The sequence below is a fragment of the Helianthus annuus genome, chromosome 5, assembly GCF_002127325.2.
Source record: "Helianthus annuus cultivar XRQ/B chromosome 5, HanXRQr2.0-SUNRISE, whole genome shotgun sequence".
NCBI classification, from domain to species: domain Eukaryota; kingdom Viridiplantae; phylum Streptophyta; class Magnoliopsida; order Asterales; family Asteraceae; genus Helianthus; species Helianthus annuus.
In genome coordinates, this window is record NC_035437.2 from 69,692,521 (window position 1) to 69,764,609 (window position 72,089).

At 40.5% G+C, this 72,089-nt stretch overlaps 1 protein-coding gene across 1 annotated transcript; it reads left to right on the forward strand.

Moving 5' to 3' along the window:
• Positions 1 to 25,133: 25,133 nt before the first annotated feature.
• Positions 25,134 to 36,376, forward strand: LOC110943273 (protein PFC0760c-like). The gene is made up of 2 exons (XM_022185022.1): positions 25,134 to 25,359; positions 35,676 to 36,376. The coding sequence occupies exons 1-2, from the start codon at positions 25,134 to 25,136 to the stop codon at positions 36,374 to 36,376; spliced, it is 927 nt and encodes a 308-aa protein (XP_022040714.1).
• The last annotated feature ends 35,713 nt before the right edge of the window (positions 36,377 to 72,089 follow it).

Below are 72,089 nucleotides of genomic sequence, written 5' to 3' on the forward strand. Positions count from 1 at the left end.
CTCTTCTCTCATTCTCCTTTCGCGTTCAACCTCATCAATCATTTCATCTTCTGATGAACTAGAAGAACTAGTAGTGTCTTTATAAACGTCGTCACCTTCAACATCATCTAACACCTTCTCTTTCTCCTTTTGAATATCAGAAGTAACCGTCTGCACAACATTATCAACAAAATATGCATCTGTCGTAAACAAATCCGTCTCAATTACTATGTTTTCAGCACCAGACATCTCTTGTTCCTTTTCAACATTCACCTCAGGAACATCTTCATCAGGCTCATCAATTAACATTGTCTGCACTTTCTTCTTTTGTTTCATTTTCGGCTTAGACGAAGAACCTTCACCGTCTAGTGTAGGAGTTGCAAGTCTACGTCTGCGACCTGACTCCTTCACATACCATTCGTTCTTTACGTCTTTGAATTTTTCCATAATCTTCAGCTCATCAGCGTATAATGCTTCTTTAATTTCTTCCTGATTTCTCCAGTTCTGATGATTCTCTGGATCAGGATCAGCATACTTCACATCTTTGATATACCCAAAGTTTTCAATCACAAGATCTGGCTCTGGGTGATTTGGATGATACTTCACCAACTGCTTCAAAGATTATTCGACATGTGAGCTTGTACTAAAAGATCATTTTGAATGTTTCTATATATCCCTGGATATGCGTGATCGATTAACATCTGCACAAACCGCGGATACTTCCATGCTCTAACGTTCGTTGTAATGTTTTCCGCCATATAGTGAAACACTATATGCGAGAAGTACTTTTTGTTCAACACTAACGCCGTCAGCATATTCATCTGATAATCCCTCATCTGATCATAACTACCCTTCGTGTGACTTAGCGAAATCAGAATACAATGAATTAGAAAGTTGAAAGACTTCTGAAATTTTGACTTCAGATAATTTCCCGTGTTCAATGCACCTCTGTATCCCATCCTAAGCATGCAGCCTTTCACCATCCTTTCAGGAAACCTCGTAGGATAATTTGCTTCATCTGGAAAGTTCATTACTTCACGTACTAACGCTTCTGTCACCAAGATAGTTTCCAGCTTTCCATTCACTTCCACCACTGAAGATATCACTTTGCTTCCCTCATCATATGTAGCATTCTCCCAGAAACGGCTAATATGTGATATGTACAATGGCCGTTGGTCTGTCATCGCTTTCTTTACTAGAATTCGACCCATAAATTCTAAAATGCTGCTGAACTCCGACAGTAACGGATTCTTATCCACATCTAAATCAATGCAGCTGTTGTGAATGGGATCAAATAAAACATTTGCTGATGCCTGCACAACAACAAGAACAATGACTTAGAAAATTTTCACATTCTGAACAATGTCCATAATTCACAAAAGCGAACCGATATAATACCACATAAGCGAACCATAGACCATGCATCCCTATAAGCGGACCTTATAGATGACTAAAAAGCGAACCTAAAAAGAAAAAGACACAAAAGCGAACCGTACCTAGTACACATAAGCGAAACACACTAGTTAGTGCACTATAAGCGAACCTGCTGTGTATGCATGAGCGAACCTATCTTGTACTTAAAGGCGAACCTGGGTTATATGTCTGCAAAAGCGAATCTAACCCTAACCTTGTCAAAACTGCTAAAACCCTAAAATTGATGCCAAAATCACAGTCTATACATCATTCCGAGACTAGGGGTGTCTTTTGATTTTGTCAAACTTGCCTAAATCACCCTAGATCTAACACTGAATATACATATCATCGACAAACACCTCAAACAATCAAATTTCAGCAATTAAAACACAATACTACACTAGATATCATCAGACGACACTGATACACTGTTCAATTCAACTAAATATGACAATTAAAAGCTCAAAAATACGATTCGTTCATACAAACCTACTGACAGACACGTTTTTAACAAGAAAGAGATAAAATTGAAAGATGACTTACCTTGCCCATGATGTAATGAATGAGAATCTATCAAGAAACGAAGAAAAACAGGGGCAAATCAGTGAGAAATCTTGAAGAAACAAGTCGGATCGCTCAAAACGCCTCAGAGGGAATGATGGATAAGCGGACCAGGTTATGACAAGAAAAGCGGACCCCTGTTCTTTTTATATGGAGGTCGGTCCGCTTATACGACATTCCACAAAAGCGGACCACAAGTTACAAATGACATATAAGCGAAACTGATGTGTTTTTTAAAAAGCGAACCATCTTTAATTTTTTCAAGAAATTCATTTTTATTCATTTTTTCAATTTTTTTTTTAATTTAACACGCTGACACCCAGCTGACCAAGTCCAAGTCAATGACCCTGGTCAACTGTTTGACCTACCAAGTCCAAATTAATGGCCTTGGATGATCAGATTTATAAAGTACCCTGTCGTTTCATTTCAAAAACAGTTCAAATTAATGAACTTTTCAACATTTCAAACATTTGCACGTTTTATCTGTCAAACTTAACACCAATCTTTGTTTGAAATCAACAGCTTACCCAACCCTCATCAGACACTGACATGATCTGCACACGGGTTTTGATCTTCCAATTCCCAGTATCAGTTGTCGAAAATAAAATGAGAAAAGAAAATCTTTTTGGGATTTTATCTGTACAAACTGAACTATATACACACAATATTTTTTTTAGCGTGTTAGGGGATCATATCAGCTTTCGACAGAACACTAGTACCGTTAAGCTTATATTTCATTTTAAGCATTAAACAATTCGCGTAGATTGCCGATATATTTATCCACTTAAATTCTCGCAAAACTTTCAATCTATTCGGGATACGTGATTAGTGTTTTAGTACTTAAACGTTATCATGTGTTCCCACCTCAGTATATACTCCCGTATCCGGATCCCAGTATTCAGTCTTACAGGTGAATATACCACAACTGATATCTGTTGGGGGTAGATGCAAAACCGTGAGAGCTCAGGTCAGAACTTCCGTTCAGCAGAGAGATGACGGTTCGACTTTAAGGTGGGTCCCCTTTAGAGGATCTTTTATATTTCAACAGCAGCGACTATCAATTTTATTGTTTCATCAGCATGCTGAGGGTGAAGCTTATATTTCAAAGCTTTTTTTGCGAAAAGTATTGTCCGGGGACTAGGTCAGTATTTCCATACAGCAGAAGTCCCGGATATCACTGAGCATAAAGACCTAGTATTTTAGAATACGGGACCTTTCAAACAGGATTTCAGGGGTTACCTATATATCCTGGAGGTGTTCCCCACGAAAACGCAAGTTAAATTTAGGTTTATATCCCAAACTGATCTACTAATTCTGTAAGAACCTACCGGCACATCTTTAGCGAGACTGCTAAATTGTATTTTTACATTACAATTCTTTAGCGTACTGCGTCCGTCTAGTTGATGTACTATCATTTCCCCTATACTACACAACTCTTTTTGAATTTTTAATGTTTTTGGATTTTTATGATTTTATCATGTTTTTGTATTTTTCTGCGAATTTCTCCCCCTAAAACTAAAACATATTTTTGTGTTTTTGTTTTTAACGAAAAGCAGAAAAAAAATACAACTGTGCAAACGAAAGTTGACAACACGATACGGTTCATGTCAGATCGCCGCCCAGCTCGGCTTCACATTCGATTACCCTCCCAGATTGCAAATTTTTCATCCCATTTAACCTTAAAAGATAATAAAATCTCTTTTTATCAAACGGTTTTGTGTAAAAATCAGCTTTCTGATCATCGGTGCCCACATGTTCAATCCGTATTAATTTCTTTTCGTGACAATCTTGAATAAAATGGTGACGGATTTCAATGTGTTTTGTTTTCGAATGGTGAACCGGATTTTTAGTAACATTTATGGCCGCTTCATTGTCCACAAATATCGGCGTATCCAAGAATTGCAAACCGAAGTCGCGCATCTGCTGTTGGATCCAGAGGATCTGCGAGCAACAGCTAGAGGCTGAGACGTACTCAGCCTCACACGTGGAGAGCGCAACTGCAGTTTGTTTCTTGCACTGCCAGGTAACAAGCCGAGTTCCAAAGAACTGGCACCCAGCAGTGGTGGACTTTGCATTCTGCTTACAGCTACCAAAATCTGAATCAACGAAACCGATGCTTGGGCAGCCCTTCAAATACCGTAAAATGCGTTTGACGATCGTCAGGTGTGACTGCTTCGGATTCGACTGATATCGTGCACAAAGACATGTCGGATACATGATGTCGGGACGGGAGGCTGTAAGATACATTAAAGAACCAATGATCGATCGGTATAACGTTTCATCCATCTTCACTCCCTGTTCATCCGGACAAATACCATGGTTCTGTGCGAGGGGGGTTTATGCAGGACTGCAATCTGTCATATCAAACTTGTCTAGCACGTCCTTTACATACTTTGTCTGATGAATGAAGATTCCATCAGGCATCTGTTCAACTTGTAACCTGAGGAAGAACTTCATCTCCCCCATCGAACTTATTTCGAACTTCTTCTTCATTACTCTCTCAAACTCTTTACACAAATCGTTGTTGGTGGAACCGAAAATGATGTCATCAACGTAAATCTGCACGATCAGCAAGTGGCCTGCTTTTTCTTTTGTGAACAAGGTGCTGTCTACTGTTCCTCTTGTGAACCTGTTGTCCAGCAAGTAGGTCAAGAGTGTCTCGTACCAGGCTCTCGGGACCTGGTGTAATCCGTAAAGAGCTTTATCCAGTAGAAACACTTTGTCTTTGTGTTGTGGGTCTGTGAACCCCGGCGGTTGCCCCACATACCCTTCTTCTCGAATTTTGCCATACAGGAAAGCTGATTTGACGTCGAGTTGATAGACGTTGAAATCTTTCCAAGATGCAAAGGCTAGAAAAATGTGAATTGCTTCAAGCCTTGCAACCGGCGCGTAAACTTCATCATAGTCTATTCCCTCCTGCTCGCTGAAGCCTTGGACCACTAAACGTGCTTTGTTCCTCACCACGACTCCTCTATCATCTCGTTTACATTTAAAAACCCATTTTGTCTTGATCACCCTCTGATTCTTTGGCAGATCGACCAGTCTCCAGACGCCCAGTTTCTCAAATTGTTGCAGCTCTTCCTGCATTGCATTAACCCAGCTGTCTTCGGTCAACGCTTCTTTGTAATTCTTGGGCTCTATCTGCGAAATAAAACATTTGAGTGAGACTTCTTTCTGCATATCAGCGATAGACGAATAAAAACATGTAAAAGCACGGTCTATCTGATGTCTCGTCTTGACACCACTCTGTAGATCGCCAATAATTTGTTCTGAAGGGTGGTAAGACAACGTTCGTGGCATCACCGTGTCAGGCACCACTACTTCCGATTCCAGATTCGAAATGTCGAGATCAACGATTTGAGCAACAGCATCCTCTGATGTCTCATTTGGTTCTTCGTCAAAGCTAGGAGCGGGTTCCTCCTCTGAGTCGTCAGAAACGTCAAATGACGGAGCTGGTTCATCTGGCGGTTCATGAATAGTTCCACTTGGTCCTGCTTCATCATCGTGAGTACCCACGGTGGGTATAGGAACATCTAGCGGTATAGATACTGGCTCTTGTGACTGACTTTGCTGATACAGGTACATAAGAGCAAGTTCCTCATCACTCGGCTCGGACGGCAAATGAAACGATTCCCAGAGCTTGTCGTAGTCGAACAGGGATCTTTGTCCGGGAAGTTGTTGCGATGGCGTGTGCTTCTGACAATCCACATGATGGACCTGAATCACCTTCCCCAGACATGGTACAAACACCCTTTTAAGCGGGCTGGCGTAACCTACAAAGAACCCTTCATTCGCTTTTGCTCCGAATTTACCATCAATATCTATGAAAGTACACGGAGAGCCAAAATGTTCTAGGAACTCAAGATTTGGCTTGTAACGGTGCAGCAGCTCAAAACACGTCTTTTTATATTTCTTCACGGTGAGAACTCGGTTTAAAGTATAGCATGTCTACTGTTCCTCTTGTGAACCTGTTGTCCAGCAAGTAGGTCAAGAGTGTCTCGTACCAGGCTCTCGGGACCTGGTGTAATCCGTAAAGAGCTTTATCCAGTAGAAACACTTTGTCTTTGTGTTGTGGGTCTGTGAACCCCGGCGGTTGCCCCACATACCCTTCTTCTCGAATTTTGCCATACAGGAAAGCTGATTTGACGTCGAGTTGATAGACGTTGAAATCTTTCCAAGATGCAAAGGCTAGAAAAATGTGAATTGCTTCAAGCCTTGCAACCGGCGCGTAAACTTCATCATAATCTATTCCCTCCTGCTCGCTGAAGCCTTGGACCACTAAACGTGCTTTGTTCCTCACCACGACTCCTCTATCATCTCGTTTACATTTAAAAACCCATTTTGTCTTGATCACCCTCTGATTCTTTGGCAGATCGACCAGTCTCCAGACGCCCAGTTTCTCAAATTGTTGCAGCTCTTCCTGCATTGCATTAACCCAGCTGTCTTCGGTCAACGCTTCTTTGTAATTCTTGGGCTCTATCTGCGAAATAAAACATTTGAGTGAGACTTCTTTCTGCATATCAGCGATAGACGAATAAAAACATGTAAAAGCACGGTCTATCTGATGTCTCGTCTTGACACCACTCTGTAGATCGCCAATAATTTGTTCTGAAGGGTGGTAAGACAACGTTCGTGGCATCACCGTGTCAGGCACCACTACTTCCGATTCCAGATTCGAAATGTCGAGATCAACGATTTGAGCAACAGCATCCTCTGATGTCTCATTTGGTTCTTCGTCAAAGCTAGGAGCGGGTTCCTCCTCTGAGTCGTCAGAAACGTCAAATGACGGAGCTGGTTCATCTGGCGGTTCATGAATAGTTCCACTTGGTCCTGCTTCATCATCGTGAGTACCCACGGTGGGTATAGGAACATCTAGCGGTATAGATACTGGCTCTTGTGACTGACTTTGCTGATACAGGTACATAAGAGCAAGTTCCTCATCACTCGGCTCGGACGGCAAATGAAACGATTCCCAGAGCTTGTCGTAGTCGAACAGGGATCTTTGTCCGGGAAGTTGTTGCGATGGCGTGTGCTTCTGACAATCCACATGATGGACCTGAATCACCTTCCCCAGACATGGTACAAACACCCTTTTAAGCGGGCTGGCGTAACCTACAAAGAACCCTTCATTCGCTTTTGCTCCGAATTTACCATCAATATCTATGAAAGTACACGGAGAGCCAAAATGTTCTAGGAACTCAAGATTTGGCTTGTAACGGTGCAGCAGCTCAAAACACGTCTTTTTATATTTCTTCACGGTGAGAACTCGGTTTAAAGTATAGCATGCCGCTGAAACTGCTTCACTCCAGAAGTAAATCGGAAGCTTGGAATCGGCCAACATTGTACGTGCAGTCTCGATCAGGGTCCTGTTCTTTCGTTCAGCTACACCGTTCTGTTGTGGTGTGTATGGTGCACTGAATTCATGAAGTATCCCCTTCTCATTGCAGAACTCGTACATTCAGTTATTCTTGAACTCCGTTCTGTTGTCGCTCCGAATTCTCCTGATTGGCAGCTTGTACACCGTTTCCATTTTTTTAAACAAAATCATCAACGTCTCGAACGTTTCATCTTTTCTCTCCAAACATGCAACCCACGAAAACCTTGAATAATCATCTGTCACCACCAAACAATAAAAATCCCTGCTGATGCTTTTGACGTTGACAGGCCCGAAGAGATCTATATGCAATCTCTCGAGAGGTAACCTGATTGTGTTGAGCATCTTCAACGGATGTGACTTTTGAACCTGTTTACCCTTTTTACAAGCAATGCAATCATCAGGCAAATGAAAATTCTTAACATTTACACCTTCAACTAAATCATTGTGCACTAGAAAATTCATTTTTCGTACATGAATATGTCCCATTTTTCTGTGCCACATTACCGATTCTTTTTCAGTTGCTTTTGATTTAGTGACAAAACATTGTTTTTGAGGAGTTGTTGGCGTTGCAACACTCATATCTAGAATGTAAAGATCGTTAACCCTCGGAGCGCGCAACAGCACCAACTCATCAGGGACTTTAAACCCTGGCTTTAAAACCAAACACTCTGATTTTGTAAAATGAATGCTAAAATCCTTATCACATATTTGTGATATACTCAACAAGTTGTTTGTCAACTCTACAATGTAGTTCACTTTGTCAAAAGATATCACGCCATTGGTAAGCTTTCCCTGGCCGACAATTCTGCCACCTTGGTTTCCAGCAAACCCCACATAGCTTCCATTTATCGCCTTGACATCATATAAAAGAGCTAATGACCCAGTCATGTGGCGTGATGCTCCACTGTCCATTATCCACCTCGAAAGAACAGACTTGGGCAGCCCCTGCAACCAACACACAAACACATTACTCAAACAATGATGCCCACGATTTCTTCACTTCTGACACAGACCCGAACACTACATCGCACTTCTCATTTGTTTTAGGAAAGTTAAATGTAACATTTGAAGCCTCTTTTTCTTTCACATCTTGTTTTACTTTGTTGTTCAATGTGGGAAATTCTGACAAAAACTTATCAAGCTCAGTCTCAAATTCAACAACATCATCTTTAACAAGATTTGACTCATTTTTTAAAACACTTTCCATTTTCTTGATTTCAACTGGCGGTTTCGATTTCACGATCCACGATTGATTTTCAAGAAATTTTGCTTTGGGGTAAAACTTTGAAGTCTTGTGAGAGTTAGAAGTTTTGCCAATTTCGAAGATCGACTTCGGCTTATCCTCCGACTTCAAAGTTTCACCTCTTTTAAGAATACGGATCGGAGAAACCATTTCTTGTTTACCCTTTGCAACAACCGATGATTTTGGTCGAGATTTTTGAACAATTTGTTTTGAAACACTTTTGTTTTGAACCTTAGGTTTTTCAACTTTTGGTTTCTCAACTACTTGTTTTAGAACAGATTTTTCAACAACCGGTTTCTTAAAGACTTTCTGACATTGTTTAGCCATATGTCCGATTTCATTGCAGCGATAGCACACACGTTTATCATACTCTACAAAAGTGGTAGTAATAGTTTCCACTTTCAGCTTCTGTGCTGCATTGAAATCGTCAACAGCTTTTTGACTAAAGATATATTCTTTTTCATTCTCAGTGCTAGGACCAGCGACAAACACATCATCAATCCTATCTTTCGGCTTGACTACCTGCTTAGCCATTTTCTTCTCAAAACCAATACCTTTTTTCTTTAACTGATTTTTCTTGTTTTGGCTTTTACCCACCCCATCTATCTTTTCCGAACTAGTGGGACGTGAAGAACCAACTGTTTTTTTTAGTTTCGAAAAGAAATCATTTTTCTTGATTTCGTTAACACTCAGTTCAACCAATTTAAAAACTTTCTCAACATTCTCGAATTTGACGTTCTGAAGCGGAAACTCAGTGTCGGAATAAAGTTTGTCAGTTCCAACCATAGTGTAAACCACCATGATCAGATCATCAATCGCACATTTATCCGTTTTCGACAAATAACGATCTAAGAAATTCCCATCCTCCTCAGAATCACTGACAGACTCCACCGAGTTAGCTTTCTCAGATTTTTCACTTTCATCATCCAACACCTGATCGATAACGTTTTTGATAACCTGAGATTCGTTATCAGTGTCAGATGCAGTGAAAGTGATATCAATGTTATCAGGTAAACCGCTTTCAATAGTTTTCAACTTAAGGTTTAGCGCAGCTTCCACCCCATCTGGATATTTCTGAGTGTAATGATTCCACATTGGGGGTGGAACGCTGTTAAAGACAGGTGAAGCATGTAGCTGTTGAGGTACAATTTGTTCTAACACATACGAAGAAGCCACGTAACTCATCAATTTCTGATCAATTCTGTCATTTTCAATTTTAATCAACTCAAGCTCTTTTCTTAAAGATGCGATCGTGTCTAGATGAAAGTTTACTTCTCTCTGTTTATCAAATAAAGTTGATTGTGCCAGCTTTGTTGCTTTATCGTTTTCAATACTCTCTTTTTGGATCATTTTGATTGACCTAGATAACGTGTCATATGCCTCTTTTACTTGTTCTAAGTCAAACTTCACCAAATCAGCATGTTGTTTCAATTCCTGATACTTAGTGTCTTTTTCAAGACACTCTATGCAAGGTTGTGAACAACTTTGACATGGTGTTTCGGGAATTGTAACATTTTCAACAACAATCTTATCCTCACACACAACTTTACCGACTTGATTTGACTCTGACTCAGACGATTTGACAACTTTGACCTCTAGGACTCCAATTTCCTCTCCTAGAATTGACATCTTATCAACTGACTCCTGGAAATCTGTGTCTACCTCTTTCAACTTGCTCATCAACGATTTCTCTGCAATTTCCTTTAGAGTCTCTCCGGTCATCTCTTTGGAAACGTCGATCACCTCCTCGACAGCTTCTTTCTCTGCTTCAAATCTTGGACACGTACCAGTTCTTGGCTCTTCAAAATAATCTGCAAAAGAATTAAAAACGTTAGGAGGTAGAATTGATTTCATAGTATAGACAAATTCCTCCTGTCGTGATTGAAAATTGAGAACTTCTATCACTGATTCCTCAGCTTTTGCAGAACTATCTGTAGAAACCTTTTCAACAACCTCCGGAATCACTTGATCAACAACCTCAACAACTTCTTCATCCACCACCGCAGAAACTTCATCTACCATCTCAGTAACTACTTCCTCAACCACCTCAGAACCAGACTCAACAACACTCTCAGAAACTACTTCACCGACATTCTCAGTAGCCACCTCATCGATAACCTTCGACTCTGCAACTGTCTCGGTAATCTCAACTACCTCAGCCATCATTGCTTGATCATCCTTTCCTGGAATATACTTGTCCCAACTAAACCCAGACGCAACTTTTTCATCATCTTGGTTTACGATAAGCGCCTTCTCTGGTTTGTTCTCAATCTGAGGCCTTTGAACAGCAGGTTGTTGATTTGGTCGATGATATATAGCTTGTCTGTAATAATCATTTGTAAACGGGTTCTGATGATTCTGCACTTCACGATTGGGACATTCGCGCTTGAAGTGACCTCGTTCTTTGCACTTAAAACAGGTAACCTTTGACTTATCAAACCCTAATTTTTGATCAGGGCCTGACAGACTGCTTCGACCAGTGATCTCCAAAAAGCGTTGAGCTCTTCGTACCAGACTCGCCATGCACCACTTTATATCTATATGTTCAAGTTCTTCCGGATCGATCTGATCGTAATCCTCTTTAGTCATATCGGGATTACCGATCCTTCCAGCTACCAAACCTTCATAAGCTTCCAGAACTGATGCCAGTAAAGCAATGTGCTGCTTGGCTGCATTCTCGGTGATCTCATTCCCATTCTTGATGTTGACCGCTATGTTGCATTGAACTTCGGACACAAACGTCTGTTGATTTGAACCTGTAGAACTTTGAGGAGAATTCTGCTCTGAAACATTGACGTTTGGCTCGAAATTGGCAAATGGAGTTGACTGACTTGACTGATAGGCATTTGAAGCACCATTTGAAGTGTTGTCTGCACTAAACCCGGTTTGAATCTTCGGACTCTAAACATTCGATGTGGCCGGACTATTCTTATAATACAAAGACACATCTTGTGGCATATTCGCTGAGTTCATCTTTTTGATCTTTACCAATTCCAACTCATGAGCCTCGATCTTCTCTATAAACACGCTCAAACTATAGTTCACGAAATCTGAACTATTTTTCATCATCATCAAATACGTTCCCCATTCCTCGTAGGGAAGCGCATCACATAACTTGTCTATCCACTCCTCATTCGTCTTTTCGATATTCAACCTTCTCATCTCTACCACCAGATGACAATACCTCTCGATAAGCTGCTTTGTCGATTCACCTTTAATTCCCGTGAATATATCAAATTCTTTCTTTATCAGTGCTTTCTTACTCTTGATCATCGACGCACTGCCTTTGAATTTCTGTTCCAAAGCTTGCCATATCGACTGTGCACTTTCATTGTGCTGTAGCAGAACTAGAATATCTTCCTTGGTCGCTTGCTGCAGAATACTAACCATCTTCTTTTCTGCTTTAAACTCTATCTGCTCCGCTTCTGTAAGACTTGCAATAGTTTTCAACATATTCAATCCATCCATCGGAGGAACATATTTGCGTTCGATTTTCATCCAGCATTCTAGATGGTTGGCCTGCACCCAATTCTTGAACCTCCCGGACCACCCTGAATATTCATCCAAACTCATCAATTTCGGAGGCTTCTGCATCGTTCCAAGCTTGTTTTCCAGATTTACATTCTGCATGATGCTAGCAGGACTCTGAGTAACTCCACCACTACCCGCAAACATGTTATAAAAATCATGGCTTTCCATTTTTAGTCGCAACGAAGAAATTTGCAGACAACAATTGATAACCACTTGAGCGAACCTGACAGTGACCTTTGAACGAACCACCCAATAATCCTTGGAGCGGACCAGAAACAACACTAAGAGCGGACCAGAAAATTGCACTTCGAGCGGACCTGAGAACTGTCTTTCGAGCGGACCTAGCAAAGACTTTTGAGCGGACCAGACAATGACTTTTTGAGCGGACCAGAATAATACCCTAGGAGCGAACCAGAAAAGCGAACCGGTTTAAATTGCACTTTGGAGCGGACCAAAAAAGCGAACTGAGAAACTGTCGAATACGCGGACCTACTTCACGAAGGGTTTTTGATCACTTTTAGGCCGAATTTTGTTCTGATTTTTTCAAGGGCTTGTTATTAGTGTATTTTACACCTTTTGTCAAAGTTTCAGTTCATTTCAACCGTTCAAACTGTCCAAATCTTCAAAAGTACGGGTAAAAAGCTTTGTATCGGGCAAACTAACTCACAACTTGTGACAACTCGAATTTCCAAGATTTCTATTTCGCATTTATTGCACGTTCACTGTTTGTTGTAGTTAATTATTTGTGCGATTAGTTGCTATGAAATTGTATACGTTTTAATACAATGAAGTGTATTGTATGATTTGTGTATGGTTGTTTGTTAATTTGGAAAGACTTGTCAAATATGTGAACTTGGTGGTGAAACTGTGAAATTGATGTGAGATGGTGTGCTTGTGTAAGATATAGTAATTCAGGGTGTGTAGAGTAATTAGTGAAAAATTAAACTATACTTAACCCTAATCCCTTGTTCAATAATCATTTTCACAAAACCAAAGCACGTACTGTATTCTCTAATCCCCTAGCAATCATTATCACCTTCATCATTGGCACAAGACATTCAACACTTTGATCCCACATTTTCTCTAGAATCATTCAAGGTAATTGTTTATTGATCATTGTAATACTTGTAAACCCTAATTGATTGCTTGATTATTATCAATTCTTGATTCTTGATTATGTGTTCATGAAAACCCTAGTTCCTTATATAATATTCTGTGATTTTGATTTGATTCTGGATAATTGTGAACATGATGATGATAATTAGTTGCATGCTTGATAGATTGTTCTTGTGATGACTATTGTTATTAAGCCTTGATCGATTGATTAAGATTCTGCCGTTTAAGTGAATGAAATTAGGGTTTTTAGAATGATAAATGAAACTATTGATCGAAAGGAAACGTAACTGTTTCAATTGCAAATATCGAATTATTGAATGTGTTGTGTCTGAGTTTTTCTATATTATGCTAGTCCGACTTTTAAACAGGGGAGTAGTGGTCCGATCTTTTGGCCTTAACCCTAGTATGTCCGAGTTTCATGTGAGCCAACCTAAGGTCCGACCTTTAAGGATTGTTCTTGTCCGAGTTTCTTACATAATAGGGTCCGACTTTTTCTTAAAATGATAGATGGATGTCCGAGTTTCTAAATGGTGATGAGTCCGAACTTCTCTTTGTTATGATGTCCGAGTTTTGGCCCCAGATCCTTGTCCGACCTTTGAATCAATTAAAGGGGGGTCCGAGTTTTTGCAAAAGGGGACCTTTGGTCCGAGTTTTGTTTGTAGAAGGGGTGGTCCGACCTTTGTGACCCCCACATGCTTGGTCCGACTTTTAACCCTCACAACCTCTTGTCCGACTTTTATCACCCCACCCCCATGATTCAGTCCTAGCTTTAACCCACCCCCTCCATGTCCGACTTTTAAACTACTGATTGGGTGATGGGTGAAATTGCATGATGGTTAGATAATATTTTGTTTAGTGATCAACAATTTAGAACAGATACACTCATGAGTCTGACTTATGATTAACCTATAAGTGCTGCTTTAATTTAATGGAGTACCGATGTCCGGATAATGATAATGCTACTTGATGATTCCAATAACTCACTTATGACCTTTGACTATTGAATGGTTCTGTTACGTGTGTTTTCTGCGCTAAGTGTGTAAATCTTGTCAAATGTGGAACCTCGTTAAACTTGTTAAACGCCGTTTGACATGTTAATGATTAATATTGCTCGAATAAACTGTGAAAACTCTTATGTGAAACGTGGATTCTGTACGAATGTGATTAACTGATGAATGATGCATGATATCGATTGTCAAACATACTCTATGGTATTAAATTGCACGTGAAACTTTACAAACTTGAACTGATTTATTGTACGTGCATACAATAGGACTTGACTGATTACTTGTGAGTGCATAACCTAACATACCGAGCAAACCAAGGTGAGTTCACACAGCCAAGGCATGGGCTTTCCAGGGTGGGAATGGGATTGATTTATTTATTTGTACTTCTCTAGATAATGAAACGTAGTGATATGATCCTCGGGTGAGGAAGGTGATTGGTTAAGATACTGCTAGACTAGTGATGCTTATAGAACCGATCTTCGCACACACGCCGGGATTGGCTGCGATAATCTGACTGATCTTCGCACACATGCCAGGGTTGGCTGCGATAATATGCCTAATCTTCGCACACATGCCTTGGAAGGCTGCGAACTATACACTAAAACTTCGCACAGGTGCCGGGTGGCCGCGATACAAACATACCTAGTCTAGAATACTTGAGAACTTTCCCTAATCTTCGCATACATGCCTAGAGGGCTGCGATACGAACTAATACGATATATGACTTAATGAACGAACACAGGGCTCACAATACGGATACTATAACTAAACAATAAACATTTCACTTGGGAAACCCCCACCATCTATGAATATGTTTGGGAAACAGGGTAAACTGGTTAATTATGTTTTCAATTATGGGAAACCCCCAAGGCAAGTAAGCCAACTTAAGACAAACTATGTTTTCGTAAAACACTTAAAACGAACATCCAACTGTGAACTCGCTCAACATTGTTGTTGACTCTCTATTACATGCCTTGCAGGCTTATAGGTGCATATCCAAGGAACTTGCTGTCTGGGGAGCTGGAGTGGTCATGGGTCGAGACACATGGAAACGCAACACAAGAACTAAGAACTTACATGTGGTTTCATAAACAATCATTGATTTAAATAAGCTTCCGCTGTAAACTGTGAAACATTGTAATATTGTAACACTTGTTGTTTATAAATGAAAGTATTATTCACCTATTCTTATGAGTTCAATGTGATTGATGGTTAAGATCCTGGTCAGTCACGCCTCCAAGCGGTGGTACTCCGCATGTGGAATTTGGGGGTGTGACAGATTGGTATCAGAGCCATTGGTTATAGTGAACTTGGTTTTAAAAAAAAGGGAAACTGTTTTTGTAAAACCAGAGTATAACCGGACAGATTCTGAAAACAGGAATACGACCATGACACTCAGCTCCAGATTGCAAGGTTCGTCCTTCTTATACTCATTGTACTACATAACTAGTGAACACCTACATACGATATTGCATGGATTGCACGTTTAGCATACTAATATGAATTCATGAACACATTCATGTAATAAGTGACCGATAGGGTGGTCTTTCCCTAAACCTTCATAACCTACGCTATGTGATACTCTTGATTCCTACTTGAGTGTGGGGAACCATTTGACATGAGTTAAGAGGAGCTGAGATGAACATGCAAATCACAATATTATTGTGGGTGCACACATAATAATAATGTGGGGTGCATGTGAGTCCCAGTAAGGCTTAACAAGTGGAAAAGGGGTTCTGTCCTGTTATTTGATCAATATGAAACATAACCAACCTATAGGGGCCATAGCAGTAATTGTCTCCCTACTCAAACTTAAACGTGAACTTCTCCATTATCGTTGGATTCTTTCGAAACTCGATGCTGTCGAGTGTTACCTGAACACCCATTAGAACATCTAGCGAACCATGTAGAATGTTAGGTGCTTATACGAACGTCCCTGAGTTGGATGTCCTCGTGTCGAATGATTGAACGAAATTTACCATACTCCTCCTCGTTTTCTGAAACTCATGGATTGACGTTTCCGAATCCCGAAGTGTGATCACTTCCGCAACACTCTCGTATCAGATAGCGAACCACTTGAACCACTCGTAACGACGACGGACAGGAGGATGAGCGTAGCACCTTACCGACCTATGTACGGGTTAAGTTAAAACATCATCAACCTAAGGAACAATGGTAGATTTGGGAGCTCTAGTAGCAGTAGCAACAACACTGGATGTGGTACTCGCGATGGGTAATTAGGATTGGTATGGATTCGTCCTCTTAGTAATAATTCACTTCGTCACTGTTAGGCTCAACTTTAGTACATCTCGAAACCGAACCTGCTATGGAAACGACAGATGGCGAGCCTATTGAAAACCTCATATGGGCGTAGGAATGCAAACTCGACCTTGTGGGACAAGTGATCAGCGTCGACCATCCTTCTGCTACCCTTGATACATTTGACGCAGTAGCCATGTGGACTGGCTACCCGGATATCGTATGCATACGCTCAGTGAGGAGAAAACCTTGTACGAGAAATGTTACCTCTTGCAGCGTGTCGGAGTGGTACAACGGTTAACTTCATTCCAGTAAGAAGGGCCAGGAGTGTCTACGGAAGAACTACCCTACAATGTTAACCCTCAACGTGGATATCAAGACCAAGGAAAGGAGGATCGAGGATTCCTCAATTGTACGTGACTTCTCCCTAAGTGTTACCAGAAGAACTATCAGGTTTATCTACACATTGTCAAGTGGGATGTCAGACCCGTATCATGCTAGGAGTAGCCTTTGTTATTAGTACATCTTATTACCTTACACCAGGAAGGTTGCAGGAACTGCCTAAGCAGCTTCAGGAATTAATGGACTCGAGTTTCGTCGGATCTAGTTTTCGCTTTAAGGAGCCCCCGTTATACCGTGAAGAGAAACTTTTCCGCACGTGTTATGATTATCGAGAACTCAACAAAGTGACGGTGAAGAACCGCTATCCTCCTCCACGAATTGATGATATATTCGACCAGTTGCAAGGGTCGAGCTACTACTCCAAGATAGACCTGAGGTCAGGATTACCACCTGCTGAGAGTCCGGGAATGAGGACGTCTCCAAGACAGCATTCAGAACTCGCTACGGACACTACGAGTTTCTAGTCATGCCATTCGGGCTTACGAACGCGCCTGCAGTTTTCATGGATCTTATGAACAGGGTGTGCAAACCCTATCTAGACAAGTTCGTCATTGTCTTCATCGACAATATTCTGACCTACTCCAAGTGTCAGGAGGAACACGAGCAGCACTTACGACTTATCTTGGAACTTCTTCGAAAGGAGCAACTGTACGCAAAGTTTTCAAAATGCGACTTCTGGCTTCGTGAAGTCCACTTCTTAGGCCTTGTGGTGAACAGGGATGGGATTCATGTTGATCCGTCCAAGGTAGATTCAATCAGGAACTGGCTACACCGACGGAAATACGCCAATTCTTGGGTTTGGTGGGGTACTACAGACGGTTCATTAAAGATTTTTCGAAGATCGCACAACCGCTTACTATGCTGACGCAGAAGGGTGTCACCTACCGTTGGGGAGATTCCCAGGAAACTGCTTTTCAGCACTTAAAGGATAGGCTATGCAGCGCACCTATTCTCTCATTGCCAGAGGGCACGGATGATTTTGTGGTTTATTGTGACGCGTCGATACAGGGTCTTGGTTGTGTATTGATGCAACGGGATAAATTTATTGCCTACGCTTCGCGACAACTCAAAGTTCATGAATGGAATTACACGACGCACGATTTAGAGCTGGGAGTTGTTGTTTTTGCGCTTAAGATATGGCGACACTACTTATACGGTACCAAGTGCACTATCTACACCGATCATAGGAGTCTCGAGCATATCTTCAAGCAGAAGGAACTGAACATGCGTCAACGACGATGGGTCAAGCTACTTAATGATTATGAATGTGCCATCAAGTACCATCCAGGCAAGGCCAATGTTGTGGCTGACGCTCTCAGTCGAAAAGACACTCTACCTAGGCATGTACGAGCTTTGCAGCTCACTATTCAGTCTGATCTTCCTGCACAGATATGAAATGCTCAGGTTGAAGCATTGAAACCAGAAAACGTCAGGGCTGAAGCCTTACGCGGATCAAGGCAACGATTAGAACAAAAGGAAGACGGCGCTTACTATCTAACAGGACGTATTTGGGTACCACTGTATGGCGGTTTACGAGAACTTGTGACGGATGAAGCTCATAAGTCTCGCTACTCGGTACATCCAGGGTCGGATAAAATGTACCACGACATCAGAACAACATATTGGTGGCCTAGTATGAAGGCCCACATTGCAACTTACGTCGGCAAATGTTTGACTCGTGCGAGAGTCAAGACAGAATACCAGAAACCCTCAGGCCTACTGCAACAACCCAGGATACTACAGTGGAAATGGGAAGAAATTTCCATGGATTTCGTAACTGGCCTGCCTAGATCCCAGCGTGGAAATGATACCATTTGGGTAATCGTTGATCGACTCACAAAGTCTGCTCATTTCTTGGCTATCAAAGAAACGGATAAGTTCTCTACATTAGCAGACATCTACTTGAAGGAAGTTGTTTCGAGGCACGGGGTGCCCACCTCTATTATTTCGATTCGCGATGCACGATTCACTTCAGAACTATGGCAAGCAATGCACAAAGCTTTTGGCTCTCGATTAGACATGAGCACAGCTTACCACCCTCAGACGGATGGGCAGTCTGAGCGCACGATCCAAACTCCAGAAGACATGCTTCGGGCGTGTGTTATCGATTTCAGCAACAAGCTGGGAAAAGCACCTCCCGTTAGTGGAGTTTTCATATAATAACAGTTACCACACCAGCATACAAGCCGCTCCATTCGAGGCATTGTACGGATGTAAATGCCGGTCACCTCTCTGTTGGGCAGAGGTGGGGGATAGTCAGATTACATGTCCAGAAATGGTAGTTGATGCTACCGAACGAATAGCACAGATACGACAACGCATGGCGGCAGCTCGCGACCGCCAGAAAAGCTACGCGGATAAGCGTCGGAAGCCATTGGAATTTCAGGTCGGGGACCGGGTTTTACTTAAAGTCTCACCCTGGAAGGGGGTGGTTAGATTTGGTAAACGAGGCAAGCTCAATCCATGGTATGTTGGACCGTTCGAAATCACTGAAAGAATAGGCAAGGTAGCCTACAGACTGAACCTACCAGCTGAACTCGGTGCAGTTCACAATGTATTCCACATGTCGAATCTAAAGAAGTGCCTGTCAGATGAGACCCTCATAGTTCCTTTTAAGGAACTCACTATCGACGAACAGTTGCACTTCGTCGAGGAACCAGTTGAAATCACGGACCGGGATGTTAAGGTCCTCAAACACAAGAGAATCCCTCTTGTCCGAGTTCGTTGGAACTCCAAACGTGGCCCAGAGTACACCTGGGAACGCGAAGACCAGATGACAGAAAAGTACCCCCAGTTATTCGGAACCAATGCAACCACTACTGAGACTGAAGCTACTATTGCGGAATTTCGGGACGAAATTCCAAATCAACGGGGGGATGATGTGACACCCCAGGAAAATCAGTGAACAATACAGCTTACCTAGCTTCCTCAGTGAGTGCGTACCAAATTTCGGGACGAAATTTTTTTTAAGTTGGGGATAATGTGACAACTCGAATTTCCAAGATTTCTATTTCGCATTTATTGCACGTTCACTGTTTGTTGTAGTTAATTATTTGTGCGATTAGTTGCTATGAAATTGTATACGTTTTAATACAATGAAGTGTATTGTGTGATTTGTGTATGGTTGTTTGTTAATTTGGAAAGACTTGTCAAATATGTGAACTTGGTGGTGAAACTGTGAAATTGATGTGAGATGGTGTGCTTGTGTAAGATATAGTAATTCAGGGTGTGTAGAGTAATTAGTGAAAAATTAAACTATACTTAACCCTAATCCCTTGTTCACTAATCATTTTCACAAAACCAAAGTACGTACTGTATTCTCTAATCCCCTAGAAATCATTATCACCTTCATCATTGGCACAAGACATTCAACACTTTGATCCCACATTTTCTCTAGAATCATTCAAGGTAATTGTTTATTGATCATTGTAATACTTGTAAACCCTAATTGATTGCTTGATTATTATCAATTCTTGATTCTTGATTATGTGTTCATGAAAACCCTAGTTCCTTATATAATATTCTGTGATTTTGATTTAATTCTGGATAATTGTGAACATGATGATGATAATTAGTTGCATGCTTGATAGACTGTTCTTGTGATGATTATTGTTATTAAGCCTTGATCGATTGATTAAGATTCTGCCGTTTAAGTGAATGAAATTAGGGTTTTTAGGATGATGAATGAAACTATTGATCGAAAGGAAACGTAACTGTTTCAATTGCAAATATCGAATTATTGAATGTGTTGTGTCTGAGTTTTTCTATATAATGCTAGTTCGACTTTAAAACAGGGGAGTATTGGTCCGATCTTTTGGCCTTAACCCTAGTATGTCCGAGTTTCATGTGAGCCAACCTAAGGTCCGACCTTTAAGGATTGTTCTTGTCCGAGTTTCTTACATAATAGGGTCCGACTTTTTCTTAAAATGATAGATGGATGTCCGAGTTTCTAAATGGTGATGAGTCCGAACTTCTCTTTGTTATGATGTCCGAGTTTTGGCCCCAGATCCTTGTCCGACCTTTGAATCAATTGAAGGGGGGTCCGAGTGTGACAACTCGAACTTTCGACCTTCACTTTTGCATTGAATGCACGTTGACCTTGACCATTGACTTTGACTGTTTACGTACTGACTTGATTGGCTTGTAATTGTACACGTTGTGATATAATAAAGTGTTTCGTGATTGCTTGATTATGTGTTAGTGTGAAACGCTTAATTATAAAACCTGAATTGGATAAAGCCCACTAGCCCGTTAAGGACCCGACGAATCAAATGAGATTCGCCATACAACATCTCGACGAATCAGAGTTTTGATTCGCCAAGAACAACTTGACGAAACAAAGCTTGTTTTGCCGGCCCATCTGATTCGCCAAAGCCCATTACGGGCCCAAACCGTCTGTATGTGTTTAAAACGTGGAACGACCTCCTGTTTCACAACTTTGGCAAAACTGAAACCCTAGAAGCTTTCCTGTGCACATCGGCAGCCCCTGTTATCCGAGAATTCACCCGTTCCGTCCGTATAAATCGTTTAATTCTCCGGTTAGTCATTGCTAATGTTTATTGGTCTACGTATTGTTGATGAATATCATGTTGATATGTGAATGCATGAATTGTATGATTTATTGTTAACCGTTAGGATGAACTAGGGTTGATTATGAGTGTTATGATCTTGTTTTCAGTATGCAATGTGAAACATGGTGTTGATTTAGGGATATCAATAAACTGACCGGATTGATGTGATTACGTGATGGGTAGATCTAGAACCAACGATACTCATGTCGGTTTAATGTTAAACTTTGTTGATTATGATTTCTGGGTTACAATAGTTGCACGTTGATCTGATGATGATTGTATGATGATTGTTCTTGATGGTGTTCTAGGCGACTGCTAGAATGATTAGGGTTTCCATAATGGACTGCATGATTTTCGTAACTGACATGTTGACATAACTAATGCCTTGACGAATGTGAATGTTTGACGAATTGGAAGTCTTGACGAAACAGAATGTGTTTCGCCAAGGAGGTCGACGAATTAGAATTTGTGTTTCGCCAAAAGGGTAGTTGACGAAACATGTGTTTCGTCAAACATGTGTTTCGCCAATGATGTGATTCGCCAATATGTGTTTCGCCAATTTGTACATTTTGCACAGTAACATGGTTTAACTCTGTCAAATGATAACTGGATTATTTAACTGCTGTTAGGTGATGTGCATAACTTATGTGATAACGAATACATGCTGGTACTTGTATGATTACCTATACGTGCACAACTTGGATATAAACTGATTATGCATATGTACGTACTTTAGGACGTGATTGATTAATTACAAGCACATACTTAGCATACCGAGCAAACCAAGGTGAGTTCACACAGCCAAGGCATGGGGTTCCCAGGTGGTAATGGGATTTGTTGAATTATTGTACATACTCAGCTGATAGAACCGAACGATATGACACGACTAGACTAGTAACACTTACTGAACTGATCTTCGCACACCTGCCAAGGGTTGGCCGCGATATTATGACTGACTTCGCACACCTACCTTAGGAAGGCCGCGAACTAAACATACTAATCTTCGCACACCTGCCTGGTAGGCCGCGATACGAATAAACCTAGTCTAGAATACTTGGGAGGAACATCCCCTAATATCTTCGCATACCTGCCTGGGAGGCCGCGATGGAAATACGATATATGCTATAACGAACGATCTTACTACTCACACTATACTATTACTGAACTATTAACTGTGAACTCGCTCAACTAGTTGTTGACTCTCTGCTGCATGCCTTGCAGGACCTTAGGTACTTATGGAGCTTGCACAAGGAGGAGCGGGTCGTTGTGGGCAATGGATCATGAATACTATTTTTAATGTTTCGAATATCTGAACTTATGTTTTACTTTGGGTTTACATACTTATGCTTCCGCTATTGATACTATGTTTGGTATAGAACATCAATTGTATTGAATGGGGTTTTACGAACTATCTTATTTATATCATGCTATGTTCAATATGATTGATGGCTTGATCCTGGTCATGTCACGCTCCCAAGCGGTGGTACTCCGCGTGTGGATTTTTGGGGGTGTGACACTGACTTTTTGCAAAAGGGGACCTTTGGTCCGAGTTTTGTTTGTAGAAGGGGTGGTCCGACCTTTGTGACCCCCACATGCTTGGTCCGACTTTTAACCCTCACAACCTCTTGTCCGACTTTTATCACCCCACCCCCATGATTCAGTCCGAGCTTTAACCCACCCCCTCCATGTCCGACTTTTAAACTACTGATTGGGTGATGGGTGAAATTGCATGATGGTTAGATAATATTTTGTTTAGTGATCAACAATTTAGAACAGATACACTCATGAGTCTGACTTATGATTAACCTACAAGTGCTGCTTTAATTTAATGAAGTACCGATGTCCGGATAATGATAATGCTACTTGATGATTCCAATAACTCACTTATGACCTTTGACTATTGAATGGTTCTGTTACGTGTGTTTTCTGCGCTAAGTGTGTAAATCTTGTCAAATGTGGAACCTCGTTAAATTGTTAAACGCCGTTTGACATGTTAATGATTAATATTGCTCGAATAAACTGTGAAAACTCTTATGTGAAACGTGGATTCTGTACGAATGTGATTAACTGATGAATGATGCATGATATCAATTGTCAAACATACTCTATGGTATTAAATTGCACGTGAAACTTTACAAACTTGAACTGATTTATTATACGTGCATACAATAGGACTTGACTGATTACTTGTGAGTGCATAACCTAACATACCGAGCAAACCAAGGTGAGTTCACACAGCCAAGGCATGGGGTTTCCAGGGTGGGAATGGGATTGATTTATTTCTTTGTACTTCTCTAGATAATGGAACGTAGTGATATGATCCTCGGGTGAGGAAGGTGATTGGTTAAGATACTGCTAGACTAGTGATGCTTATAGAACTGATCTTCGCACACACGCCGGGATTGGCTGCGATAATATGACTGATCTTCGCACACATGCCAGGGTTGGCTGCGATAATATGACTAATCTTCGCACACATGCCTTGGAAGGCTGCGAACTATACACTAAAACTTCGCACAGGTGCCGGGTGGCCGCGATACAAACATACCTAGTCTAGAATACTTGAGAACTTTCCCTAATCTTCACATACATGCCTAGAGGCTGCGATACGAACTAATATGATATATGACTTAATGAACGAACACAGGGCTCACAATACGGATACTATAACTAAACAATAAACATTTCACTTGGGAAACCCCCACCATCTATGAATATGTTGGGGAAACTGGGTAAACTGGTTAATTATGTTTTCAGTTATGGGAAACCCCCACGACAAGTAAGCTAACTTAAGACAAACTATGTTTTCGTAAAACACTTAAAACGAACATCCAACTGTGAACTCGCTCAACATTGTTGTTGACTCTCTATTACATGCCTTGCAGGCTTATAGGTGCATATCCAAGGAACTTGCTGTCTGGGGAGCTGGAGTGGTCATGGGTCGAGACACATGGAAACGCAACACAAGAACTAAGAACTTACATGTGGTTTCATAAACACTCATTGATTTAAATATGCTTCCGCTGTAAACTGTGAAACATAGTAATGTTGTAACACTTGTTGTTTATAAATGAAAGTATTATTCATCTATTCTTATGAGTTCAATGTGATTGATGGTTAAGATCCTGGTCAGTCACGCCTCCAAGCGGTGGTACTCCTCATGTGGAATTTGGGGGTGTGACACAACTGGCTCTGATACCAATTGTAGGATCAGTTTTGACCTCTAGAACGAGTCAATCAGAGCTAGTGCTTGCCGGAAATGTGGCGGAAACACATTTCAGACATGATACAAAGCAAAATGTAAAAGAATGGAGTAGAAACAGAAGGAATCACACTTTAAACACTTTTCTTCACTTGTATATCACATGCCGTACGGACAGCAGTTCGACGTTAGTTCACAGACAAGGTTACAAATGAAGAACACAACAGGGGTATATATAGGCTACTTGGTCCGCTAATGTGACATGTCCACAAAAGCGGACCTGACAACTAAGTCGGTTCACTTTTGTGGACAAGTGCCACAAAAGCGGACCTACAACATGAAAGTCATAAAATTACATTTAAACCCCCTGAACTTATACAAAATGACCTATCTGGACCCTATACATGAATCTAGCATTACAAAGACGCAGGCTTTAGACATTGTGCACCAACAGAAAGAACATGGATCATACATGATGATGAAAGTGTTGGAGAACTTGATCGGAAAGCCAATCGAACAAAGATTTGAAGAGATCGAGCTTGAGGAAGTTAGAGCACGACGTAAGGCTAAGATTGAAGCTGAAATGAAAAACAAAGGCAAAGGTGTTCCAATTGAAGGTGTTACTAAAGTAACTGAAAGGGCAATTGTAGTGTCTGAGCCAGAAAAAGTTCCTGAAACATCTATTCTTGATCCGTGTTGTGACACCTGTGTCACTTCAACCATCAAACAAATACCAAACCAATGAAATATTGTATTTCATACTTGGGATTTGTAAAAATATGTGTGTCATTTGCAAATATCAACACTTGTTCGTTTTCAGGCTCTAAATCACGTTCTAGAAGGTTATACGCGCACTGATGCGTAAATATAACCAGTTTAATGCAACAAACACTCTGGAATAGTGACATAAGCTTAACATACCTTAAATAACCTTTACATAACTTGGAAATAAGTTTCGGAAGGTTTGGTATGCCGAAATCAAGTTTATTCGCTTATAAGGACTAAATTCGACACACTGCGAAAGTATGTCAACTTGTACTGTAACGGACATTCCAGAACTTGACCATAAGTTAAACATACCCTAAATATCCTTTACATAGCTTAGAAATAGTCTTTGAGGTGTTTGGTGTGCTAAAATGAACTTTCTTGTCATTCAGGGACTAAAAGCGTCAAAAAGGGCATAAGTTTGCATTTTCGCGCATAACTTACGTTCTGAATACTCCCGGACATCCAAAAATTTATGTAATCATTAAAATATTATGTATTAGTGATTGTCTTGATAAAAATCCATGCATCGCGTAATTTGGATCGTTTTTGCGTCCGCTACGACTTCCGTCGTAATTAACCGAACAACGCAACTGTACAGCCAAACGAACCGACATCCATGATATTCTTGAGCATGTTTCAAGTTCCCTATTCTTTAACTTCATTTTAGAGCCATGAAATGGGGTTAACGGAACTTAAACGGGTCAAAAATGCATTAAAAACCAAGTTTGGAGCTGCAGGGGCCTGTTCTGCCAAAATTCAAACTTGCTGACCTGCAGGGTCCTTACGGACCGTATGGACCTCCTCTTACGGTCCGTAAGCAGGTGCCAGATAGCAGAAAATGCATTCCAGCTTGATCCAGCTGTTCCTCACTTTTGCAAATGGTTTTGAGCAATCTATGGGCTGGTTTGGGGGCTCCAATGGTTTTTCAAAACAATGGGCTCGATGTGTACGGCTAGGATTGAATCTCGGTTAACGAGGAACGATCTTAACGGCTCTACGGTATCTATAAATACCCCCCTTCATTCACTTGCTCAAAACCCACAATTTGAATCTGATTCTACACTCTCTAAGTGGAAGTTTATGCTTCCTACCTGAGAGTGAATCGGGTCAAATCTTGCGGGGACCTTCTGTAAGTATTCTTTCGCGTTTTTCGTTCGTTTTAGCATTAAAGTCAAACTGCGTTTGACTTTCTGCATTGACCAATTTATGGTCAACACGAAGTTCGTTTGAACTTCATAACGTAAGCGTAATCTCGATGGTTATAGTCCCTAGTGACTATACCTACTGATTACCACGTTATCTAGGCTCAATGACGAGTCGTAGTTTCGGCCAAAATGCGTTTTCTCGCGTATTTTGTAAGCAAACTACTCTAGGGTATCAAAACCGTTTGTTTTGATACCAAACCTGTTTTCTAACTTAAACTAAACATGTTCTAGCATGTTTAGCTCGTCACTCTTAGATTTGTGCTTGTTTAGGGTCGTAAAGGTAAGCGATCTAATCAATCGCTTATACTTTCGAACCCGACCCATTTGGTCGATCATTAGGATCCGACCAAACACATTAGGTGACCGTAGTTGTATAGGGAATAATCTTCCGAGGTTATACCTTATGGTCACTTCGTTTAAGTAGTTATATGATAGGTAGTTTAAATGCCTTAGGAAAATTACCAAAATACCCTTTTTATGCATAAATTCATTTTAAGCATATGTAACCTAAATTTTGACATCTAAACTGATTAGGAAACTATATTAGACATATTAAGGCATATTCTACTTGTCATAGGACTAGTTAGGCGGTTCGAACGCGTTTTACGCGAACGACGCGTTAAAGTTGCATAAGCTACCTAAACGGGTCGTAATGGGTCGTAAGCACTTAGGTTAGGTTTCATTTTAGTAAATAGGCTTTGTTAAACCATATTATATGAGTTCCAATACTCATTTAGTTTATGAAGCCTCATACTATCCGATCTCTCGATTTAGGTCCGGTTATTTATGTAGTTATCTATATAGGGTGCCATTTGATTCCGTGATCCCTCTAGCTTTGCTTGGTTGTTGTTCAAGACTTCTAAGCACCCACAAGTGAGTACATAGTACCCCTCTTTTACCGTTTTCCAAACATTTTGGGGTGAAACACATGTTCCTACTTATTACTTTCATGCTTTCCATGTTTTACATTATATGCTTGCTATGTTCATTAGTACACTATTAGTACATGATTTCATTATGTTTTGCTATGTATGTTTACTTAGCATGCTAGCACATTGATTTACATTACATTACTTTGCTATATATGTTTACATGGCATATTAGCACATTGTTTTACATGACTTTTCTGCTTTGTATGTTAACTTAGCATACTTAGTACATTGTTTTCATACAACATGTTTACATTTGGTATAACATTTGGTTTATACATACGGGACTTATATACATTCATTAACATTAGCTACGCCGCTCGGTAGTAAGTAATGGTACCATAGGACTTGACAAATCCCGTTCCTGACATCCTAGGTTTGTTAGGATGAAAGGAATAACTGAATCCGAAAACATTTCTTTTGATAACCTTTACTTAGGGTTATCCGTCTGTCTCAAGGCTTGAATCTATGCGTTAACTTACCACATAAATGTTTGTATCATTTAAAACATGCTTTTACTTTGCAAAACATAACTTTTTGATATACTCAAAATATTTTGTTTTGTACATTTTTACACTTGGTTTATGTGACAAATTACATGACTTCATTTTGGACTTTTAAACATTCGACATTGGTTTATACAAGAACATTTGATGGTTGATTTAAACATAAACATTATACTTTGGTGGTTTGTTTAAGTGACTTAAGTAACGAGACGTGTGTAGTATGATACAAACATGGTGGATACGCCGCTGGTACTTCCTATATATAAGTGTTTGTATCATATTACATGTCGTAGCGTTACTTAAATCATTCAATTTGGAGTTATACATTTTTACACAAATAACATATTTTTCATAAGGCTTTGTTTTACAAAAACAACTTGTTTTATACAACTTATTTTTTTTACTTGGTTATTCATTTAACCTTACATTATTCTTTTAAATATACATATCTATCATCGCTTTACAAACGATTTATTAAACAAAACATTTTACAAGGATCATGACTGACTTTTGTTAAACAACTTTTTCTAAACTCATAAGTCATGAATCCTAAAATCAATAAAACCTATGTACTCGCCGGCATTTTTATGCTGACGTACCTATTTTCACATGTGTTTCAGGAGATGATGCATAGGATTGATCAAGATACACATAGGCGGACTTGGGCCTTAGTGACAATAAAAGATGCAAGACTAGTTAATTATGTTATACTTCTTTGTTTGTTTAGACATTGTAACTCTTTTAAATCAATAAAACAAAATTTCAATTTTCCATGTGTTATGAAACAATGATTCTGTTACAACACTCCCCGACGATTCCGCCACGTTTTGTTGTTTTACGTGGTCGGGGTGTGACAAAAAAGTTGGTATCAGAGCTCATGGTTATAGGGAATGAGGTTATTAGTAATGCTTTGACCTAGTCTATAACCTTCCTAGGACCCTAACGCGAGTTTACTTGCATTTAGTCATAAAACAATACTGTCACCTATCCTTAGGCAACAACCACAACAAGAACATAAATTTCAAATCCGCTTCGAAAACTAAGCATCTGTTCTAGGATGATTGATTACTAGGTTTTGAACCCTTCGTTATAAGGTTTTGAACCCTCTAAGTTTTCAAAATCTCGTCAAAGTTTGGGTCTCATATTGTGAACACGTGCAAACTGGAAGGGTGAATGCCTGTACCCTGAGTTTTCTGTCTAAGGCTAGAGTGTTCGTACAAATCCGCAGTATCGGACCAATCACTCTTACCTGGGAACTCTTGGGGTGAGTGTTCACTTATAGGCAAGCATGTCTTCAGCGACACATTATTATGACCCGCTTGCTTTGATTTGTCACCGTCTCATTTGTTTGCCTTAGGTAACAAACAAATGATCGCGATTTTTATGCGTTGCCATTTTTTTTTTGATTATCCGATAACCTTTCACTTCTTTCTTCCTCTGTCTTTCATTCTCTTCTAGAATGTCTCCTCCTCTCAGCAACGGTCAAATATCCGAGCAAACAGCCAAATTTGCCCAGCAAATAGGCGAAGTGATTCTGAAGTCTGTAGATTTAGGCATTGCCATGTCTCGTCTCAACAATGAAGCCACTCAAGAGTCACCGAAGGAAGCAGAACTCAGGCCTGCACCAAAATCAAGGAAGCGTAAGGCTTCAAAGAAACCCGCAGCAGTTACACCTAATCAAGCGGGACCTAGCCAGGTAGCGATGCCACCAGCTAGGAAGCCGTACTTGGGAGCTGCCCCATGGTGCAAGCGATGCAACCGTCATCATCTAAACCTCATACCCTGCCCCAAATGTACCTACTGTGGACGGTGGGGACATTTGATTAACATATACCGCTTTGCTATCCAAAACAAAGTTGTTGCAAACCTTGCTGCTACCCAACTCCAAGTCAATCCTACTCAAGCTCGTTTCCCATCTGGTACTTGCGACAACTGTGGTGAGACGAGCCATTTCAGGAACAAATGCCCGAAGATTGTCAATGCAAATCCAACCCTTGGATGAGCACTTGGCCGAGCAAAAGCTGTTGCTACATTATGCCTTTGTTTCTTTTGTTTTCTTGTATTGTGAAACAATCTGTTTTGTTTATAAATAAAAGTCGTTGTTCACAATCCTGATATACAAATGTAGTTACATGTGTGTATGGCATTTACCTATGATACCTACATCAAGGAACTATGTTCCTTACAAATTACTCATGGGAATTTCCCATTCTTGTGTTTACTCATGATTCCCTTGGGAAAATTCTAAGTACTCATTTCATTCTAAGAAACGAAGTACAGATAATAAAGTGACATTATGAGTAATCGTGCTTTTGCACATCTATGCCTTTGAATCCTTGGTTAGATAACTAAGGATATTTTCAAATCTCATGCCCATTATGTTCTGATTTTTCAACATGCATAACATAAGTTTTCAAAACAACCTTCATGAATTCAAAAACATTTTATATATAGTTCGAAAACATTTTTATAAGTGTATTTACTTAACATAATAAATGCACGATTTCAAAAGCTTTGCCTATGTTTTCAAAAACAACCTGCATGATTTCAAAAGTTTTGTCTATATTCTCAAAGACAACCTTCATGATTTCAAAATGATTTATATAGTTTGAAAACAATACAGTATAATTATTTATATCAAGTGCATGATTTCAAAATCTTCATTCATGTTTTCAAAAGCCTTATACATAATTTCAAAAATTCATCTTGCATAATTTTAAAACATTTTTATAAATATACCTACCTAATACACCTACTTTATGATTTCAAATGTATTATATATAAGGTTTCCAAAAACATTGAACACATTTTAGAACCCCATACATAGTTTTCAAAATATTTTCCTCATACATTGACTTAACCTTCAAATTCCGCTTCATATGTCGCCTTGGCATATCTAGCATCTCAATTTCATAAGCATTTTTTTTTACTTCATGTTTTGACTCAAGCACATCCAGTGCAAGATTTCAAAACATCTTCAACTTTTAAAATCCATATGGGATCTTTTTATCTTTACAATTAGATCCTTGTGGATAATTATCATTCAAATCAGAATCCTTCGTTGGATTCCTCGTATGCCCTAATTCGAACATTTCGATTCCTTATAATCGAAATCGAATTTTCTTAAATCTTTCTATCTTCATAGTTAGATTCTTGATAATGTTTAAAGTACCAAATGAAATCCACTAATTGGATACCCGATGTGCTTTAAATACATGTGCTTAGTTAGCAGAACAGATTAACAAAATGATAACAAATTTAAAATCAAGTTAAACAATTACGTGATTATGTGTTTATGCATTTTGTGTCTTCTTTTATGCATTTTGTGTTTTTGTATACTTTGGATATTCGTTATCCAAATACTCGTAGAACCTTTCATATCTTTATATGAGGGATTCGTAGTAGGATATTCAAAAGTTACTACCTTAAATCCTTATTGGGCTTCTACGTGATAGTCAAGACCCTTGGATTATATAGTACCATGCCATGATTCAAAAGAGGCACTTTGAGTGGTCTAGTCAAACGATTGATTCAGTATCTGGTTGAGAATGACATGTGATGATATAAGTTGAAAAGACTCCTTGGAAGTCTGGAGATCATTTATTGACTCAAATAAAAAGGACCCCAGTATAGTCTAATCACAATCATCGCAGGCTCGTTCATTGTTTTCTTCCCCTACACATTATAAGATGCACTACGTGACTATGCAAGGAATTACGTAATTATGGATGCATACATAATTACAAAGTTTAGTGCACGGAAACCACAGTAAGACTTATTATGTGTAAGAACCAATAGTAGTAACCGTAACAAAATGTGAACAATGTAATAAAGGTACGGTGGACGCACCAATAACGCTTTATATACTTGTATATAAGTGACCCTCTCACATTGCAAGCGTGATGTTATTTAAAGTTACTAGAAGTTCAGGACTCTAACCAGTGTTGTTCGATCTTTTCAACTTCATGTTTCAAGCTCTCACAAGTTTCCTCTAAATAAATTTCGGGACGAAATTTCCTGAAGTAGGGGAGACTGTGACACCTGTGTCACTTCAACCATCAAACAAATACCAAACCAATGAAATATTGTATTTCATACTTGGGATTTGTAAAAATGTGTGTATCATTTGCACATATCAACTCTTGTTCGATTTCGGGCTCTAAATCGCTTTCTGGAAGGTTATACGCGCACTGATGCGTAAATATAACCGATTTAATGCAACAAACACTCCGGAATAGTGACATAAGCTTAACATACCTTAAATAACCTTTACATAACTTGAAAATAATTTTCGAAAGGTTTGGTATGCTGAAATCAAGTTTATTCGCTTACAGGGACTAAATTCGACACACTGCGAAAGTATGTGAACTTCTACTGTAACGGACATTCCGGAACTTGACCATAAGTTAAACATACCCTAAATATCCTTTACATAGCTTAGAAATAGGCTTTGAGGTGTTCGGTGTGCTAAAATAAACTTTCTGGTCATTCAGGGACTAAAAGCGTAAAAAGTGCATAAGTTTGCATTTTCGCGCATAACTTACGTTCTGAATACTCCCAGACATCCAAAAATTTATGTAATCATTAAAATATTATGTTTTAGTGATTGTCTTGATAAAAATCCACTCGTCGCGTAATTTGGATCGTTTTTGCGTCCGTTACGACTTCCATCGTAATTAACCGAACAACGCAACTGTACGGCCAAACGAACCGACATCCGAGATATTTTTGAGCATGTTCCAAGTTCCCTATACTTTAACTTCATTTTAGAGCCTTGAAATGGGGTTAACTGAGATTAAACGGGTCAAAAATGCATTAAAAACCAAGTTTGGAGCTGCAGGGGCCTTACGGACCGTATGGACTTCCTCTTACGGTCAGTAAGCAGGTGCCAGATTGCAGAAAATGCATTCCAGCTTGATCCAGCTGTTCCTCACTTGTGCAAATGGTTTTGGGCAATCTATGGGCTGGTTTGGGGGCTCCAATGGTTTTTCAAAACAATGGGCTCGATATGTACGGCTGGGATTGAATCTCGGTTAACGAGGAACGATCTCAACGGCTCTACGATATCTATAAATACCCCTTTCATTCACTTGCTCAAAACCCACAATTTGAATCTGATTCTACACTCTCTAAGTGGAAGTTTATGCTTCCTACCTGAGAGTGAATCGGGTCAAATCTTGCGGGGACCTTCTGTAAGTATTCTTTCGCGTTTTTCGTTCGTTTTAGCATTAAAGTCAAACTGCGTTTGACTTTCTGCATTGACCAGTTTATGGTCAACACGAAGCTCGTTTGAACTTCATAACGTGAGCGTAATCACGATGGTTATAGTCCCTAGTGACTATACCTACTGATTTCTACGTTATCTAGGCTCAGTGACGAGTCATAGTTTCGGCCAAAATGCGTTTTCTCGCGTATTTTGTAACCAAACTACTCTAGGGTATCAAAACCGTTTGTTTTGATACCAAACCTGTCTTCTAACTTAAGCTAAACTTGTTCTTGCATGTTTAGCTCGTCACTATTAGATTTGTGCTTGTTTAGGGTCGTAAAGTTAAGCGATCTAATCAATCGCTTATACTTTCGAACCAGACCCATTTGGTCGATCATTAGGATCCGACCAAACACATTAGGTGACCGTAGTTGTATAGGGAATAATCTTCCGAGGTTATACCTTATGGTCACTCCGTTTAAGTAGTTATATGATAGGTAGTTTATATGCCTTAGGAAAATTACCAAAATACCCTTTTTACGCATAAATTCATTTTAAGCATATGTAAACTAAATTTTGACATCTAAACTGATTAGGAAACTATATTAGACATATTAAGGCATATTCTACTTGTCATAGGACTAGTTAGGCGGTTCGAACGCGTTTTACGCGAACGACGCGTTAAAGTAGCATAAGCTACCTAAACGGGTCGTAATGGGTCGTAAGCACTTAGGTTAGGTTTCATTTTAGTAAATAGGCTTTGTTAAACCATACTATATGAGTTCCAATACTCACTTGGTTTATGAAGCTTCACACTATCCGATCTCCCGATTTAGGTCCGGTTATTTATGTAGTTATCTATATAGGGTGCCATTTGATTCCGTGATCCCTCTAGCTTTGCTTGGTTGTTGTTCAAGACTTCTAAGCACCCTCAAGTGAGTACATAGTACCCCTCTTTTACCGTTTTCCAAACATTTTGGGGTGAAACACATGTGCCTACTTGTTACTTTCGTGCTTTCCATGTTTTACATTATATGCTTGCTATGTTCATTAGTATACTATTAGTACATGATTTCATTATGTTTTGCTATGTATGTTTACTTAGCATGCTAGCACATTGATCTACATTACATTACTTTGCTATATATGTTTACATGGCATATTAGCGCATTGTTTTACATGACTTTTCTGCTTTGTATGTTAACTTAGCATACATAGTACATTGTTTTCATACAACATGTTTACATTTGGTATAAAATTTGGTTTGTACATACGGGACTTATATACATTCATTAACATTAGCTACGTCGCTCGGTAGTAAGTAATGGTACCATAGGACTTGACAAATCCCGTTCCTGACATCCTAGGTTTGTTTGGATGAAAGGAATGACTAAATCCGAAAACATTTCTTTTGATAACCTTTACTTAGGGTTATCCATCTGTCTCAAGGCTTGAATGTATGCGTTAACTTACCACATAAATGTTTGTATCATTTAAAACATGCTTTTACTTTGCAAAACATAACTTTTTGATATACTCAAAATACTTTGTTCTACACATTTTTACACTTGGTTTATGTGACAAATTACATGACTTCATTTTGGACTTTAAACATTCGACATTGGTTTATACAAGAACATTTGATGGTTGGTTTAAACATAAACATTATACTTTGGTGGTTTGTTTAAGTGACTTAAGTAACAAGACGTGTGTAGTATGATACAAACATGGTGGATACGCCGCTGGTACTTCCTATATATAAGTGTTTCTATCATATTACATGTCGTAGCGTTACTTAAATCATTCAATTTGGACTTATACGTTTTTACACAAATAACATATTTTTCATAAGACTTTGTTTTACAAAAACAACTTGTTTTATACAACTTATTTTTTTATTTGGTTATTCATTTAACCTTACATTATTCTTTTAAATATACATATCTATCATCGCTTTACAAACGATTTATTAAAGAAAACATTTTACAAGGATCATGACTGACTTTTGTTAAACAACTTTTTTCTAAACTCATAAGTCATGAATCCTAAAATCAATAAAACCTATGTACTCGCCGGCATTTTTATGCTGACGTACCTATTTTCACATGTGTTTTAGGAGATGATGCATAGGATTGATCAAGATACACATAGGCGGACTTGGGCCTTAGTGACAATAAAAGATGCAAGACTAGTTAAATATGTTATACTTCTTTGTTTGTTTAGACATTGTAACTCTTTTAAATCAATAAAACAAAATTTCAATTTTCCATGTGTTATGAAACAATGATTCTATTACAACACTCCCCGACGATTCCGCCACGTTTTGTTGTTTTACGTGGTCGGGGTGTGACACGTGTCCGATAAGTTCTGTTTCTAGTGAGTTTGACGACGATGATGAAGATGATGAAGAAGAAGAAAATGATGATGATATCATGAAGGATGATGCAGATGATGTTTATTCTGCTAGTAGTGACCATGATGATGATGGCAATGATGACAATGATCAAGGTTCTACAGGCATGAAAGTCACTGAAGCGTCTAATGAAGAAAAGATTGATGAATATCTTCATGATGATGCTAACGAAGAATCAAGTAATGCAAGTGGTGAGGGGGAGCATGATGATGCTAAGAATGTTGATGAAAGCGATGATCACCTTACGAGATTGATCCTTCGTCTTGAACACAATGTAGAAGAAGGAGAAATCATGCATACTTATACTTTGGATGAGATCGTAAAGATGGCACATGTTGATGATATTAATTTCAAAGTTGATTTTGAAGAGGAGCTGAATCAGTTTAATATTAATCAGCAGCCTGAGTATCAGTATAAATACGTTGAAGATGCTGATAACTATGACAGAGTTGAAGTGGAAGACTGTAGTGACGAAGAACATTCTGAGAATGTGAATGTTGATACTTCTAACTTTCTGACGCTTGCTGAATTCTTCAGTCAAGCTAATGAAGATGAGTTGCGAAGAAAGGTTGCAGAAAGTGTAAAGAACAAAAGTTTCCATGAAATGTTAAAAGATGAACAGCGCGAAGAACGTAAGAAATGGTTCAGAAAAGATACTGAAAGAAAGTTTAAATGTGACAACTCGTAATTCGAACCTACTTTGTGTAACGATACGTGTTTATGTGAACTTTGTGATTATATGAATGTTATGTTGATACGTACCTTGTGTGTTGTATGTATGTTTATAAACGGCCCAATCGCACAACACCTACTCGATTGCACAAACCCACTCGGTCCATATAGTTGGACTCGAGACCATGAGATAGCCCAAGTGGGGTTTCGGCCCACTTCCCTATTACGTACTTATGCATACACATCTCTTAGGGTTTAGTTTTCACAACTTTGGCAATCAAGCACACACAAACTCTCTCTCTCTCTCGACTGGAACCGAAGCCGAAGGCAGCCGACTATTCTTTCTCCGAAGATCTTAGATTCGGATTATCCTTCACCCATCTCGGACGTGGTTGACCACTTACTAGCTTACCTGTACTTTCTGTGTATCTGCCGAGCAACTCAAGGTGAGTTCGCACAGCCAAGGCATGGGGTTCCCAGGGTGGGAATGGGATTGGATGATTATTTCGTGCGTACTTAGTTAATGGAACCTAATGATATGGTCCTCAGGGTGAGGATGGTAAATGATAAGATACGGCTAGACTAGTATACCTACTTGAACTGATCTTCGCACACACGCCAGGGGTTGGCTGCGATATTATGACTAATCTTCGCACACACGCCTCAGGAAGGCTGCGAACTACACATACTAAAACTTCGCACACATGCCAGGGTGGCCAGCGATACAAATATACATAGTCTAGAATACTTGAGAACTTTCTCTAATCTTCGCATACATGCCTAGAGGGCTGCGATACGAACTAATACGATACATGACTAAATGAACGAACGCAATGCTTACCATACCATTACTATTACTGAACTTACTTTCTGTGAACTCGCTCAACTAGTTGTTGACTCTCTGCTGCATGCCTTGCAGGACCTTAGGTACATTATGGAGCTTGCACAGGGGGGAGCAGGTCGTTGTGGGATACTGATCGTAAACGATATTTGAACTTATAACTTACTTTGGGTTTTCATTATTATGCTTCCGCTACTTAAACAATGTTTGGTTATGAACATCAGTCACGATGAATTACATTCTCTACTTTTACACTTAAATGCTATGTTTGATATGATTGATGGCTTGATCCTGGTCATGTCACGCCTCCAAGCGGTGGTACTCCGCGTGTGGATTTTGGGGAGTGTGACAGATTGGTATCAGAGCCATTGGTTATAGAGAACTTGGTTTTAATATGGGAAAACGTTTTTATTAAAACCAGACTATAACCAGAACAGTGCTCTCAACGATCCACAACGACGCTTCGCTCCACGTGCAAGACTCGACATCCTAGGTAATAAGGTTTATGTTTGTTACCTGCATGCTAGAACTATACAGAACTTTGCTCGCATTACGCTTAGAAACACATGACACTATTACATGAGAATACCTACGTGCTTACGCTTTTCTGTCATCGCCCTACTCGCGAACCATTCTCAGTTACGTTGCATTCACTATGAAGATCATGTCTGGACGAATTAACATGACTCAAGCCCAGCTAGAGGCTCTCGTACAAGCTTAAGTTGGTGCGGCACTTGCAGCTGCTCAAGCAGGTAGTATACCCTGCAGTATAGACTCACACTAGGATCTTTAGATACCACATTAACTCTCGTATTTAAACTTTGTCCTATTCATACACAATAGGTCAACACGCGCAGCAACCTGTCTGCACTTTCAAGAACTTCATGGACTGTCGTCCAAGTACTTTTAGTGGCACGGAAGGAGCAGTTGGACTCCTCCACTGGTTTGAAAAGCTCGAGTCTGTGTTTGAGATGTGTGAATGCCCTGAGGCTCGCAGAGTGAAATACGCCACTGGCACGCTAGAAGGAATAGCACTAACTTGGTGGAATGCCCAAGTTCAGATCTTAGGGTTGGCAGCTGCTAACGCCACACCCTGGAACGACTTTAAGGAACTCATTAAGCGAGAATACTGCACGCGTGACGACATTAACAAGCTGGAGAATGAGTTTTACCATCTGAAAATGACGGGGTCAGAGATTGAAGCCTATACGAAACGGTCAAACGAACTGGCCATTCTGTGTCCAACTATGGTGGACCCTCCTGTGAAGCGCATTGAGTTGTATCTCAAGGGACTTGCGCCAGAGATCCAGAGCCATGTTACATCGGCAAACCTCGACAACATCCAAGACATCCAGCGTCTTGCTCATCGACTCACAGATCAGGCAGTAGAACAGAACAAGCTGCCCAAACGCGTCAGTGCAACTACTACTCCAGCTGCTACTTCTGCTACACCCAACGACAACAAACGGAAATGGGATGGGGATTCCAGCAGGGGATCAGTTTCCGTTCAGTCTCAAGCACAGCAGCGCAGGACGAATGACTATCAGAATTCGAGTCAGCAATCATCTGGCAGTCAAGGGCAGGGTGGATACAGGGGAGTTCACCCACTATGTAACAAGTGTAACAGACACCACAGCGGAAGGTGTCGCAAGGAACGTTGTCAGAGATTTCTCAAGCTAGGGCACGAAGCCAAAGATTGCAGGAGCTCACGACCTGCGAACCAGAATCAGCAACTTCCACCACCGGTTCCTCAAAACCCACAGCAGCAGCAACCACAGCGTGGAAACCGGGGATGTTTCCAGTGTGGGGCAGAAGGTCATTACAAACGCGATTGTCCTCAGTTGAACCAGAACCAGAATCGCAACAACAACAATAACCAGGGCAACGGGCACAACAACGGTGGGAACAACAACAACAATGGCAACGAGGCAAGGGGTCGAGCTTTCGTGCTAGGACGAGGAGACGCAATGAACGATCCCAATGTGGTAATGGGTAAGTTTCTCCTTGACGATATTTATGTTACTATTTTATTTGATTCGGGTGCGGATACAAGTTATATTTCTGTGAAAGCCAGTAAATTGTTAAAACGTGCACCAACACCCCTAAACATCAAACATGTAGTAGAACTAGCTAATGGTAAGAGTTTAGAAGCCACGCAGATAGTCAGGGGTTGTAGTATCGTCTTAGCCGGTCAAGTTTTCTCCATCGACCTTATTCCCATAGTCTTGGGAAGCTTCGACATCGCCATAGGGATGGATTGGTTATCCCAACATCAGGCAGAAATCTTATGCAGCGAGAAGATCATCCGCATTCCCCGTACTGGTCAAGAACCTCTCGAAGTCCAAGGCGACAAGAGTGGTGCTGTGGTTGGCATCATCTCTTTCTTGAAGGCTCAGAAATGTTTGCGGAAGGGTCACACCGCAATCTTGGCACTCGTTTCAGATGCATCAGTGAAGGAAAAGAAACTGGAGGATATTCCAGTTGTACGCGACTACCCTCAGGTGTTTCCTGAAGATTTACCTGGCTTACCGCCTCATCGTCAGGTCGAATTTCAAATCGAGCTCGCTCCAGGAGCGGCACCCATAGCTCACGCACCATATCGTCTAGCTCCATAAGAATTGGAGGAACTGTCAAAGCAGCTACAAGAACTCTTGGAAAAGGGCTTCATTCGTCCAAGCTCTTAGCCTTGGGGAGCTCCAGTGTTATTCGTGAGGAAGAAAGACGGTACGTTCAGAATGTGCATCGACTACCGTGAACTGAACAAGGTAACGGTGAAGAACAGTTATCCTCTTCCACGCATAGATGACTTATTCGACCAGTTGCAAGGGTCGTGTTACTACTCCAAGATAGACTTGAGGTCTGGTTACCATCAGCTGAGAGTCCGGGATGAGGACGTCTCCAAAACCGCATTCAGAACTCGTTATGGCCACTACGAGTTTCTTGTCATGCCGTTCGGGTTAACGAACGCGCCTGCCGTATTTATGGATCTTATGAACAGGGTGTGCAAACCCTATCTTGACAAGTTCGTCATTGTCTTCATCGACGACATTCTGATCTACTCCAAGAGTCAGGAGGAACACGAGCAGCATCTACGCCTTATTTTGGAACTCCTACGGAAGGAACAGCTGTACGCTAAGTTTTCGAAATGCGACTTCTGGCTTCGTGAAGTCCACTTCTTAGGCCACGTAGTAAACAAGGATGGGATTCATGTCGATCCATCCAAGGTAGACTCGATCAGGAACTGGCCTGCACCACGTACTCCAACGGAAATACGCCAATTCTTGGGTTTGGCGGGTTACTACAGACGGTTTATTAAAGACTTTTCAAAGATTGCTCAGCCGCTTACGCTACTGACACAGAAGGGTGTCACCTATCGCTGGGGAGAGCCCAGGAGACTGCTTTCCAGCACTTAAAGGATAGACTTTGCAGTGCACCTATCCTCTCATTGCCAGAGGGCACGAACGATTTCGTAGTATATTGTGATGCATCCATCCAGGGTCTTGGATGTGTATTGATGCAACGGGATAAGGTTATTGCTTACGCTTCACGTCAACTCAAGGTTCACGAACGGAACTACACGACGCACGATATAGAGCTGGGAGCTGTTGTTTTCGCGCTTAAAATATGGCGACACTAGCTGTACGGTACCAGGTGCACGATTTACACCGATCACAGGAGTCTCGAGCATATTCTTAAGCAAAAGGATTTGAACATGCGTCAACGAAGATGGGTCGAACTACTGAACGATTACGAATGCGCTATCAAGTACCATCCAGGCAAAGCCAATGTTGTGGCTGACGCCCTTAGTCGAAAAGACACCTTACCTAGGCGCGTGCGAGCGCTGCAGCTTACGATTCAGTCTAGTCTTCCAGCACAGATACGAAATGCTCAGGTAGAAGCATTGAAACCCGAAAATGTCAAAGTTGAAGCCTTACGCGGCTCACGACAACGAATGGAACAGAAGGCAGACGGCGCTTACTATGTAACGGGGCGTATTTGGGTCCCACTTTATGGCGGCCTACGCGAACTTGTAATGGATGAAGCTCACAAGTCTCGCTATTCGGTACATCCAGGGTCGGATAAAATGTACCACGGCATCAGGACTACTTATTGGTGGCCTAGCATGAAGGCCCACATCGCTACTTACGTTGGAAAGTGCTTGACCTGTGCGAGAGTCAAGGTTGAATACCAGAAACCAGCGGGCCTACTTCAGCAACCCAAGATACTGCAATGGAAATGGGAAGAAATTTCCATGGATTTCGTTACAGGCCTACCCAGATCCCAGCGTGGGAATGATACTATATGGGTGATCGTGGATCGACTCACCAAGTCTGCACACTTCCTGGCTATAAAGGAAACGGATAAGTTCTCCACTCTCGCAGACATCTACCTTAAAGAAGTTGTTTCGAGGCATGGGGTGCCCACTTCCATCATTTCGGATCGGGATGCACGATTCATGTCAGAGCTATGGCAAGCAATGCACAAATCTTTCGGCTCACGGCTAGACATGAGCACAGCATATCATCCTCAGACGAATGGGAAGTCTGAACGAACAATCCAAACTCTTGAAGACATGCTTAGGGCATGCGTTATTGATTTCGGCAACGGCTGGGAAAAGCATCTCCCTTTGGTGGAGTTCTCATATAATAATAGTTATCATACCAGCATACAAGCCGCTCCATTCGAGGCATTGTACGGACGAAAATGCCGGTCACCTCTCTGTTGGGCAGAGGTGGGGGATAGTCAGATCACGGGTCCAGAGATTGTAGTGGACGCCACAGAAAAGATAGCACAGATACGACAACGCATGGCGGCAGCACGCGACCGTCAGAAAGCCTACGCGGACAAGCGTAGAAAGCCATTGGAATTTCAGGTTGGGGACTGGGTTTTACTCAAAGTCTCACCCTGGAAGGGTGTGGTTCGTTTTGGCAAACGGGGAAACTAAATCCGCGGTACGTCGGACCGTTCGAGATCATTGAGAAAATCGGCAAGGTGGCCTACAAGCTAAACCTACCAGCTGAACTCGGTGCAGTTCACAATGTATTTCACGTGTCGAATCTGAAGAAGTGCCTATCAGATGAGACCCTCATAATTCCTTTTAAGGAACTCACTATCGACGAGCGGTTGCAGTTCGTCGAGGAACCAGTTGAAATCACGGACCGGGATGTGAAGGTCCTCAAGAACAAGAGAATCCCTCTTGTCCGAGTTCGTTGGAACTCCAAACGTGGCCCAGAGTACACCTGGGAACGCGAAGACAGGATGACAGAAAAGTACCCCCAGTTATTCGGAACCAATGCTACCACTACTGAGGCTGAAGCTACTACTGCGGAATTTCGGGGCGGAATTTCAGGACGAAATTCCAGATCAACGGGGGGAGGATGTGACACCCCAGGAAAACCAGTGAACGATACAATTTACCTAGCTTCCTCAGTGAGTGCGTACCAAATTTCGGGACGAAATTTCTTTTAAGATGGGGATAATGTGACAACTCGTAATTCGGACCTACTTTGTGTAACGATACGTGTTTATGTGAACTTTGTGATTATATGAATGTTCTGTTGATACGTGCCTTGTGTGTTGTATGTATGTTTATAAACGGCCCAATCGCACAACACCTACTCGATTGCACAAACCCACTCGGTCCATATAGTTGGACTCGAGACCATGAGATAGCCCAAGTGGGGTTTCGGCCCACTTCCCTATTACGTACTTAAGCATACACATCTCTTAGGGTTTAGTTTTCACAACTTTGGCAATCAAGCACACACAAACTCTCTCTCTCTCTCGACTGAAACCGAAGCCGAAGGCAGCCGACTATTCTTTCTCCGAAGATCTTAGATTCGGATTATCCTTCACCCATCTCGGACGTGGTTGACCACTTACTAGCTTACCTGTACTTTCTGTGTATCTGCCGAGCAACCCAAGGTGAGTTCGCACAGCCAAGGCATGGGGTTCCCAGGGTGGGAATGGGATTGGATGATTATTTCGTGCGTACTTAGTTAATGGAACCTAATGATATGGTCCTCAGGGTGAGGATGGTAAATGATAAGATACGGCTAGACTAGTATACCTACTTGAACTGATCTTCGCACACACGCCAGGGGTTGGCTGCGATATTATGACTAATCTTCGCACACATGCCTCAGGAAGGCTGCGAACTACACATACTAAAACTTCGCACACATGCCAGGGTGGCCAGCGATACAAATATACATAGTCTAGAATACTTGAGAACTTTCTCTAATCTTCGCATACATGCCTAGAGGGCTGCGATACGAACTAATACGATACATGACTAAATGAACGAACGCAATGCTTACCATACCATTACTATTACTGAACTTACTTTCTGTGAACTCGCTCAACTAGTTGTTGACTCTCTGCTGCATGCCTTGCAGGACCTTAGGTACATTATGGAGCTTGCACAGGGAGGAGCAGGTCATTGTGGGATACTGATCGTAAACGATATTTGAACTTATAACTTACTTTGGGTTTTCATTATTATGCTTCCGCTACTTAAACAATGTTTGGTTATGAACATCAGTCATGTCACGATGAATTACATTCTCTACTTTTACACTTAAATGCTATGTTTGATATGATTGATGGCTTGATCCTGGTCATGTCACGCCTCCAAGCGGTGGTACTCCGCGTGTGGATTTTGGGGGTGTGACAAAAAGATCGCTGAAGTACTACAAGAGAGACAGAGAAGTTTTTTTGGGAGATATAATCAGTTGGGGGTATTTGCCGCAAGTGAATGCGTATGCAATCAGAAGAGAGTTTGGAGTTCAGTATTTCGCGTATATTCAAGACATAATGTCTCTGCCTTGGTGGGACGTAGAAGAACTACCCAAAGTTAGAACATTATCGTATCCTATCAGAACTCATGATATGCCTACTTGGGGTTTAATGAAGTTTGAAGCGTTCAAAGAATTCAAACACTGGAAGCCGCACTATCCAAAGAAAGTGAAGAAGATAGATCCAGTGACCGGCATTGAAGAAACTATTCTGCAAAATAAGAAGCCAAAAGTGATAAAGAATACTCCACTGCCAAAGATGGAGCAAGATTTTCACAAAGGGTTCTTATGTTGGGTATACAGCTGCATGTCAACTGAAGCAGTGATCACATATAAAGTGGAGAATGAAGTCAGATACTTTCATTTGTATGATCCGATGTGGATTGTGAACTGCTCTGTAAAAGATATCGAGTGTTTGATCGTAAACAAGATTGGTTACAAAGCTGAAGATAAATACCAAGCATTGCAGTTTCAGAAAGTTGCAACAATATGTTTTTAGAAATGAATCAATTCTGAAAATGCATGGTCGTCTAAGTGGAGGAAGATTGAAAAAGAGGAGGCTCTGAAAGCTGAAAAAGAGAGAAAGGAACGTGAAGAGCTTCGAGGTAAATGGATGAAGATGCAAGCTGAAGAAAAACTGAAAGCTGCTAAAGAGAATGAAAAACTGAAGAGTTTGTTGAAGAGAAAGCCAAAGCAGTGAGAGAAAAAGTTCAAGTCTCTGTGAAAGGAAGTTTTGAAGACAGTCTGACTGAAGACTCCGGCAATATCCAAGGGGGAGTTTGTTGGTACACAATGTCTATCGCCTACGTCATCAGTCTAGGTCGTGTCATTTGAATGTAATAGGTGTTAAAGTGTAAAAAGTTAAGTTTATTTGTATTGTAATCCAATTCGCACGAAATGGCCTGTGTAAGACCAGGTCGCACGAAATGGACTTTGCCATTTCGTGTGAAATGGTCATGCCATTTCATGCGATATGGAAACCCCATATATAGGGGTGTTGTGTTTCCCATTGAAAACATTCTGGTGAAATATTTCACGAAGTGCTGTCAAATTCTCTGCATGTATTAACATCTAATATCAATGGAAAACCAGTTTAAAGTGTATTTCCCTGCTTCTACTCACATTCTAACACCGATTCAAGGTTACTAGATTGTTTCCGCCTCTCTAGTGACTCGATTTAACTCTGACCGACTCATATTTGATCGAATCTCAATCCTACACTATTGTCTCTGACGATGAGGTAGCACACGCCCCCGAGATCTTCACGTCTGACTCCGAGAGCGACTCGGAGATGATGTCTGACGACGACCTCGACAATTTTCAGCCCTTCGCTCTACCAGATTTTGGTGATGATGTTCCTCTTGTTGATGATGTTCTCGCTTTACCTTTACCCCTCCATGATCAGCTTATACCGGACATCCTGATGGTGAGCATCTTGTTGAGCCTATTCTGATTCATGTTATTCCCCTTGCTGCCATCCCTGCTGAGGATTGGCTTTTCATTGTTGATTTGGATGATGTAGGATCCTTTTGGGACCCAAACGAGTCGTTCAGAAGAGGTCTTCACCAATACAAAAGGCGGAAACAGATGTATCAGTGTTATTTCAGCTTAATTGCAGGAGAAATCACTTTAAACTGTCTTTTGATTGATATTAGATCGATTACAATGTTGTAGACACTTCGACAGAGCTTCGTCGTCGGAACTAATTTCGTTAGAAAACAAATAGCATTGAAGGTATTTATAGGCATGCTAATTTCGCATGAACTGTCCAAGCGAAATCTAATTTCGCACGAAATTACTTCAAGAGAAATTATGGTTCATGCGGAATTATAATTCCGTGCGGAATTACCTAATTTCGTATGAAATGACCAAAGTGTCATTTCATGCGAAATTACCTATAAAACCATTTCTTGATTTATGTGCCCTGGTCTAATTATTACAATACAAGACTCGATACAAGACGAAGTCAACAGACGTATGCACCAACAGACTCCGCCTCGGATGTTGACGAATCTTTAGTGTCGAGTCTTCGGTTGTTAAACCTTCAGTCTTTATCAGTCTGCTCGCTCTCTCCAAAGATTCTCCATTGTAAGCATCCTCAATCAATCTTTTTCTCTTTCTCCTAGAATCTCAATCTGGCTTTTTGCAACTTCAAACTCCCTCTCGATGTCTTCAGACTCCCCCTTTCAATATGCTGGGATCGTAGTCTGGAATTCACCATCTTCAGGTATTGGAACCTGGCTATGTTCAACCTTCAAACCTGCACATTCTCTACCACAAACATAAGTTTCAAAAATTTAAAATTTTGCAAATGTAGAAACCACTTACAGGTATCATTCAACAATGATTTAATTTTGATGACCACTTGTAAACATAACTTTTTCACACACTCTTTCCCAAATCTGTTCATCATGTTTAGCACTTGGGATTTTGAAAATCAGCTCTTCACTATCAGTTGTCGAAAATCTTTTTGAATTTTTCAAAATTGTATGTTAAAACACACTAATATCTTTTTTTTGATTTTTGACTTTAAAGAAATGTAGAAAAGAAATTTTTACATACAATATTTTTGTGAGTTTGTGTAAGAGAATCATATCAGTTTTTGAGACAAATCACTAACACCGTTAAGCTTTTAAAAACAATTCACCTTAATTGTCAGTATACTGATCCACTTAAATTTTCACACAAATTCCAGCTGTTTCGAGATACGAGATTAAAGTCTTAAGAACTTGAACTTATTCGAGTGTTCCACCTCTTGAATATACTCCCGTATCCAGATCCCAATATTCAGTCTTACAAGTGAATATACCTAGATGATATCTGTAAAGGGGTTAGATGCGAAACCATGAGAGCTCAGGCTATTGCTTCCGCAAAATCAGAGAGATGATGGTTCGACTTTAGGTGTGTTCCCTTTAGAGAATCTTTTCTTTAACAACACATGATTAGCATTTTTCAATGTTTCATCATTTTTTGTACTGAGGGCGAGCTTTAAGATTAAAGCAAATGCAAAGTATTATTCGGGGACTAGGCCATTGCTTCCGCAAAATCAGAAGTCCCGGAATAATACCCCAGATATCACTAAGCATAAAGACCTTGTATCTCAGAAAGATGGATCTTTCAAACAAGATTTCGGGGGTTAGCCATATATCCGAGAGATGTTCCCCACGAGATAAGTAAGTATTTGAATTTAGGTTTATATCTCGAAAACAATTTACTAAATGTGTAAAAACCTACTAACACATCTGCAGTGAGATCGTTTATCACATTTTTGACTTTCCATTTCTTTAGCGTGCTGTGATAGTCCACTGATGTACTATCAATTCGTCTTTTTCACAACAAAACTCATTTTTGAATTTTTCGATGTTTTTGGCTCTTTTTTTAAATTTTCTAATGTTTTTGGATTTTCTGAAATTCTTACTCCACCTAAAATTCAAAAACATTTTAAGAAAATTAAAAAAAACTGTACAATAAAATAACAACTGTTGTGAATTGCTTCAATTCGCCATCCACTTAGCATAAACAATCAGAACTCCCCCTTACAACAAACTATTTCCCCATTATGATTTCAAAACACTTAAGTTTGTTTTAATCAAAATGGTTTTTTCGGAAAATAAGTTTTGTTGATTTTACTACTTGTAAAGTTGGGGTTCAATTCATCACTTTGTTTTTCAAACACTTGAATGAAAATTAAATCAAGTTCAACTTAATGATCTTGATTAACCACTTGTAGGTGACAACCCACTTTTCTACCACTTGTATGTATACTCAAACAAACATATTCAAGAATGATGCCAATTCCTGCTCCACGATTACCAACTTGGGAGCTCCGGCAAGTCTAGAGTTTTATTCATGATAGGTTCTATCCCAGATGCTAACCCGGGATGAACCATCTCCATCTGGTTTCTTCAATTTTTTCTCATAAAATTCTTTAACCCCATTCACCTTCCCATCAATCATTTTTCCAAACATGTTTTGAACAGTAGGGTTAAAGACTTTTTCAACATCAAATTCTTTCTTTTCAGGAAAGAATTGATTTGAAATTTCAACTTTGCCAATTTTTGATTTTAAATTCTCAGCCCGCAATGGTGGAAAATTTGCATCATCCAAAGGCGGTACTGATTTCTCTTCATTTACAAGAACCTGTGGCTCCTCTGATTTTGTGGAATCAGATTCATTGCCAGAACTATCACTTGAATTCTTAACAACCCACTTTTGGTTATTAAGTTTTTCCTTTCTTTTGCAAACACTTTTCGAACATTCACCAACCTCAAATTCAAAATTTTTGAAAATCATAAAGTGTTTAGTTGGTGGTTTACTTTTCTCAACAACTTTTTATTTGAGTTTATCAGAGACTCCCTGTTTTGTTTTCACTGCCATTGGACAATTCCTGGCAATGTGACCAACTGTTTTGCATTGAAACAGGTTCTTGTCTCTATCTTCTTCTGAGCAACTTCCTTCTTCATTTCTTCTTGCTTTTTGGCAAGGAATTCTTTGTTCGTCTGTTTCCAGAATGAACTCTTTTGTTCTCTCTCAGCACTTGTTCCTGAAACAAAAACAGTTTTTGGTTTATTAGTTTTCTCATTTTTGTAATTTTCTGGTGGAATAAAACCCAATCCTTTCTTTTTGTAATTACCATTATGGTTTGGTTTCTTTCGAAAATCTGAACCATAATTGTAACCCATTTTCTTGTTTATCCTTTGTTTAATTCTTGAGGTGTATTGTTTAGATTTTTCTTTAAGATTTAAATCTTTTATTTCAGAAATATTAATTTCTGTTAATTTGAAAACCTTTTTGATCATTTCAGTTTTGACACCTCTTATTGGAAAATCTTCATCAAAATATAATTTGTCTGAATCATTCAAAGTATAAGCTACTTTAAATGTTTCGTCACTCAAATTAGATTTTGACAACAGAAATTCTTTATTGTAAACTCTTTTTCCCCGTTTGACTTTTTGACTTGATGTGTTAGACTCAAACTTTGACTCTGATTTTGACTCCGATTTTGACTCCTCTTTTTCATCTTTATCCAACACTTGATCGACCACTTTCTTTATTAACACGGACTCATGATCAGTGTCAGAAGATGTGAACGTGACATCAATGTTTTCTGGCAAGCTATCTGACGACTCAGACTCCCATTGTAACTTTGTTGCCTTTTTGACTCTTTCTGAATTTGGATTTCGAGGAGAATATCCATTTTCGACCAGGGGTGGACACTTGTTATAGACAACACTTGGTTTCTTACCAGAAATGTTCACTTCATCATCATCTTTTGTTTCAGAATTCTTCTCTTCCGAAGTCTTTTCTTTTTCAAACGTCTTCAATCCTTCCACTATCGGATAAATCCTGTCAACCACAAAAGTAGAACATGAATAACTTTTTAACAATCTATTAACTCTTTCAGTTTCAATTCTTTGGGTTTCCAACTTCAATTCAAGCTCAGCACACTTTTCAATGCAATAGTTAACACTATCAAGTTGTCTCATGTATGCTCCTTTAAGCGTCTTCATTGCTGTAGCTTGTTCACTACTTGACTCGTTGTATTGATTCATGGCTTTGTTCAGGACATCATATGACTCTTTTATCCTGTTCAAGTTGTGAATCAATTCACTGTTTTGCTTTATCAGAGAGTCATAGTTCAAACACTTCTCAGGCACTTTTTTTGCGACAGCCTCTTTCTTTATCTCAAACACGGGCATTTCTTTTTCCTGCTTCTTTATCCCGCATACCTCTTCTTCACCTTTTTTACTTTGCCTGGCTAAATATTTCTTCATTTTCTCTGCCCAATAATCATCAACATCACCATCATCTTTAACAACTTGAGCAAAAAAAGCTTGACTCTTCAGAAGTTCTTCATCCGGACAAAACTTATCCCAACTAAAATTTTCCCAGCTAAAGCCTTCTGGTAATCTTTCATCATCTTGATCTAAAATTTTGTTCAACAAACATGCTTTACTCTCTTCAGAAATAAACTTATCCCAGCTGTCACACCCCCAAAATCCACCATGCGGAGTACCACCACTTGGAGGCGTGACGTGACCAGGATCGAGCCACCAATCATATTGAACGACATATTTAAGTAATTAAAACCAACCACAATACGATTGATGACCAAAGCTAGTTAACTAAGTTTAGTTTTAAACAGCGGAAACATAAATGTAAATCCAAAAGCATATGTCCTTAGTTTATAAGTTAAAGTTCAAAACGCAAGTTTAATAAGTTCATAAGGATTTAAATATTAAGCACGGAACATAAGAGTCCGTACACCACAACGACTCCTTCATCGTGCAAGCTCCAAGCATTTAGCGACCTGTAAGGCATGTAACAGCGAGTCAACAACAAAGTTGAGTGAGTTCACGTTTGGTTGTTTAGTTTTAAGTTGTTTCTGAAAACATGGTTTGTCTTTCGTTGGCGTAATTGCCGTGGGGGTTACCCCGTAGTTGAAAGAAAATTTAACCAGTTCATTCTTTACTACCCAAACCATATCCATGATTAGTGGGGGCTTCCCTATGTGAACTACTAGACGGTATGATATCGACTACTAACGAAAGTAAGTTGTGCCCTAAGTCAATGTCTATCAGCATTGACCCCTTGCCTTTGTCCATTAGTACACTCCCGTTCGGACGACACGGTGTGAGGTTTGTTAAACCTAATAGCGCTATTAACTAATGACCCGCTCGCCATCGGCCTCGGCGATTAAGTCGATATAAAATGAGGGACTTATGATAGAGTTTTGTCTAGTAAGTTTTAAGGTTGTTGTTGTGACAACCCTCACTAAACCAGGTATCCGTACGGTTTAATTAATAATTAATTGCTGCTTAATTACTATGCTTACTTGAAATTACTGATGAACTGCTACTTGAATTCTGATACTTGAACATACCTGCATCATACTTTACATACCGTCACTACATTATTTACATACTGAACTCTAGTGACAAACATGATGCACAAAAGCACAGTAGCACTATGAACGGATAACCTATTGAACATGCTGATAAAGCCAGCATCAGGCAGATACTGCCTCTAAGGCCTGTATGAGCCAGAAATATTTCACTACACCCATAGTGAGTGTAGGGACACAAGGGTTGTAGAACTGCGTCTCTAGGAATAAGATACAATGACAGGATGTGCCTAGGACATACACTAAGCACAAAACTCAGCACTTTAATTAACAATTCAGCTTTTAGCTCACTAATAAAGTGCCTAAACATGAGAAAAATATTACTAGACACTTTCCAAAGTGTCGGGAATAAGTTGTGTCACTAAAAATGGTATTAACGACACTCTAAAGCTTTGTTAAGCACTTTAACGGATTACTATCCAACCGAACAACCGGACTATACCCGGAACATGAAAATACTGCCATTAACATTATTTATCTTTTTCTGAGCCAGTTAGGGTCCCTGAACACCCTAACACCTGCCATAAAACACATCACACAACTAACCGGGTTAAGTACCTAACTAACTTACTTAACCTAACTTTAAACTAACTAATACTTGGAAATGAACTAGAAACCCCCCCCCCCCCCCCCTTTGGCCGATTCGTTCACGTGGTGACCATCAAGTGTACCATTCTTGATTAATTTATTCTTGTGTGTCCCATATCTTTGTGACACAAGGACCAATGGATCCTTAATCCTAATTTTGTCTGTAAAACACTAAGATTGCACATTATGATCTTGCACTTCACAACTCAAAAACAAAACACCTCTCTCTCCCTCAAGAGGCTTCGGCCGAACACCTCCATCCCCATCCATCTTACTTTCGGTTTTGATCTTCATATTCCAACATCACACAAGTGTTAAGGATTCCGTATTAGGAAGCTTGGTGCACTCGGAGTTCGAAGGACCTCATCCTCTAGCTTTTATCCTCTCATTTTGCGCTTAGATTCTTCCCTAGCCCTGAGCTAGTGGTATGTTATTTAAATCACTAACTCAAACTATTTTAAAGTGGTTAATATGTTGTGTAACGATTAAAACTCGAAATCTTACAAGTTGGTGCTTTAAAGTCTACTAAAAACCCAAATAAAGATGGTTAAAAGCTCATATGGTGTGTAAATGTTGTAGTATTTATTTTGTGTGGATATTCGGACCCGATCTATGTTGTGGTAGCTCGGATCATCATTTAACCCGGGTTGGTCATGATCATGGATCATGACATAAGGTTGTTTTGAATAAAACAAGGTTTAAAGGGTGAAACTCTACCACACACGAATCATGAACTTGTGTAAAAGCGATTTTACTGGTAAAATAGTGTTTAAAACTAGTAGATCTACGGATCTACAAGTGGTATTTTCAAAAGACCAAGTGTCAAGAAAATCATGTTTTCTAAAAACGGATCTTACACTAATAAGTATGATTTTTAGAAACCACAAGTGTGTAAACACTTGTGTAGCACAAGAGTTTCAACAAAATAACAATTTTTGTAAAATTTACAAGAAGATGTAAAGACGGACTTTCTATAGAAACGGGGTTTTTATGAAATCGGTTTGACTTGTATAAAGATCTGCTAAAAGTAATGAGATTTACTTCGTATTTTTAAGTAAATCACAAGTTCATGAAATTTATGCGAATTACATGTTTGTTAACTAGTTTGTTGACATATTGAATATTGTGTTGATTTAAAAAGAAAATTGTTGGATTGATTTGTAAAAGAAAATGATACGCTTGAAAGCGTGGCCACCTCCAGTTACAGAGGAAACTCTGGCGAAATTTTTCCAAAAACCTAACACTTAGAATTATTTTCACCATAAGTGTTAGAAATACTTTTTGACATGTTTTCAAAATAAAAAAAATTTCGCCACGACTTTATTTACAAAATATCGGAGGTGAGATTTTCACAAAAATTAAACGTGATAAATATATATTTAGTAAATATATTTTCACAACATTATTTGTGATTATTTTGTGAAGTATATAATATTATTTTTAGGGTAAAAATAATATTATCGAACGTTAACGAATCCAAAATAATACGAACGCTTTCACGATAAATATATTAGTTAAACCGGTAATTACTAATACCACTCCATCGTTAAAACGTAACTTACGCAATTTACGTAAATCTTTATGCACACGTATATTTGTCAAAGTATTATTTTGGGAGAATTTTGTGAGGTAAAAAAATATAATATTTTTGAGAAAAATATTTATATTTTGAAGTTAGAAATAAATATATATTAAGTGAGACTTAATAATATATTTCGAACGCACATGTATTAAATCCCCCATCCTTGGGAAGGAAATAATTACCAAGTATATACGGAATGTAAACACGAAATAGTTGTCTAACTATTTCCCAAAAACGAAAACCATAAAGCTAAGGCACGGCCGTCCGTCTAATAGAGTTAGTACATGTAGGTCGTTGCACAGCTGCTTGACTTGGAGTATACTTGGTAGAGACGCACCGACTGTGAGTTCATGTCCCCCCTTTTCTCTTAACTGTTTTCAGTTTTCTAAACTGCGGGGGTGAAATACATGTTACTTTGATTACGAATAATTCTTACATGGTATGGTTAGCGTAAGGAGGGTTACTACTTAGATCATGTGAATGAGTAGGCGGAAACTTGAGGTCATTAATCCTCAGGGTAGGACCGAGGGGCAGGAGCGATAGATCTATTTGGGTGTAGCGAGCCTAGTCCCAGGCCCAGCATAACGGACCTCGGGATGACTTTGTACCCGACGCATAAATCTGCTAGGTTTGAGCCTTCCTACTTGCATTTCACACATATCAATGGCCTTGCAAACCTTCTGGGGTAGCCCAGTTGGCCAGTCCCACCTAGGCCTCTTCTTGAGGTCACTGGTTCGACTCCTGGCAATGCCCTATTGGGGTGTTGGGGCTCTTCACCGTGGGTACTCACCGCCAGGCAACATTGGGACGTTGTTAGCTTGCGGAGTTGCAATACTCCGGCGGATGGGAGGTCCGTGCAACTACCCCCCCCCCCCACATGAACTCGCTTAACATTATTGTTGATTTTTCAACTTACATGTATTTCAGGGAATTAAAGGATCTGGCACGGTATGGCACGTTTTCCCGCTGCACTAGCACGAGGTCATCCGGGTTTAGGGAATGTGACTCTTTCTTGGACAAGTCACAGTCCTTAAACTGTGTTTGTGTTATGTTGATGTTTAAGTTTGTTGAACAATGTTTATGTCGTTAGGTTGTGTTACCGTTAAAACAATGTTGTTGATTTTGGATTTTAAAACTAAATTAAATGGATGATCTTGCATGATTTTTATTCATATAGCTTTGTTATGGTTAAGCTATGGTATTAAGAAGTCACACCAAATTAACCACGCTTCCGCAAAGCCAGGGTGTGACAGTTGTCCTACCCAAGGAGGACGAACGTACGTAGTTCTCCCAAAGAGAATACGCAGGATTAATATTGGCATCCTACCCAAGGAGGATGGCCGTACATATCCTACCTAAGTAAGATATGTAGATTCCGTTTTAATTCTTTAACCCATTCCCAAACCACCGGGAATCCGATGCCTTAGAAAGTGTGTGAACTCACCACGGTTTGCTCGGTTAGATTCTCAAATATAGCTAATAGTCAAAGTCGGTCAATCACGTCCTAGTAGGATTACCACTTAGTTTATTAGTGACTTCAAATAAGCACAAAAATTCCTACACGCATCTAACGCATAACATGCATCACTTTAACGGTTTATGCCCATATAAACTTCCCATCTATTCCCGTTCATAAGCAAGCACATGACATTGCACATAACACTTTTGGACATATAACATGTTAGATCATTCACAGATAACATACTCGAAATTTAGACACGCAAATTACTACTTATGTCATTTCAACTTAAATATCCAAAACTAGGCTGTTTTCGAGCATTTTAATAAAATAGTTATCTTATTTCAAAAATTCCCAACTTTTTACAGAAGGTGCTAAACGATCCAAATATTATTGTGTAAAAATCTCGGGATCTAATTCATCACCAATATTTTATTAAAAATCATTTTCCGGACTGCACTCAGATTTATCTTTTTCTGACTGCAGTCCACAGAATAATTCCTTAAAAATTCATTGTAAGTCAGATTGACGAAATTCTAGTGGGCTATGGTATTAAGAAGTCACACCAAATTAACCACGCTTCCGCAAAGCCATGGTGTGACAGCTTGGTATCAGAGCTCTGATCATAGCGAACTAGGATTCCTTCTCGAGTCTAGACTATGATCACTAGGGCTCTCACGAAAACATTTTTACTGCATACCACTTAAGTCCAGATCCAAAACGTTTTTACAAACAAATGTTGAGCACATTTTATTTATTTATTTTTAGGCTCAGTCTTGGAGGCTGAGGCTCGGTCTTGGAGGTCGAGGCTCGATCTAGGAGATCGAGGTAGATGGCTAGTGAGACTAGGAAGAGTAGGCTCAGTCTTGGAGGCTGAGGCTCGGTCTTGGAGACCGAGGCTCAATCTAGGAGATCGAGGTAGAGGGCTAGTGAGACTAGGGAAAATAGGCTCAGCCTTGGAGGCTGAGGCTCGGTCTTGGAGGCCGAGGCTCGATCTAAGAGGTCGAGGTGGATGATAGAGCAGTCTTAGAGACTGGGAGGAATTTGGCTAGTGGGACTAGGAGTGTCAGTCTAGGAGACTGGGAGGCTAGTGGGACTAGGAAAATTATGTGATTTCTTACTTGGTGACTAATGTGTTTACCTGATTGTATGACTGGTTATTTGTGCATATTTGTGTTTATGTTACAGACATCATGAGTCACCTGTGCCATGCGACATGTTTATGCGTATGCGACTCAGACACCACCGGACCTAGACCTGTAGTATCTGATGACCTAGCATCTTCAGAGCACGAGGTGCACACGTCGGACGTTTCTAGCACGGACGAGGACGACTTCCAGCCCTTCGCGCTACCTGACGGGGCTGATGAGCTCGCCGATGGCCCTCCTGTTGAGTACCTACCGTTAGTGGAGATTCCTGCTCCCATACCCTTAGTTGTTTACCCTGCCTACGATTTACTTCTTGATGCCGAGGATGATGGCGACATTGATCTGTATGACGATGAGCCCATTGAGGATGAGGCTCAAGGCGAGGCCCTCCTTCCTGTTGGTGATCTCCTGATGATCGCAGATGCTCCCGCCGAGGAGTCACCTGCCCACTCTCCGATCCCAGACTCCTTCGAGTCTGTGGCCTCCGCACCTTCCCACACTCTGAGCGCACAACATTTTTCACATGGTTCAGATCCTGCCAGGCATCCTCTGTTGCCCCTATACCTAGCTTTGCTTTTGACCATGATGATGTGGAGGATTCCGATCCTATCTTTCCCCCGGGAATCGACCCGGATCAGGATATAGAGTTCATACCGATGGATCAGCCTATGGAGGATCCAGTCGACCCAGCTAACCCAGTGGATCCCATCGACCCCGAGTTTGACTTTGAGATGGCTTTTGATGATCCCGAGCCTGCCATCGCCCCTGAGCAGGCAGCCGCTCTAGACCCTGTGCTCGAGCATGACCCCGTTCATGTTGGCATGCCTATTGAGCCTGTGTTTGCTGACCCACCTGTAGATGATCACCCTGTGGATGCTCCATTGTTGGAGGGCGATCATGTCATTGCTGCTGATCATGTTGATCATCCACTTATTGCTGATGCACCCGTTCACCCTTTTGTTGCTCCCCCACCTGATCCCGTTCCACTAGAGCCCGGGCATGCACTGTTCGCGGCACACATGGATCCACCAGATGAGCACGCACAGCACGGGTGGATTCTTGCTGATGATGATGTTCCACCTATTCCCCCTCACATCACTGATGCACGACACGTTGATTTCTCCTTTTCATTCCCTTAGTTTACACCTCCAGCGCGACCTGGAGAGGGTTCCTCGGCCCATCCCTTTGGGCATGTGCCGATATCTGTTCCCTTCATGCCACAGTTTCCACATGTTTTACCCCCTGTTTCTCCATATCATGTGGCACCTTTTGATCCAGCCAGGGAGCCGTTTCTCAGGTCATCGCCGTCTGTCATGCCACCGACTGACCCCTACCATCCCTTCCATGTGGGGCACACTATTGAGGACGTTTTGATGTCCTTTGTTCTTCAGCATAAGTCACACACGCAGCGCATTCAGGAGCTCGAGAGAGCTCAGCCACCGCCATGTCCGTGTCATGGTCAGACCCATTCTCCTTTGCAGCCTTCTCGACCTGTACCTCCGGATTATGCTGCACGCCTCTTTGCCCTAGAGCGGCAAACTGCTTCTTTCATTCGTACTCAGAGAGCCATGGAGGAGGACTGGCTCCAGTTGCGTCGTTTGTTTTACACTCACTTTCCCCCTCCTCCACCGCCATCCGTATAGAGCTCATCAGTACCGTTTGGGTAGACGTTGGTGAGAAGACCGCGATTGCTTTTGACTGCACATCATTTTTGGAGACTACTTTCTGATTATGACTTTTGTTGATTTTGTACATGGGATGTAGTGACACTGATTTGATATAGTTTTTGGACAGGGGTGATGTAGCCCCTAGTTGATTGATGATTGTATGACACTGTGATGTACTGATACACTTACTATGTGGTCTCGATATATGGCAATCGCAGTATTCTCATCATATTTGATGCTTGATTGATTATTTATGTTTTGATGACATGGGATGTTGTGTGAATGATATTTGTGACAAGAAATGATATGTGAATGATATACTGATAACATGAGATGTTATGTACTATTACTATTATTATATACGTGCGTTTTATTATGGCCTGACCGACGTAAACACATCTTTAGAAGATGCCGCCGAGACGTCAAGAACCACAAAGGCCTACCACTCAGGCAGAACTCCAGCAGATCATTGCTGCTGCCATCGCACAATACGCCGCCTCTCAAGGAGGGATTAGTGGAAGCAACTCTGGCAACACTGGCAACAACAACAACCCACCTCATGGTAATACTAAGTCATTTAGACATACCATGACCTAATTGGATATCTGTAGCAAAGATGCTAATGTCGTTCACATGTTAAAATGTACGTGCAGGGTGCACCTACAAGCAGTTTTTGGAATGCAAGCCGGTCAACTTTGATGGCACAGGAGGTGCTGTCGCCTTTGTTCGTTGGGCTGAGAAAACTGAATATGTTCTTCGCATGAGTAAATGCGCACTAGATCAGCAAGTCACCTATATCTCTGGGCTATTCTTGGATGGAGCCCTATCTTGGTGGAATTTGCAAGTACAGACACTTGGTGAAGCTGCTGCCTACGCGCTGACCTGGACAGAACTGAAGGAACTTATGCGCAAAAAGTACTGTTCCCGCGCTGAAATCCAAAGATTGGAGACAGAGTTCTGGCATTTAAAGATGGAAGGTCCAAAGATCGTAGAATACGTTCAGAGGTTCCACGACTTATCGCATGTGGTACCCTACATGGTCACTCCGGAGTTCAAAAGAATTGAACGTTTTATTTGGGGATTAGCTCCTCAAATCATAAGCATGGTGACCTCCTCCAAGCCTGCGACTATTACTGAGGCGATTGATTTGAGCGTGGCTCTCACAGAGGAAGCTATTCACTTGAATTGGTTTGATAAAGCTGAGCCAAGGAAGAAAGAGACTCATGTGGAGTCATCAGGAGGTAACAAGCGGAAGTTTTCAAACTTCAAGCAAGGCACTAGCGGTATGGTTAAGAAAGGGGAATCAAGCACGCCAGCTCAGGTTGCAGCTGGTAGTGGGAAGAAAGGAAAAGGATACATGGGCGCCCAGCCCAAGTGTAATACCTGCCAGCGCCACCATTCTGGCCGTTGTGGTTTGAAAGTTTGTGAAGCTTGTCGAAAGACTGGCCACTTGAAGGATTCTTGTTGGGCCACAGCTGGCCAGAGAGGCCAGGGTGGATTCGGAAACAGAAACACCAACCGGGGCGGAAATGGAAATCGCCCACAAGGGAATAATGGAGGTGATGGAAATAGAGTCAACAATGCTAATCAAGCGGGCGTTGTGAATCGTAACCAGAGGAACAATCAAGCGGGAAATGCTGGTGGAAATGGGCAAAGATCCGGATGCTTCAACTGTGGTGATTTTGGGCATTACAAGAGGAACTGCCCGGAGTTAAATCAAGCTCGTGGTAGAGTATTTAACCTTGAAGCAAGGGAAGCGCGCCAGGATCCCAATGTTGTCACTGGTACGTTCCCTGTAAACCAACGCTATGCATCCGTTTTATTTGATACTGGCGCCGATTATAGCTTCGTGTCGTTAGAGTTTAAGAATATGCTTGGTTTAGCCGCTAGTAAATTAGATGTTCCGTACTCGATCGAATTGGCTAATGGAAAGTTGGTAGAAGCCAATGAAGTTATCAGAGGTTGTGTGATCGAATTGGGAGAGCGTGAGTTTGCTCTGGATCTACTACCAGTCCAGTTGGGAAGCTTCGACGTGGTGGTAGGAATGGATTGGTTATCAGGCAACAAGGCAGAAATAGTTTGTCACGAAAAGGTAGTTCGTATCCCAACCGAAGATGGTGAAACAATTGTGGTTCACGGAGAGAAGCGTGATACGCCGTTAAGGATTATCAGCTGCCTCAAAGCGCGAAAATGTTTACTGAATGGATGTGCTGCCTTTCTGGCACACATTGTAGATAAGAAAGCTGAAGAACCGAAGATCGAAGACATCCCTGTCGTGAGGGAATATCCAGAAGTCTTCCCAGAGGACTTGCCTGGATTGCCGCTTCAGAGACAAGTGGAATTTCACATCGACTTAGTTCCAGGCGCCGCGCCCGTGGCTAAGGCACCCTATAGACTTGCTCCGTCCGCGATGCAAGAACTGTCGACACAACTTCAGGAGTTGTTAGACAAGGGATTTATCCGACCAAGCTTCTCGCCTTGGGGAGCTCCGGTCCTGTTTGTCAAGAAGAAGGACGGTAGTTTTCGTATGTGTATCGACTACCGGGAGTTGAACAAGCTGACGATCAAGAACAGATACCCCCTGCCAAGGATTGATGATCTGTTTGACCAACTGCAAGGTTCAGGTTTTTACTCTAAGATCGATCTTCGATCTGGATACCATCAGTTAAGGATACAAGATGAGAGTATTCCGAAGACAGCCTTCAGAACTCGTTATGGACACTACGATTTCCTCGTTATGCGGTTTGGGTTGACAAACGCACCTGCAGTGTTCATGGATTTGATGAATAGAGTTTGCAAGCCGTATTTGGATAAGTTCGTGATAGTGTTCATCGATGATATCTTGATTTATTCAAAGACGAAGGCCGAGCACGAACAGCATTTAAGAGCCATTTTGGAGCTGCTGAAGAAGGAACAGTTGTACGCCAAGTTCTCTAAGTGCGAGTTTTGGCTACGAGAAGTCCAGTTCCTTGGACACGTGGTAAATGGAGATGGAATCCACGTGGATCCAACCAAGATCGAAGCGATCAAGAATTGGGAAACGCCAAAGACGCCAACCGAGATTCGACAATTCTTGGGTTTGGCTGGCTATTATCGAAGGTTCATTGAGAATTTTTCAAAGATCGCTCAACCATTGACGCTCCTCACGCAGAAGGATAAGAAGTTTGATTGGGGAATCAAACAGGAAGAAGCGTTCCAGATATGGAAAGATAAGCTCTGCAACGCGCCAATCTTAGCACTACCGGAAGGTACAGATGATTTTGTGGTATACTGCGACGCTTCGCATCAAGGATTGGGTTGCGTGTTGATGCAACACCAAAAAGTTATTGCTTACGCGTCACGTCAGCTGAAGGTACATGAAAAGAACTATACCACACACGATTTGGAGCTTGGCGCAGTGATTTTTGCTTTAAAGATCTGGAGACACTACCTTTATGGTACGAAGTGTACAATATTTACAGATCACAAGAGCCTCCAGCACATATTCAACCAGAAGGAGTTGAATATGAGACAAAGACGATGGGTTGAGCTGTTGAATGATTACGACTGTGAGATAAAGTATCATCCAGGGAAGGCGAATGTGGTCGCCGATGCCCTAAGTCGAAAGGAGAGGATCAAGCCCATAAGGGTTAGGGCTTTGGAAATGATTATTCAGACCGATCTTTCCGTGCGCATTCGTGCCGCTCAAAAAGAAGCTCTCAAGGAAAGAAACCTTGAAGAGGAATATCTCCGTGGGATGGAGAAGCTATTGGTACCAAACGGGGAAGGAACGTTATGTTTTGAGAAAAGGATTTGGGTTCCTTTGTTTGGAGGTTTAACAAAGGTTATTTTCTATGAAGCTCACAAGTCGCGGTACTCTATCCACCCTGGAGCGGATAAGATGTACCAAGATCTTAAGGATTATTATTGGTGGCCTAGGATGACAGGCGATGTGGCTGTTTATGTGAGCAAATGTTTAACTTGCGCTAAGGTTAAAGCGGAATACCAGAAGCCTTCAGGACTTCTGCAACAACCGGAAATTCCCAAGTGGAAGTGGGAACAAATCTCCATGGATTTTGTTACGAAGTTGCCAAGAACGCCAAAAGGCCATGACACTATTTGGGTAATAGTGGATCGATTAACGAAGTCAGCGCACTTCTTACCTATCAGAGAGAAGGATAATACGAGCAAGTTGGCCGAAATTTACATGAGAGAAATTGTTACACGCCATGGAGTACCTCTCTCAATCATCTCTGATAGAGACGGAAGGTTCGTCTCAAGGATTTGGCAATCCTTCCAAGAAGCTTTTGGCTCACAATTGAATATGAGCACCGCGTTTCACCCACAGACCGACGGGCAAAGCGAACGGATGATACAGACCCTGGAAGATATGCTGAGAGCATGTGTTATGGATTTGGGAGGTAGCTGGGATAAGCATTTGCCTTTGGTCGAATTTTCATACAACAACAGCTACCACACCAGTATTGGTGCCGCGCCATTCGAAGCTCTTTATGGGCTCAAGTGCAGATCACCGCTTTGTTGGTCTGACGCAGGTGATAGACAGTTGGTTGGTCCTGATGTGGTCCAGGAAACCACAGATAAGATTGCACAGATCTGAGATCGCATCAGTGCGGCTCGTGACCGTCAGAAAGCCTACGCGGATCGAAAAAGGAAACCTCTGGAGTTTGAGGTAGGAGATATGGTTTTGTTGAAGGTATCACCCTGGAAGGGTATGGCACGCTTCGGGAAGCGTGGGAAGTTGAATCCGCGGTATATTGGCCCGTTCAGAATTCTGGAAAGAATTGGGTCCGTAGCATACAAGTTGGATCTACCTGCCGAACTGAATGGAGTTCACGATACGTTCCACGTATCAAATTTGAGAAAGAGTCCAACGCAAGATACCGTTGTCATTCCTACCGACGAAATTCATGTTGACGACACGCTCCACTTCGTTGAAGAACCCGTTGAGGTTACGGATTGGAAAGTGAACAAGACCCGCCGGAGCAGTGTCAAGCTCGTCAAGGTTCGTTGGAATGCCAGACATGGTCCTGAATACACCTGGGAACGTGAGGACCGGATGGAAGAGAAATACCCCCACCTATTTCCCAAGAACCCTGCGACTAGAAGCAGAACTTAAAATTTCGGGACGAAATTTTTCTAACGGGGGGAGAATGTGACAACCCTCACTAAACCAGGTATCCGTACGGTTTAATTAATAATTAATTGCTGCTTAATTACTGTGCTTACTTGAAATTACTGATGAACTGCTACTTGAATTCTGATACTTGTACATACCTGCATCATACTTTACATACCGTTACTACATTATTTACATACTAAACTCTAGTGACAAACATGATGCACAAAAGCACAGTAGCACTATGAACGGATAACCTATTGAACATGCTGATAAAGCCAGCATCAGGCAGATACTGCCTCTAAGGCCTGTATGAGCCAGAAATATTTCACTACACCCATAGTGAGTGTAGGGACACAAGGGTTGTAGAACTGCGTCTCTAGGAATAAGATACAATGACAGGATGTGCCTAGGACATACACTAAGCACAAAACTCAGCACTTTAATTAACAATTCAGCTTTTAGCTCACTAATAAAGTGCCTAAACATGAGAAAAATATTACTAGACACTTTCCAAAGTGTCGGGAATAAGTTGTGTCACTAAAAATGGTATTAACGACACTCTAAAGCTTTGTTAAGCACTTTAACGGATTACTATCCAACCGAATAACCGGACTATACCCGAAACATGAAAATATTGCCATTAACATTATTTATCTTTTTCTGAGCCAGTTAGGGTCCCTGAACACCCTAACACCCGCCATAAAACACATAACACAACTAACCTGGTTAAGTACCTAACTAACTTACTTAACCTAACTTTAAACTAACTAATACTTGGAAATGAACTAGAAACCCCCCCCCCCTTTGGTCGATTCGGTCACTTGGTGACCACCAAGTGTACCATTCTTGATTAATTTATTCTTGTGTGTCCCATATCTTTGTGACACAAGGACCAATGGATCCTTAATCCTAATTTTGTCTATAAAACACTAAGATTGCACATTATGATCTTGCACTTCACAACTCAAAAACAAAACACCTCTCTCTCCCTCAAGAGGCTTCGGCCGAACACCCCCATCCCCATCCATCATACTTTCGGTTTTGATCTTCATATTCCAACATCACACAAGTGTTAAGGATTCCGTATTAGGAAGCTTGGTGCACTCGGAGTTCGAAGGACCTCATCCTCTAGCTTTTATCCTCTCATTTTGCGCTTAGATTCTTCCCTAGCCCCAAGCTAGTGGTATGTTATTTAAATCACTTACTCAAACTATTTTAAAGTGGTTAATATGTTGTGTAACGATTAAAACTCAAAATCTTACAAGTTGGTGCTTTAAAGTCTACTAAAAACACAAATAAAGATGGTTAAAAGCTCATATGGTGTGTAAATGTTGTAGTATTTATTTTGTGTGGATATTCGGACCCGATCTATGTTGTGGTAGCTCGGATCATCATTTAACCCGGGTTGGTCATGATCATGGATCATGACATAAGGTTGTTTTGAATAAAACAAGGGTTAAAGGGTGAAACTCTACCACACGCGAATCATGAACTTGTGTAAAAGCGATTTTACTGGTAAAATAGTGTTTAAAACTAGTAGATCTACGGATCTACAAGTGGTATTTTCAAAAGACCAAGTGTCAAGAAAATCATGTTTTCTAAAAACGGATCTTACACTAATAAGTATGATTTTTAGAAACCACAAGTGTGTAAACACTTGTGTAGCACAAGAGTTTCAACAAAATAACAATTTTTGTAAAATTTACAAGAAGATGTAAAGACAGACTTTCTATAGAAACGGGGTTTTTATGAAATCGGTTTGACTTGTATAAAGATCCGCTAAAAGTAATGAGATTTACTTCGTATTTTTAAGTAAATCACAAGTTCATGAAATTTATGTGAATTACATGTTTGTTAACTAGTTTGTTGACATATTGAATATTGTGTTGATTTAAAAAGTAAAGGATTGATTTGTAAAAGAAAATAATACGCTTGAAAGCGTGGCCACCTCCAGTTATAGAGGAAACTCTGGTGAAATTTTTTCAAAAATCTAACACTTAGAATTATTTTCACCATAAGTGTTGGAAATACTTTTTGACATATTTTCAAAATATATAAATTTCGCCACGACTTTATTTACAAAATATCGGAGGTGGGATTTTCCCAAAAATTAAACGTGATAAATATATATTTAGTAAATATATTTTCACAACATTATTTGTGATTATTTTGTGAAGTATATAATATTATTTTTAGGGTAAAAATAATATTATCGAACGTTAACGAATCCAAAATAATACGAACGTTTTCACGATAAATATATTAGTTAAACCGGTAATTACTAATACCACTCGATCGTTAAAACGTAACTTACGCAATTTACGGAAATATTTATGCACGCGTATATTTGTCAAAGTATTATTTTGGGAGAATTTTGTGAGGTAAAAAAATATAATATTTTTGAGAAAAATATTTATATTTTAAAGTTAGAAATAAATATATATTAAGTGAGACTTAATAATATATTTCGAACGCACATGTATTAAACCCCCCATCCTTGGGAAGGAAATAATTACCAAGTATATACGGAATGTAAACACGAAATAGTTGTCTAACTATTTCCCAAAAACGAAAACCATAAAGCTAAGGCACGGCCGTCCGTCTAATAGAGTTAGTACATGTAGGTCGTTGCACAGCTGCTTGACTTGGAGTATACTTGGTAGAGACGCACCGACTGTGAGTTCATGTCCCCCTTTTCTCTTAACTGTTTTCAGTTTTCTAAACTGCGGGGGTGAAATACATGTTACTTTGATTACGAATAATTCTTACATGGTATGGTTAGCGTAAGGAGGGTTACTACTTAGATCATGTGAATGGGTAGGCGGAAACTTGTGGTCATTAATCCTCAGGGTAGGACCGAGGGGCAGGAGCGATAGATCTATTTGGGTGTAGCGAGCCCAGTCCCAGGCCTAGCATAACGGACCTCGGGATGACTTTGTACCCGACGCATAAATCTGCTAGGTTTGAGCCTTCCTACTTGCATTTCACACATATCAATGGCCTTGCAAACCATTGGTGATCTCTTTTTCCTTATTTGCTACATACCAGGATTTTGATAAATACAAAGGTTTATTTACTCACTTACAGATGAACTCGCTCAACATTATTGTTGATTTTTCAACTTACATGTATTTCAGGGAATTAAAGGATCTGGCACGGTATGGCACGTTTTCCCGCTGCACTAGCACGAGGTCATCCGGGTTTAGGGAATGTGACTCTTTCCTGGACAAGTCACAGTCCTTAAACTGTGTTTGTGTTATGTTGATGTTTAAGTTTGTTGAACAATGTTTATGGCGTTAGGTTGTGTTACCGTTAAAACAATGTTGTTGATTTTGGATTTTAAAACTAAATTAAATGGATGATCTTGCATGATTTTTATTCATATAGCTTTGTTATGGTTAAGCTATGGTATTAAGAAGCCACACCAAATTAACCACGCTTCCGCAAAGCCAGGGTGTGACAGCTGTCCTACCCAAGGAGGACGAACGTACGTAGTTCTCCCAAAGAGAATACGCAGGATTAATATTGGCATCCTACCCAAGGAGGATGGCCGTACATATCCTACCTAAGTAAGATATGTAGATTCCGTTTTAATTCTTTAACCCATTCCCAAACCACCGGGAATCCCATGCCTTAGAAAGTGTGTGAACTCACCACGGTTTGCTCGGTTAGATTCTCAAATATAGCTAATAGTCAAAGTCGGTCAATCACGTCCTAGTAGGATTACCACTTAGTTTATTAGTGACTTCAAATAAGCACAAAAATTCCTACACGCATCTAACGCATAACATGCATCACTTTAACGGTTTATGCCCATATAAACTTCCCATCTATTCCCGTTCATAAGCAAGCACACGACATTGCACATAACACTTTTATTGACATATAACATCTTAGATCATTCACAGATAACATACTCGACATTTAGACACGAAAATTACTACTTATGTCATTTCAACTTAAATATCCGAAACTAGGCTGTTTTCGAGCATTTTAATAAAATAGTTATCTTATTTCAAAAATTCCCAACTTTTTACAGAAGGTGCTAAACGATCCAAATATTATTGTGTAAAAATCTCGGGATCTAATTCATCACCAATATTTTATTAAAAATCATTTTCCGGACTGCACTCAGATTTATCTTTTTCTGACTGCAGTCCACAGAATAATTCCTTAAAAATTCATTGTAAGTCGGATTGACGAAATTCTAGTGGGACAATTACCAAGACATCCGTGTCCATCTACAGTACCAATTTCATGATCCAACTCTACACAGAACTCAAGTTATGACAGAAAACAGAATGCATATTTTCAGCAGTAAAAATGCAGCTCTAGCGGCTGTTACAAAATGACACTTTAAAAATAGTAAACGATGTCCAAAAATTACGATTCTAGTGCCATTAGAACCGTATTTCATAATACATAAATCTAGGCTTCAGAAAATACCTTTTTCATTAAGTTACAGTCCTGTTACAGTCAACTGAAGTTGGCTGTAATTACCAAACAGCCCACTGTTTCAGCTTTTTAACTTTCTAACTTGTGTTCGATTGATTCCGCTAGCATGTTTAGTGATCACAACAACATCAAACATCAATATTACAAGTAGATCAGCAAGTAAATCAGTAACATAATCAAGACAACTTCAGTTTATCATCACTTCATTATGTTCATCAATATTTCATTACAAGTTAGTTTATATGCAAGACTTTGTTCATGGTTCTTTAGTGTTCATGGATTTTCATCATCAAACAACTATTAACCACTTAAATAACATGAAGAATGAACGGATATAAGTTCTTACCACTAGCTCAAGGCTAGGGGAGTTCGAGAGTAGAAAAGTGATGGTTAATAGCGAATGGAGAAGGTCCTTCCACTTCCGAGAGCACCAAGCTTCGTTGTATGACCCGTAGCACCTTTGGATGTATGTAGAATGCTTGAAGGAAGACTTGAAGGTGGTGATGGTGGGTGTGCTTGGTTTCGGCTGAACAAGAGAAGAGAGGGAGAGCTTTGGTGTGTTGTTGAGGGTTGAATGATGATAATGTGTGAGGGTCTAGTGGTTAAATAAGAAATCACCCAACACCCTTTTACCCCTTAGGTCTAATGTCCCCATATGTACATACAAATCCACTAAACTAATCAAGAATATCAAGTGGTGGGGCACCACCCATGTGACCGTAAGATGGGGGGGGGGTATAGGGCTGGGTTTCAATGGCAAGGTTACTAGTTTAGTTGGATTTCAAATATTTAGTTAGTGTATTAAGGTGTGTTAGGGTGTTCGGGGACCCTAACTAGCTCAGAAAAATAGGAATAATGTGCTTGACAATATTTTTGTGTTCCGGGTAAAGTCCGGTTGTTCGGTTCGCTGTTGTTCCGTTAAAGTGCTTAATTAATCCGTAAAGTGTCATACATATATTTTTGTGATGTTTTTAATTTTCAACACTCAGGAAAACATAACGGACTATTTAATGACTTTTCTGTACATTATTAGTATGTTAACAAGTATATGTAAGTATAACACAGTAATCAGAGAGCAGTTAAGTAATTCCACACATTCGTCAAGCACTTTAATTATCATTAATAAATTGTACAGAATACATGGAATTTTGAGGGTTGTCACATTCTCCCCCTGTTAAGAAAATTTCTTCCCGAAATTTAGCGCGTGGTTACTGAGGAAGCTAGTTAAGTTGCGTTGGTTTCCTGGTTTTCCTGGGTGTCACACCAGCTGAAACGTGTTGATGAACTTCCTTGATCTTGATTGACCAAACAAGCTTTCTTTGAATCTTCAATCACCTTCCTAGCATGTGCAGTTTGTGGTTGTTCTTGTTGGTACGGCTGTTGAACAAGTTGATGATAAATCGCCTTTCGATATTAATCATTGTTTCCGAAAGGATTTTGAGCTCCACTTGCTTCGCGATTTGTGCACTCTCACTTGAAATGCCCTTTCTCCCTGCACCGAAAACAAGTTACTTTAGATTTATCAAATCCTAAAGTAGAAACATTTGCCTCACGGAAATCATCTCTTCCCGTGATTTGTTTAAAATTTTCAGCTCTTCTCAACACGCTTGCCATACACCATTTTATATCCATCAATTCCATCTCCTCAGCATCAACCTGATCGTAATCCTCTTTAGTTAACATTGGATTTCTGATCTTTCCCGCAACCAAGCTTCCATACGACTCTAGCACAGTCACCAGCAATGACATATGACTTTTTCCAACTTCTTCCGAGTAATTCTGATCATTTTCAAGATTTAAGGCAATATTACATTGAAGAACTTTGCCACTCTTTGTTGTGCAAAAATGTGGATCAAATGAAGGAAATGAAGTAAATCCCGTTTTGCTGCTTGATCCCTGAGATGAACTTTCAGAAGAACCTTTTGCATTGAAAGCAGTCTCAATCTTTGGTGACAAATTGGTCTTCTCACTAACACCACTTTTGTAATACAACCCAATGTCTTGTTCACCATCATAATTCTTCATCCTTGCTATCTTCCATTGCTCCATCTCTTGAGCTTCAAGCTGTTTAATAAACTCACTCAGCGTTAGATCGTTGAAACCTGGTTTATTTTTCAGCATCATAAGATACATGCCCCACTCATCATGTGGCAACGCATCAGCTAACTTTTCAGTCAATTCATCTTTATCTTTATGAATATTTAATCTTTTCATATTTTTCAATAAATTGCAATATCTTTGATCTGCTTGGTGTTTTCAGTTCTCAGTCCTTGGAAAGATCAAATTCTTTCTTCATAAGCGACTTTTTGTTCTTGAGCATTTCATCACTTCCAAGAAACTTTGCTTCCAACTCTACCCACATCGAATGTGCACTACCATTGTGTTGAAGTAGAATCAGAATGTCCTCTTTAATCGCTTGTTGCAATAGACTAACCATCAATTTTTCATCTTTGTATTTCTTTTTCTCTTCAGGATCCAGATTTCTAATTTCAATTTTCACCCCATTGTTTCCAACTGGTCTACTGTACTGAAATTCAGTATGTTCCCATGCATCTAAGTGATATGCTTGAACCCAGTTCTCAAATCGTTCAGCCCATACACTATATTCCTCAATACTCATAAGCTTCGGCGGTTTTTGTGTTGTCCCCGTCTCATTTTCAAGCATCGTGCTTGAGTAATAGTCATCGGACTAGCAAAGGCATTATAAAACTCATTCTCCATGTTTCGGTATTCAATGGTTCACAACCAGTCAGTTTCAAACGAAATCCCTCTTCACACGAAATTACTTTTCAAACGGAATTACCTTTTGATGCAAAATAAGCTAATTTCGTACGGAATACCACACTTTCAGACGAAATACCTAATTCCGTGCGAAATATCCAAACGAAATTGCAATTTGAAACGAAATCACTGATTTCGTGTGGAACTCTCAAACGAAATTGCAAACTGGTGCGAAATTACTCCAACGGAATTACACCTTGGAGCGAAATCACTAATTTCATGCCAAATCAAGACTGATTTCGTGCGAAATTACAGCAATGCTCAAACGAAATTATATCAACCTTTCATGCGAAATTACACTTTCGGACAGTTTTTCCCAAAATTGACTAAGTTTTACTTCGAATTTGATTCTGAAACTTTATAGGGTTTGTTAAAACACTGTTTCACACATTATATGTAAAATTCAAGACATTTTGACCGTAAAATCAAGTTTAATTGTGAAAAGAAGTTGTAGAAATCAGAAATTGCAGCTGAAACGGTATGAACTCTTCCTCCTGAGCTCTGATACCACTTGTAGGATCGTTTTGGGACCCAAACGAGTCGTTCAGAAAAGGTCTTCACCAATACAAAAGGCGGAAACAGATGTATCAGTGTTATTTCAGCTGAATTGCACGAGAAATCACTTTAAACTATCTTTTGATTTATATTAGATCGATTACAATGTTGTAGACACTTCGACAGAGCTTCGCCGTCGGAACTAATTTCGTTACAAAAGAAATAGCACTAAAGGTATTTATAGGCATGCAAATTTCGCATGAATTGTCCAAGCGAAATCTAATTTCGCACGAAATTACTTCAAGCAAAATTATGGTTCATGCGGAATTATAATTCTGTGCGGAATTACCTAATTTCGTATGAAATGACCAAAGTGTCATTTCATGCGAAATTACCTATAAAACCATTTCTCGATTTATGTGCCCTAATCTAATTATTACAATACAAGACTCGAAACAAGACGAAGTCGACAGACGTATGCACCAACAGATGATGATGTTGATGTCCCCATGATTGAGGTGGATCACCCCGACGACGACCTTGGCGATGGCGAGGTGTTCGACATCACTATCCTAGACGTAGCATCCCCAGTTGTCTCTGTTATCGATATCTCTTCCGATTCTAACCTTGAGTCTGATGCTGACTCCTTTGAGTCAGTGACATCCTCTGCCCTTCGAGCCGCTGGACTAGAGGCTTATCCTGCTGCTGCTGATGATGATGATACTGTGTTAGTTGCCCCAGCTACTCCTGTTCGTGTCCCTACACCTGCTAGTACACCTCCTCATTCCCCCGTTCGAGCTACCTATGGCAGCTCTTCACAGCCACTTGCCCCAGCGGACCATTCTAGTTGGTTGTGTAGTCTCCGTTATGCTTCAGCTTTTCCTCATACCCCTCCTACTCATGGGGCAGAGCCATCAGGTCATCCACATATACCTCCACCCGAGTTGAGTCCATATCTTCAGTCACCTCGATTATTCTCTCCATACACTATGCTGTTGTTTGATCCGTATCATGCTGCTCATCGCTCTGGTTACACCAGAGATAATCTTTTGTTATCACTCCAGCTGCAGGTACAGATCCTCTGCTGCAGAGTCTATGATCTAGAGAGCGAGGCTGACGCTAGGCGACCTCCGCTACTGGATTATCCCCCACTAGTCACACCACCACCATCTTCACCCCCACCAGTATCTCCACCTCCACCTGTTCATGCACCAGTTGATGGTCATCTCCACCACCACCTAACGTTAGTTTTCTGATCCGTCGAGTCCACGAGCTCGAGGATGAGGTAGCTCATCTTCGTAGCTTGGCTTTTCCTACACCTCCATCTCCTCCAGCACCCTAGACACTTTTGTTTGAAGGTACCTTTTGTGTGGGAAGCAACCCACTTGCATGTATATGAAGACCAAGATTGAGCTAGAGACACTTGAAGACTATGAACACCAATGTAGGAGAAAATATTTGCTACTTTTGTATTATGAAACTTGTATGACCGAGGTTGATGTAATTTCTTGTCTCTTTTGTTTTTCATCTACAAAAACAATGTATCAAGTTGTCAGACATATATATGAAAGCTCAATGGTTGTTTTCTTTATCATACAGTGTTGCTTATATGTGCATGTGTTATCTACATGATTGTTTGTTTGGACAATGTGATGATCATTTGTGTTATATATATATATATATATATATATGTATATATATATATATATATATATATATAGGGTAGGGTTCATGCGAGAACTGCGAGAACCGATGCAAACAGGGGGCAATTTTGTAAACATGTGTGACCGACTCTGAAACCCCCGCACACTTTATGCAGCAACCAGTAATGGTACTAACCCCTCTCGCACGCAGATTTTCCCCAACCGGAACCGATTCTGCAGTAACCTCTAT

Bases quoted from the DNA above. Each gene is read 5' to 3' on its own strand.
- LOC110943273 (XM_022185022.1), top strand. From the start codon at position 25,134: ATGATGATGAAAGTGTTGGAGAACTTGATCGGAAAGCCAATCGAACAA. The intron at 25,360-35,675 runs GTGACACCTGTG...ACGATGATGAAG, and splicing joins ATCTATTCTTGATCCGTGTT to ATGATGAAGAAGAAGAAAAT.